Source organism: Pleurodeles waltl, chromosome 11 (genome assembly GCF_031143425.1).
Source record: "Pleurodeles waltl isolate 20211129_DDA chromosome 11, aPleWal1.hap1.20221129, whole genome shotgun sequence".
Lineage (NCBI taxonomy): Eukaryota > Metazoa > Chordata > Amphibia > Caudata > Salamandridae > Pleurodeles > Pleurodeles waltl.
The window spans coordinates 257,282,944-257,355,032 of NC_090450.1; positions in this window are offsets into that span (position 1 = coordinate 257,282,944).

Sequence of the window (72,089 nt, forward strand, 5' to 3'; positions counted from 1 at the left end):
GTAGGTCATTCCACCTCTTCCTGATGTCATCCCTATTTCTTGGGTGCTGTCCCACTGCGTTAACCCTGTCCACTATTCTTCGCCATAGCTCCATCTTCCTAGCTATGGAGGTGTGCTGTACCTGTGATCCGAATAGCTGTGGCTCTACCCGGACGATTTCCTCCACCATGACCCTGAGCTCCTCCTCAGAGAACCTGGGGTGTCTTTGCCGTGCCATGGGATGGTGTGGGTGATGTGTGGGGTGGTGTGTGTAGTGATAAGTGGGGTGATATTTAGTGGTGTGTTGTGTGAGGTACGTGGAGGTTATGTTGTTGCGTGGGCTCTCATTATCGTAAATGAGACTACTGGATTTCTAGGTAGCAGGATCTTCCACGGTGTGGGGGACTGAGTCGGACCCACTTGGGAGGACCTCGGTCACCCTAAATCCGGTTTTGCTCCGGCTAACTAGCAGTGCCTCATTTCTCCAAAAGGGAAGAGATGATTAGGCAGCCGAGTGCATGACATCTTTGGAACTTCTCAGGGAAGTCGTGGTCACTCAGATCCAAACCAACTCTCTCATTTACAGTATGATCTCATATACAAATGACAAAGGCAGTGTAAGTTTTATATAATGTTTTAATAAAACAACTTCATTTTAGATATTAAGGCGTGAGCCGCAATACCCAGAATCATACAACACAGTAGGATTGAAATAGTCACGAGGAGAGTGAAACATAAGAACTACGCTATCATGGTGTTTAACAATTTCTACTCTCCCTTAGCTAGTTCTATTTCGAGCACAGCATGTTAAGCTTCCAACTTGCCTTTCTAAATCCCTGGGAAGACATCAGCCCTCATACCTGAGCAAAGGCCTGTGATCCGGTTCAGCATCTGCAACAAGGCAGTCAGCGTCTAGTTGTGGTTCCCTGGTCGGAATCTACCTCTCTCTTGTAATGGGACAAGGAAGTGTTTTTATAACTAACATGTCACAAAATGTCCCTACGCAGGAATGCCAAAGACTAAACTCCTACCACGTCTATCGACAATGTACCAGACTGTATCCTTGACTGAAGCACAGAGTGAACAGGAATGTGTTATGGAGAACTTCAGTGCTGAAGTAGGCTAAACAGTGTGATATGAATTATAAAACAAGACCGTAGAACTGGCTATTTGAAAAATAACAGTATGAAGCCGTATAAAAGCAATTAGAGCAAAGTGCACAGAGGCTCTAGGCTGCAAGCAAAGGAATAAAATACATCCAGGGCAAAATCCACAAAGGCCTAAAGCCCGAAGCTAATGCGCAAAGGATATGTAAAACTGACCACACTACACCCTCCCATTGTCGGTAGCAAGTGGTTCTAAAAAACATAAAAGTATGCCCCAGAGATAAACAATACATAAAATATACATTTCGACAAGGCCAGAGGACAACAAAGTCATAAATTTGGGAAGCATGTGACGAAAAAGCCAAATTCAATATAATGTAAATTTATCTTGCAAAATAAAAAATACAAAAATCCAATAGTCAGACAGAAGCAACAGAAAGCAGGAGTTCGATATATGTCAATATCGGAAGATCCACGCCAAAAAGTACCATGGCGCAGGTGTGTTCCAAAGCCCCAAAATCATTCAGGGCGGCACCCCGTGCAGGGCCTATGAATGAGACAATACCATCTTCCTCCAGGAAGGGAATCTCATAAACTGCCTCACGAAGCAAACGCAAACGCAGTACACAAGTCTGGGAATGAGCCCTAATCGGGAACATCAACAGATCAGCATCGACCACCGGGGGGCGCTGCAGTGAGAGACAAAGAGCCAGTGCATGTTCAAACGAGCACCAGAGGCACCGAAACACGGGTTGCACACAATCCAAAACCGGAATGTCAGAGACCAGTCACACTCCAATTGTCCCAGGAGTGTCGCTCCAAAATGCTGCATCATGCGTTCACGACACAGCTGCGCCGACGGGAGCGCCAATATAGGATCTCGTCGCGGCGGGACAGCCATTGCGGAAGAACAGCAGCAACAGCAAAACCCCAGCCAATAAAGCCAAAGTAATCGGGAAACCCCCAAAAATGCTTCCGAAAATAGAGTGAATAGCCGAAGGTATTAAACCGAATATGGAAGAGAAGGTGTGAGCAAAACCAACGCCAACGGCTTGGAAAGAATTTGCAATTCCAGCAGTGCTGGACGCGTTAAATATACGTCCCACGAGTTCACCAAAGTGACTCGGAAAGTTAGTATTTAAAAGGGACTGTGTTTCTGCTGATGACCTTGCCACCTGAAGTGCGTAGGTCTCGCTAGCAGATGTAAGGGCCACATGCTTTTGAAACAATAGAGCCTTTAGTCGACTCAACTTGTCGAAATTTACTTTGGAAGTAGCAATATGAGGCCAGATGTCTGCTACCTCCCTAATTTGAGTGGGGGGAAACAAAACATTCCTGCAGCACGTAAGGGCCTTGTTGACAGCGACTACGTAAACTATTCCGGCACGCATGCCACAACAGGGTTCATTGTTAAGAAGGACGTAACTGCCGTTTGAAAGCACCTGGAAAGTGTTTTTAATTACTGGGACTGGAACTCCCTTCAGATAACAAGCTAAGTTAGCAATCGAGGCATTACATGCCCCTTGCAAGGACAGCTGTTTACAAACCATGGAATGGCTGACAAAAGTTTCGCATTCGCTACCGCTAAGAAAAACCTCCCTCAAACCATTAATACATCTGTATCGAAAGGGAAGCTCCCACACCTCGTGTATGTAACTGTCTCCCAACCGTTCATATCTACCCACCGGAATGTGCTTTAAACAAGAAGTAAATTGCAGAGTGGAGATAGGCAGATTAATAACCCCATGAATCAACCACTCAGCTGACGGAATCTCAGCAACCGTAAAAGGCAGCTTCTACAATTTTTTAATATTTAACATAACATATGTCGCTTCCTTTTTAGCCATCAGCTGTTGTTGACGAGTCAAATTAAAGGAAATAAAAATCTCCCTGGCACGAATGTGCTGCCATGGAACGCGACCTGCCTTCAAGGTCTGTAGAGTCCAACCCAGCTGCATGATGGACCGCGTCTGACTCTGCCCATGATATAAAGAAGACATATCCGATTTAATAATGTCTATAGCAGAGGAAACGATGTTGTCAATTGTATAAACACGGTCTGAAAGGGTATGCATCCCATTATCCACAACAGACAAAGCCTGTATCAAATTTTCCTGATCAATTTGTCTCAACCGGGCCGCTGCCTCCTGTTGTGAAAGTTTCCAAATCTCATTATATACCTCATATAAAAAACGCTTCTTCCGCGGCATTCGTGGTCCTGACAAAAAATCTTGTAAGTCAGTATCATTAGACAGTAACGTGAGATGTGACTTAACTGCATCCAGCGTGGATGATTTCAACCATTGCTGACAAAGCTTCCCCACCCTGTATGTAGTAATAATATCAGCATGTTCTGGTGATATGTAGCGAGGGTCTGCCCTACTAGTCCAGAACCCCCCTGAAGAGGTCACAAAACGCTGATGACACCCATTAGTGTCTATGGGCCATAATAACCACCCGCCCGGATGTATCATTGAAGTGTTAAGCGTACCATTCTGGACCCAGTGTGTAAGCTCACTAAATGTGGCATTAACATATCGCTGCCAATTGTTCAATTTGGAAGGGACAGGAATACCAGGCAAATTCAAATTCCCAATCGTTGCTAAGCCCAAACAACTAGTCTGTTGCACAGTGTCATTGAGGAAAATCATTTGGACAGGAATAATACATGCCATAAATAAAGTGTCCCTGCCTCGCATTTGCCAATTTTTCGTTCCCCAGACACTTTTCAAGTCAACAGTCTTGGACCAATATTCATACCCCTGAACCGAAAGTTTAGAAACAAACAAATTTGAATACAGTAATTTAGTATCGGTCAACAACATTTGCTTATTAGCATACGGACTAACTTTAAAATAGTAAGACTTAGCATTCTGTTGATTATGCCCAGAAAAATATGCAAATTTATCATAATACGTTTTAGAACTCCCCTGTGGAGGAGTCGGGCAATGTTCCCATTGCACATATTCAAATATCGATTTAGGGCTACTCGCTTTATGAATAAAGTGGTGTCCATAATAATTGTAGCAAAACATGTCACCATGATTATCTCTAAATAGGTAAGCATCTTCATTGTCATAGACAGTATAATATTGTAATTCTGTCAGCATAGAATCTACTGTCTTCACATTCCAATCATCAGAAACAATACCTGGTATAACGATATCATTCATTGATAATTTGAGAACCTACGGTATTTGAATCAATTCAGTGGGACCATATATATGAAACATCACTTTATCCCACACAATCCCATCCGGAATCGGTATTGCAGAAATGTTCACATAGGACAAGTCTCTTCGAACCATATGAGACAAAAAATGTGGTCTCAACACCGTCTCCACGTGCTCAATGTCAGATCGTTCAGGAAGAAAATGACCATGTATTACCAAAAAAAAAGTAACCACAAATTCCAACCACAAGAAAATAGTCATTACAGTCATAGAAAGCCACAAATAGTTCCAAGGAAAAACAAAATATGTGCGTTTAAGCCAACACAGCAGCTTACGTGGACCGTGGGCTGAAGATAGAGAGGACGTGGAGTCAGACCCGATAACATCAGTGTCGTTGAAGCAGCCAGAGGCAGTTCATGCAAAAGGTGCAACCGTGAACAAAGAAGCAGATGGTGGCTCTCGCCTTGGCACGCTATAAACCACATGTTCAGACATATCATTAGAACGTACAGCCACTTGATCAAAAGATTCCAAATTAATCGTCGTCTGTGGAACAATCGCAAGATCAGCTTCCACCCTCCCCAAGCTCGGAGAGGAAACAGCATCGGTACAAATCACCTGCAGCAGGACTTCTTCCCCAATAGTGAGAGGGATTCCGGAACTACTGGGTGTCCCTCTTGGTCTGCTGTGCAGAATCGGCCACATGTTGTAACTTGACATTATCAATGGAAACAAAGCGATTTCCTTTGGCCCCGTGCAGCGGCGGTAAAATTACAGTTCTCGTGCCGCTAACCCCTAATACAGGGACTGGTGCTCGATAAGAAGGACCAAATTCTTTCTTAACTGTGACCTTTTCACACACAAGATCCCCAATCCTGGGTATCCAACCAGTAGGCGTTACTGGCTCATCCTTAATTCCTGTGGAGGCAGCACTCGCAGAAGAGTTATCTTCACAGAATTGTTGTAAATCCTGCAAAACAGTGACACGATCATTTATGTCAAAGGGCGTATCTGCTGCCTCCACACCAGGACCATCTAGATTTGGAACATACATTTGTGTTCCAAACAGGCACTCATATGAAGTACGACCCCCCCAGGGACCTTCTAGGCAAGTTATTAAGTGCTCGCTGTACTCCATACAGGTGGGCTAGCCAACTGCGACCCGTACCTATAACTCTGGCCGTTAAGGATTGCTTTAAATCACGATTTAAACGCTCCACGACAGAATTTCCCTCGGGATGAAATGGAGACGAGAATTGGAGTTGGACCCCCAACGAAGCCATGGTGTCCCTGAATGCCTGAGAGGCAAAAGCAGGGCCCTGGTCCACATGAAAAGCCGCAACTGCAAATGTATCGACAAAGATGCGCAAATCTTTAATAACAGTCCAAGCGTCAGCCGAGCGCTGTGGCCAGACCCACACAAATCTGAAGCACGAATCTACAGCAATCAATATATATTTGTATGCACTATCTGGCATTAGTGGACCACAATGATCCAAGTACACACACTGTAAAGGTTTATTTGAAATCAGAAGGGGCGTCTGCTGCGGGCGTCTAGCGTTGAAACTTTAATTTGTTGACAGACGTCACAACAAAGGACATATTGCTTTGTCTCTTTATAGAGACCAGGTCACCAGTAACAAGCCTGTCAGAGCGAAATCGTGGCAGCCACACCAGTATGTGCAGATGCCGCCCCCTCATGTGCTGCAGAGATTAATCGAGGCCTCTCAACTTTATTGGGCACTTCACGTACACCAACGCCTGGGATTTTAACTACAGCGTTTAGCATACCACCCATGCAGTAACTATATTTAGAAGGGAATCCTTTAGGAAATTGCGTGCCATCAGCGTTAGCCTTTATGGCAGCCGAAATCTCTGTGTCTGGTTTGGAACTCGAACGAGTCACTGCGGCCACAGTGGCAACCACCACTGCTGATTTCGCGGCTTCATCAGCCAAAGTATTTCCAGCAACGTGTATTCCAACGCGCTGGTGTCCAAGTGTATGTACAACATGGACTTTAGGAAGCGTTTCTTTCAGATTCGCAACCTTCCCCCACAGCAATTTGTGTTTAATGGTGTTGCCTTTGGAATCTCTGAACCCATTCAACCTCCAGTAATGTAAATATTAATTGAAAGACTGAACACAGTAGTAGGAGTCACAGACCAGCTAGGTTAGTATCGCCGGATCCGCGTGTTCCAAGGCTAACAATAGAGCTTTGAGCTCAGCCAACTGTGCTGTACAATCACCCAAGGTCTTCGTATAAGTATGTCGGAGGCAGAACACTTCCCCCTCCATAGTGGCGCTTACCACCGCACATGCAGCAGAATACTGTTGTTTAGTCCCAACCGCTGGTTGCGCATCGGTGTACATGACCACCTGATATTGATCAATAGGCAATGTGCCAGCGGGAACTGGATACTCCATTTCATATTGAAGAAATTCTTGAGTCTGCAGTTTAGGGACAATGATGTAATCTACATCAGTGGCTGTCAAAGACGTAGCCCATTGTATCCATCGCGGTTGTAAAGCTTTCGAATTAGGAACACTCGCTTTAGTAACAGCCTCTAAGGCCGGAATCGGGGAAACGACAATGATGCATTGGCCCTGGGCCAGGGGTCTTTCTTTAATCACAGCCATCTGTACAGCAGTTAGTATTTTCTCAGTTTGTGCAAATCGTTGTTCTGCAGCAGAATACAAGTGGGACTTGTATGCTATCGGGACTGTCTCACCCTTATTAAAGGTGACATATGTAAACCCAACGGCACCAGGTATCACCCTGATGACCAGATGCGTTTTATTGTCCCTAGTGTGTAAATGTTTAACAGCTAAGAGATCAGCTTGCAGATCTCGAAGAATATGTGTATGCTCAATCGTCCAAAACCTACTAGAAAAATATGGGCGAATCAACTCGTATAATGGTTTTTTACGTGTAGCATAATCAGGAATGTAAGTTATGCCAAAATTCTGAAACCCCAACAATGACTGGAGCTTCCGAACCGTATTAGGAGGCTGCAATTGAGCACATTTCTCCAAAAAATGTGGCGCTAAGCTCTTGCCCTCATTCAACAACTCATATCCCAGGAAAATGACGCTGAGGAAGGCAATCTTCGATTTCTTAAAATTAAACTTATAGCCAATTTCAGCAAACCCCACAACAATGCGTGCTACACGCCTTAGATGTTGCAGAATTTAATCGTCTGTCAAATATATGTCATCAACATATGATAACGCTTCAGGGTCCAACTCGTGCAGAATTTCAGTTACACGAGCCGAAAATAGTCCTGGGCTATTCTTATACCCCTGAGGCAAACGACAAAACTTTTTCTGAGAGCCAAACACACTGAAACTGGTATAGTCCGGACTTTCGGGTGCTATATTTTGGCAGAAAAATCCATTCGAGATATCTAATGTTGTTTTGTATTTTTTACGCACAATATTATTCATAAGCGCTGAGCTGTGTGAATTCTGTATTGCATATGTGCGTGTATGTCCATTTAAGTGTCTGTAATCCACCACTATCCTATATGAATGGTCCAGTTTAGCAACTGGAAATAAGGGATTATTCATCGGCGAGACACAGGGTTCAATTACACCCTGGTACTCCAATTGTGTAAGAATTTTCCTAACCGATGCCCTTGCCTCAATTTGATAGGATACTGCGGCTGCGGCTGAGGTTTGCCCTTTATTGGAATTACATGATAAGGTGATCGTCTATCCCACCCCACATTATTTCTATATAGGGCGGGGGCCTGTGCTAGAGCCCATGATTTACTATAGGACTCAGCTAGTTCTCTCGGAACAAGTGGTGAGAACGAAGGTGTAATAACCTCCTCCCCAACCGGACTGTCACGAACAAAGTCAGGTGGCCAATCTTGTTCGGCCATCAGAACGTCATACAATTGTACCATATGGTCCCAAAAGATGGCCTGTACAATGCGGTCAATGTCCCCTTCTAATTGCAAAGTCACTTTATATACTCTATCGGGATCAGAGACACGCATAACTGCCGTTTCGACTTGTATGAAGTCATCAGTTGCTTTCACCTCCAGATGCTCTAGAAGACTCCGGCGAACTATTGTGACCTCTGCCGCGCTGTCTAACAGTGCTAACGCCCATGTCTTGTTCGTCAAGAGAACTCTCTTCTTGAGCGGCATGTCTAACTGAGACTGCTGCCACTTTCTTCTTTTTAAATTGTTGCTTTTGTTGGAGCGGTTTCTCTTCCTGTTTAACAGAAACCTCAGTTGAGCGTTGTGACTCCTGTCTCAGTTTCACGTACTCAGTTCTCCGCTCTGACCGCCCACCTCTCTCACTTCTTTTGTCCGAGGAGTCATGAAAGGAACGAGATTGGCATGTATCAGTATTTTGATATCTATCAGGCGTTTTCAAATGATCCCTATTCCTGAGATTATACCTATTCTGCGGAGTCTCCGGCTGCGGAGACTGCCCCCCATCTTTCTTAGGTGTCTGTTGTTTTTTCTCCCAGCGCTTCTTAGTACCCTCAGGCTGCTGATTTTTAGCATTATCTTTACTATTTTTACCCTGTAATTGGGGTTTTTGTGGTCTAGCCCCTAGGCTATCACGACCAATACTGGAATATGTTTCTGCTATTATTCTCGGGAGTTCCCGCTCTTGATTAAGTTGCGGAACGTCTCGAAGACGCATACGCACGGCTAACGCCACTGCTTCTCCCTTGAGATTACTCAAAATAATAGAAGAAACTGTGGCAAAATTGCCCATCAGCTGCATGCCTAAATCCAAGGCTGGGGCAGCCCCATATTCATCTTGAATTTGTTTAAGCACTTCCGGTAGATAAGCCAATGTTGGTGTACCGTGTGCTGTAGTGTAGAGCGCTGCAAATACCGTGCCCCAGGTATTACAATGGTCCACTGTGGGAACCATTCCATACGGCAAACACATCGTCAATATTCTATGTTTATCCTGAGGTCCCGTATGGGGAAACACTGCTTCCAGCGTATTAATTTTTTGTGCCAGCCAAAATGGAGTTTCCTCACGTTTAGCCGGTACCTTACCCATAACTGAGTGTACAGTGGCCGGATTGATACCCGGAACCACTGCCTGTGGGTGTGCCGGAGCAGCACGCGCTGCATTAGTATTTAAAGTCTGCATTACAAACTGAACCAGTCTTCTGTATGTAGTTGCTAAGTCAATATATAAACGACGTCAGCCACTGCCAAGTTAGCAACCGCAGGATATGGTGTATATGTAGCCAATAAAGGCCAGGTAGGACCATCATTACTCAGTGGACCTAACCTAACTTGTGCTACTGTGTGTGGGAGGGCGCCATCAAGCCAATTATGGTGTTCTTGATAAGATAAAGGTATTTCTAAGTATGCATATGCCCTGTACTGACCAGGGACATTTGCAACAGCGTAATCGTGAAAAGTGTTGGTACCCCCATCATCTGCTGGAAATACGACCCAAGAATAAAAAAGTTCTGTCCTATAGGCTGCATGGGCGTCCACCACAACTGTGACTGGACTCCTCTGGACCGTCAGTCCATGTGCTATCAGATGTCCCGTGAGCGGTTGGCGCATATTAAGCGCTATGTTTACTACTTGAGGATTCGCCATTATAAAATAGCAGTAGGGCAGAGAAGGCACACCAATATCGGGGTTTTCCTTTCAAAGTTCAAGCTTGAACAACCAACCGCTATTAATAGGATCTACCTATATTGCGGTGGCCAAAGTCCTCAGTGCCACGGACGTCTCCGTATACGGAACCGAGTAGTCAATATATATATGAAACCGAGAGAGTCAGCCGGACCCGAAAATTAGAGCCAGACCAATCGTTGGCGCCGCCATGTCACGTGGGCTCTCATTATCCTAAATGAGACTACTGGATTTCTAGGTAGCAGGATCTTCCACGGTGTGGGGGACTGAGTCGGACCCACTTGGGAGGACCTCTGTCACCCTAAATCCGGTTTTGCTCCGGCTAACTACCAGTGCCTCATTTCTCCAAAAGGGAAGAGATGATTAGGCAGCCGAGTGCATGACATCTTTGGAACTTCTCAGGGAAGTCGTGGTCACTCAGATCCAAACCAACTCTCTCATTTACAGTATGATCTCATATACAAATCACAAAGGCAGTGTAAGTTTTATATAATGTTTTAATAAAACGACCTCATTTTAGATATTAAGGCGTGAGCCGCAGTAACCAGAACCATACAACACAGTAGGATTGTAATAGTAACGAGGAGAGTGAAACATAAGAACAAAGCTATCATGGTGTTTAACAATTTCTACTCTCCCTTAGCTAGTTCTATTTCGAGCACAGCATGTTAAGCTTCCAACTTGCCTTTCTGAATCCCTGGGAAGACATCAGCCCTCATACCTGAGCAAAGGCCTGTGATCCGGTTCAGCATCTGCAACAAGGCAGTCAGCGTCCAATTGTGGTTCCCTGGTCGGAATCTCCCTCTCTCTTGTAATGGGACAAGGAAGTGTTTTTATAACTAACATGTCACAAAATGTCCCTACGCAGGAATGCCAAAGACTAAACTCTTACCACGTCTATCGGCAATGTACCAGACTGTATCCTTGACTGAAGCACAGAGTGAACAGGAATGTGTTATGGAGAACTTCAGTGCTGAAGTAGGCTAAACAGTGTGATATGAAATATAAAACAAGACCGTAGAACTGGCTATTTGAAAAATAACAGTACGAAGCAGAAAAAAAGCAATTAGAACAAAGTGCACAGAGGCTCTAGGCTGCGAGCAAAGGAATAAAATGCATCCAGGTCAAAATGCACAAAGGCCTAAAGCCTGAAGCTAATGCGCAAAGGATACGTAAAACTGACCACACTACAATGTGGGTGATGGTATTGTGTGCCTGTGGATGCTTGGTAGTAGTTTATAGTGTCTCTCTCTGGCCTTCTTTCAGTATTTTGGTTGTAGGGGTTTGTGGGTGATGTGGGTGTGAGTTTTATATTGTATTGGGTGTGTGGGAGTGGTGTGTGTATGTGTATCAGGTGTCTGTATTTCGAATTGTCCATTGTGGCAGTGTTTTGTCAATGTGTGTGTATTTTGAGCGCGGCGGTGTGTACCGCCAATGGAATACCGCAGTTGAAAGACCGCCACGTGGATTTGTGGGTCGTGATAGTGTGGGTGTATATCTGTTGGCGTGATGTTTTTTTTTTTTTCGCCAGTTTATCACTGACCTTTGGTGTTGGGGACTTGTGTGGGTGTCTGAATTTTGGCGGATTCCGAGCAGTGGGTCTTAATAGCTGTGGCGGAATTCCCCGGCCGCGGCGGTGTGTTGGCGGTCTTCTGCACGGCTGTAAGCAGCTTTTACCGCCAATGTTGTAATGAGGGCCTTTATATCACTTTTCAGTGATATCGTTACATTTTCTCATTGTATCTTTTGATCGTTTTGACCTGCAAATATCCAGATAAATATTATACATTTTTCTAAACACTGTGTATTGTATTTTTGTGGTGCTATATTGTCTTATTGTATGATTTATTGCACAAATACTTTACACATTGCCTTCTAAGTTAAGCCTGAGTGCTCAGTGCGAAGCTACCAGAGGGTGGGCACAGGATAATTTGGATTGTGTATGACTTACCCTGACTAGAGTGAGGGTCCTTGCTTGGACAGGGGGTAACCTGACTGCCAACCAAAGACCCCATTTCTAACAGTATGGATAAGTGGACTTAAGAACAGGTCTTACAAACTTGCCTTACATGTCGTACAAGGTGCTGGCAATGTAATTACTGTGCAATAAATCACATTTGATACAGTGATCAACTATGCCTCCATACATGTGCCTTTTAATATAGAATATAAGCGGTAGATAGTATGCTCTTAAAGAAGAGTTTTTACAGGCCAGTAGGTGCTTAAGAGAAGTAGGGCTAATGTGTATCAATTCATCCTGTTCCTTCAGAATAGAGCACTTTGAGACTGATTACAAACTGGTCAGAGCATTAGCCCCAGGTGAGATACTGACCTGCCCAATTATAGCTAGGTCGACATTCCTGTTCTTGGACTTCATGAGTAAAGGAACACTAGACCTGAGTTTATCAGCCAGAAAATCCAGCCAAAAATTGCTTTAGGGTTGGGTTCCAGTCCCTGGACCCTGCTTATCCATCTTCTAAATTACTGAAAAAGTATGCAATGCTCCCTGTTGACAAACCATATCCTGCCCTTGACTTTTCCACAATATCTACACCCTCCCTTAGCAAGTTCGCCCACCTTGAGCAACCATCCAGCTCGCTCCTATTTACAAGCTTTTCTGGGAAAATTGTGAATGGTTATGTTAATCCCTACAGACATGGAAATTCTTGTTCAGATTTATCAAAATTTGACGCAGTGTAATGTAGTAAGAAAACTTGCTGCACTGTGTCAAATGGAGAGGGTAATAATGTGCAATATCTATCAAGATATGGTGCATTCCTGCCTTCTCCTTGAGTTGACACACTTGTGATTGCCTAGCTCCAGCTCAGGCACGTTGGAACACGATTGTTTTGTGTAGGGAAGGACACCATTCTGAACAAAAACAATCCTCAGAGGCTTTTCCCTCTTTCTACATATGATGCAGAGTGCAGCACATTTAGGAAGAGAAAACAATGAGGCAAAATAAAGATATTTATCCTCGTTGTGCCTCTAGCAGGAAGGGGGTACAATTTTGACGCATTCCCAGTTTTAACAGTCTTGGTAAACCTTAGAATGCGCCAAAATACATGTTTGAATTCGAGGGAACAACCACCCTTCATCTATGTAATGCTTTCCTGGGGCAGAATAACTTGTACCAGTTTAGCCCCGCCCCTTCCGAGCCTTAACTTCTCCAACACCGTGCTCCGCTCCGCTGCTTCCTCGCTGGCTGTGCAAGCACAGGCTCCCTGCCTGCCCTGCGCTAATCCTGATACTGCTCAGAGCAGCGTCAGGATTGGCTGGGAGCGCTCAGGGTGGATGCTCCCAGGCAGACTGGGAGCCTGTACACGCTCTCACCAGTCCTGGAGAGAGCCCTGTGCGCATGTGTGTTTGGCCGGCCCAAGATGGCTGGCCAAACACAGATGCGCTTTGAGGAGGAGTGCTGTGCACTCCCCCTCAGTGCACGTCACCCCATGCCCCCTTTACCAGAAAATAAACAACGTTTATGATTGTTTTCTGGTAAAGGTTGTGCAGCTGCTTCTGATGGTGGTGGGGGCGAAGCTCCTCTGCCCAAACGGAAGAGCTGCCACTGGCCCCTGTGGAATCCCCACACATAAATGAGGGAGAGTGTGTGGTGCAGTGCTTAATTTGTGCTTGTTGTATGTGGTGCTAAGCACCAGCATTTATTTTTGAGGGCCGGCGCTTAGTCTTCTGTCTCAAGCATTTAGAGCGAGCTAAAGACACATTTGGGAAAGACGGAGGAAGAGAAACACGAAAAAGCTTCACAATGGGAGAAAATAGAAAGCTGCAAGCATGAGCTGAAGGGACCGGGAGGGATTTTAAATGGATTGAAGAGGCCCGAAATGACTTCAGGATTACGCTGCCTCAGAATTCCCTGTTCGCACATTTAATTGCAGCAGCCGCGTGTTTAAGAGGAAGGTTTTGAGCACCGGTACCTTTTTATTTACAAATTAAGCACTGGTGTGGTGTTTGGGTCAGAGTTGTCGACTATGGAACTGGAGAACCAGGTTCGTTCTTCAATGTCAGCTCAGCATCCCTCGATTCTGAGCTATTCACTCAATCTTCCCTGCCTGAAAACAAAACATTTTGAAAATTATTGTGTCCGTGTGTATTGTAACTGGTGCTCACGAAAAAGAGCTTCAATACCTTCGGGTCAAGATAGCGCTATGTAAAACTGCAAAATATATATAACATCTACATTACTTGCAAGGCGGGCCTTTTTAGCAAATTGTACTCGCCTTCAACTAGAAGTAAACATTTCCCACAGTGTGTGGGAATGGGAATCCGCGGCTGTATAAATCCATTCAATTGAATTCGCGGCTCAACTCTGACACCTGCACAAGCAAAATTTAAATATTTTGTCCTAGTCCAAAGGGCTCCAGAACGAGAGAGAGAGCAATCCCTGCCGTGCCAAGCGTCTCTTCTTTCCGCCACTTCAGCATCTTTCCCCGCTTGCAAATGAGGCGGCGTTACCTCCCTCCATCACACTCGGAAATTAGCATGTCGCAAGGAAAAAGTGACAGGAGGAAAATCAATCTCCTGCTATCTGTATATTTCACCTCCGCTCCTAAATCATTCTCTCCGGATACCAAGTAATGCACTCAAACGCTTTTCTCTCTGGCCGTTTCTCTTCTCTTCTCTTCCTGTTGCCTCAACAGGACTAAAAGGTCATTGTCGGCAAATTACCACTTTCAAACGAGAAAGTGGATACAATAAAAATGCAAAACAAGACGCCTGTCAGATAAAGTGCAAGGAGGGTGATGGTGATGTGCAGAAAAAACAAGCGTCCCAGACTCTGAGTGAAGATAGGAGGCCGAGCGGTTGGAATTAATGCTTTTCCGAAGCGTCTCACGTAACTGACTGGCTGATTTAAAGCAACTGGACGTGATTATGCTACTGCATTACTGTCTGGCAAGTTAACACAAACTCTCAATTTTAGACTCGTAAAATAATGCCTTAAGGCAGAGCATTTCATGCCTTAGTTTTTAAAATCACTCCCAGTTTAATGCCACCGAGAGGGTGAAAGGCCAATGGAATGATTCGCCATGGAAGGATTATTGGAGGTAACTTAGGCAGGATATTCGTAGCTAGATGTAGGGCCCCTAGGCAACTAGAATGTCTCCTTGCCAGGGTCAGGCTCCTCAATAAGCAAGGCCACTTGAATTATGCAGCAGGAAAGGTCCACGTTATGCCACAGGGTTGAGTAAATTATGTGGCAAGAAAAGGCAAATTATGCAACATCATGTGGCACATTTTGTAATAGTATTACTTCATTATTTCATCATTTTTAGGTCGAACATAGAAGCACGCAAGCGCTGCTTTTCTTGATGTGTAGAAATCTATTTGGGCTTTCAACCATGCCCACCTCACACTCATCACGTTCACTCGTTGGTGGGCTTGCCCTTCAAAAATCCTTTGTTATCATTTGCATATGCTTTACGTTTGTCTCTCCTTGGGCAGTTTGGTTACCGCCTTGGTCATCGTCCCTGACACATGGCTAATTGCACTTTTGACATACGTTTGGCTGAGAGCGAACTTCTTTTTCCTTTTGTGTGTCTCCTAGCGCTAATGCTCATGGCGGCCCTCGGCTTGCTTATGTGAAACTGTTTTACTTTTACTTCTCAATTTACATGGCAAGAAAATTCCAATTAGGAGTTTACAATGCCAATAGCTATAAGTGGTTGTGTAAGGCGCTTTGCTATTTAGGAGCGACAGCATTCTTTTTGTCATACATCTAAATAGTTTTCTTTTGTGCATTCATTTATGAACAGCGCTGCATGATGTTCTGTTTTATTAAAATATATTAAGATATTGTTGTTTGATGTTTAAACCCGTTGTTATTGGCCTAACTTGTGTCACAATGGTGTCCTTAAGCTTCTGCAGAGTAACGTGTTTGCCTTCTCGTGAGGTGAGTTCTTTATTGCCAGGTTGTCTAGTTCATAGGATGAGCACTGACCTTAGGAAGTGTAAAATAAAAACGTTGCATTTAATTTTATGTAGCACACAGTGAGAACCGATTCTCCCCTAGGCGCTTCAGTTTACAACATAAGCGTATTTTCTAGCGGGAAACATGCAAGAAAGCTGCAGGAGGAGTGCCATAAACCTATTCCCAGTAAATCAACATTTTACCAAAATAGCACATGCCGCTATCCGTGGGGAGAGACGAAGAGTGGATTTAACTTGGCGTAATTTAACATTTCCCGATTGGGTAGATAATCGGTAACACAGTAACGTGATTTGCCCAGGAACACCCACTTTGCTCAAGAGGGGAAGCTAAGATAAGGGCTCAAGTCTCCTAGCTCAGAGGTTGAATCAAGAGCATCCAGAGCCCACCACTACTCTCTAATTCTAGCATACTTTGAAATCTTCCTTTTGTTGTAAACCGAGGACTCTTGACCTATCTTTGCTCTTTACCCACTACATATGCAATGCTTGGTACATATCTCCTACAGCAGTGGTCTAAATAAGCAACTCCCACCACTTGCATAGTATCTGGAGAGGGCCTCCTTCCCCATGGACTCAGTCATGGGCCCGCCACCTGTGCACAGTGTGCTGTGCTGAGGGGAGCCCACACCAGGGGGGCCTATGTTATGTCACTGTCCTACAGTTAACCTGAAAAGTTGTTCGTACCTTAACCAAAATGATGCTCCACTGGCAAAACATGATGCGGGCCCCTTGGTCTCCCATATTTCACAGATATTTATTGGCCTTTGGCTAAGCAACCCCTCTCCCCAAATGCTGGGGGGCTGCAGGGGCTTGTGTTAAGCCCCTGCATGTTGTTTTATCAGTTAGACAACATCTTCCTTATCCTTGAGATCGGCCCAGATAGTTACCTTTTAGCTGTTAAGTTAGGAGAGATCTGCCTCAATCCTACCTTTTGCCAAGTAACACTGTGGAGATGTAGCTATTTTGTGTTTTTAATGTTGTTTAAAACACTAGCACTACCACCACAGAATTAACCCTCAAAAACACCCACTTTTACTTTAACAATTGAAAGCTGCTCAGTTTTTTTTAAAATGCTTCCTGTAGGAGGCTGGCCTGGTTTGTAGTCGATACCTTGGGTACTTACCCCTTATACCAGGTCCAGTTATCCCTTATTAGTGAAATGCAGTAGTGTTCTAGCAGCATAGGCTGTAGAGGTAGCTGTAGCAGAGCAATTTAGGCTGAACCAGGAGACATGCAAAGGTCCTGCAATACCACTACACAGTACTTATACACAAGTAAAGACAATACTCGATCTTACAAAAAATAAAGGTAGTTTATTTTAGTGACACAAGGCCAAAAATATCCTAGAGGCAATACTCCTACTGGAGGTAAGTATTACACACAATAAGTACACTAGACACCAAAATAAGGTAAGTAATTAGACATAGGATAGTGAAAACAATAGGAAATGCTATGGAATGCAACAGGGGAAAATAGGTCTAGGGACAACACAAACCATATACTAAGAAAGTGGAATGCTGTTAGAAATGGGGTCTTTGGTTGGCAGCCAGGTTACCCCCTGTCCAATGAAGGACCCTCACTCTAGTCAGGGTAAGTCACACACAATCCAAATTATCCTGTGCCCAATTCCTGGTAGCTTAGCTCTGAGCAGTCAGGCTTAAATTATAAGGCAATGTGCGAAGTATTTGTGCAATAAATCATACAATAACACCATATAGCACCACAAAAATACACCACACAATGTTTAGAAAAATATATAATATTAATCTGATAAGATGCAGGTCAAAACGATTAAAATGTAATAAGTATATGTACAGATGTCACTGTGAAAGTGATATAAAGTGTCTTAAGACTTTTAGAAGCAAACAAAGTCTATTCCAAGCACAAAGTACCTGGTTTGTGTGAAAAATCTCTGCAAAGAACTACAGAGGGGGAGATCCATGGAAACAAAGGGGTGTGTGTCAATTTCTCGGGCCACACGGCGATGATTGTTTTGTTTTCACTCAAGGACAGCTGCGAGTCGATTTCCGGCACTCGGTCGTGGATTCTCTTCAGGTTGCTGGGTTTTCAGACGCCCCGGGGACGATGCGTGGATTTCCTGCAGTGGCAGGACGAATTCACAGGAGCTGCGTTGATTCCGTGGCCTTTGCATCAAATTTTCTACCGCACGGCAGGCGCTGCATCGATTCCTCTATGGAAGTCGGGCTGCGTCATTCCAGCTCGGCTGTGCGTCGATCCGGTGGGCTGTGCGTCGAATTTCCGGTCGCTACGCTGGCACTGAGTTGATCTTCTTGATGCGAAGTCGGGCTACGTCGCTCCAGTTTGGCGTGGGGTGAAATTTTCACTGCGGTGCAGGCTGTGCGTCGTTTCTGGCAGGCTGTGCGTCAAATTTCACCAGAGTTTTTTTTGTCGAGATGAAGTCTTTTTGGTCCTGAGACTTCAGGGAACAGGAGGCAAGCTCTATCCAAGCCCTTGGAGAGCACTTCTTCACCACAGCCAGAGAGCAGCAAGGCAGAAAGGTAGCAGTCCTTCACAGAAAGCAGACAGGTGAGTCCTTTGGGCAGCCAGGCAGTTCTTCTTGGCAGGATGCAGGTTCTGGTTCAGGTTTCTTCTCCAGGACGTGTATGAGTTGGTAGGGGCAGAGGCCCTGTTTAAATACCCAAATGTGCCTTTGAAGTGGGGGAGACTCCAAAGAGTGGCTTAGAAGTGCACAAGGTCCCCTTTCAGTTCAATCCTGTCTGCCAGGGTCCCAGTAGGGGGTGTGGCAGTCCTTTGTGTGAGGGCAGGCTACTGTCCTTTGTCATGTAACTGTCAGGCCCTCCACCCTCCCAGCCCAGGAAGACCCATTCAAAATGCAGATGTATGCAAGTGAGGCTGAGTATCCTGTGTTTGGGGTGTGTCTGAGTGAATGCACAAGGGAGCTGTCAACTAAACCCAACCAGACGTGGATTGTAAGGCACAGTAGGGTTTACGTGCAGAGAAATGCGCACTTTCTAAGAGTGGCATTTCTAAAATAGTAATATTAAATCCAACTTCACCAGTCAGCAGGATTTTGCATCACCATTTTGGCCATACTAAATATGACCTTCCTACTCCTTTCAGATCAGCAGCTACTACTCAAACAATGTATGAGGGCAGCCCCAATGTTAGCCTATGAAGGGAGCAGGCCTCACAGCAGTGTAAATACAAATTTAGGAGTTTTACGCTACCAGGACTTGTAAACTACACAGGTATATGTCCTGCCGTTTGCCTACACAACACCCTGCCCTATGTGTTACATAGGGCATACCTTAGGGGTGTCTTATATGTAGAAAAAGGGGAGTTTTAGGCTTGACAAGTACTTTTAAATGCCAAGTCGAATTGGCAGTGAAACTGCACACACAGGCCTTGCAATGGCAGGCGTGAGACAAGGTAAAGGAGCTACTTAAGTGGGTGGCACCATCAGTACTGCAGGCCCACTAGTAGCATTTAATCTACAGGCCCTGGGCACATATAGTGTACTTTACTAGGGACTTGTAAGTGAATTAAATAGTCCAATTGGGTATGATCCAATGTTACCATGTTTAAAGGGCGAGAGCAAATGCACTTTAGCACTGGCTAGCAGTGGTAAACTGCGCAGAGTCTTAAAACAAGCAAAAACAGTATCTAAAAAGTGGAGGGAGGAAGGCAAAAAGTTAGGGGTGACCACCCTAAGGATGTCAGGTCTAACATGTGTCCCCCCCAGCTGAAAGTGAGGAGAGCTACCCAACCTCCTGGGAGCTCTCATCGCTAAGGCGGAAGTATCTGGAGAGACCATCAGCACTGGCGTGGTGAATCCCCGGGTGATGCTCTACTGTAAAGTCCATCCGCTGTAGGGAAATGGATCACCTCAAGAGTTTAGGATTCTCACCCCTCATCTGCAGGAGCCATCTGAGGGACCTGTGGTCTGTCTGAACGCGGGAGTGAGTCCCAAACAAGTCTACTGTCAGCTTCTTCAGTGCCCAGACCACAGCAAATGCCTCTCTTTCAATAGCACTTCACCTCTGTTCCATTGGTAATAGTCTTCTGCTAATAAAGACTACTGGTTGGTCTGAGCCCTCCTCATTTAGCTGTGCTAGATCAGCCCCTATGCCATGCTCTGAAGCGTCTGTCTGCACAATAAATTCCTGGGAGTAGTCAGGGGCCTTGAGCACGGGACTGTGCACTTGGCTTCCTTCAGGGAGTCAAAGGCTTTCTGACAAGCCTCTGTTCAATTCACCAACCTAGGTTGCTTTTTGGAAGTAAGTTCTGTCAAGGGTAACACAATGGTACCATAGACCTTGACAAACCTACGGTAGTACCCAGTGAGGCCTAAGAAGGCTCTTACTTCGGCCTATGTTGTAGGTGGTTGCCAGGCCTTGATAGTTTCAATCTTGGCCTGGAGTAGCTTCACCTTGCCACCACCTACTAGGTGTCCCAAGTACACCAGGGAACCCTTCCCAATCTGACACTTACTAGCCTTGATGATCAGGCCTGCCTGTTGCAGAGCCTGAAGCACCTCCTTGTGGTGGAGTAGGTGTTCCTCCCAGCTGGAACTATAGACCGCTATGTCATCTAGGTAGGCTGCGCAGTAGGCATCCTTGCTAGCTAGACCCTGTTAACCAACCGTTGGAAGGTAGCGGGGGCATTTTTCAACCCAAAGGGCATCACCCGGAACTGGCAATGGCCATCAGGTGTGAAAAATGCTGATCTCACTTTAGCCCCCTTAGTCAAGGCGATCTACCTGTACCATGATGTGAGATCAAAAGTACTCAGGAACTTGGCAGCGCTTAGCCTGTCATCGAGCTCATCAGCTCGGGGGATGGGGTGAGCATCAGTCCGTGTGACTGAGTTGAGACCCCGGTAGTCCACATAGAACCAGAGTTCTGACTTTGCACCAGGGGCAGCAGCCTTAGGTACCAGCACCACAGGGCTGGCCCAGGGACTGCTGGACTTCTCAATAACCCCTAGAGCCAACATCTTGGAGCCTCCTCCTTGATGCTGGCCTTCGAACTTATCTGACAACCTGTAAGTGTTGTTGTTTACAGGGGGGCTGTCTCCTGTGTCAATGTCATGGACACACAGATGGGTGAGTCCAGGACTAAGGGAAACCAAGGAAGAGAACTGCTCCAACAACTCATAGCAGTCTCCACTCTGATCTAGAGTCAGCGAGTCAGAGAGATTGACACTCTCCAATGACCCATCACCTTCTTTGGCAGAGAGGAGGTCGGGAAGAGGTTCACTCCCCTCTTCCTTGCCCTCATCTGTCACTAGGCGTATACTGACCTCAGCCCTCTTAAAATGAGGTATGAGTCTGTTATGATGGAGAACCCTTAGGGGGTGCCTAGAGGTCTTGAGGTCCACTAGGTGAGTGGCCTCCCCCTTCTGCTCCTTGATCTCAAATGGGCCAGACCAACGGTCCTGGAGAGCACTAGGCTTTACTGACTCCATTACCCAAACCTTGTCTCCAGGTGAGAACTCAACCAGAGTGGCCTTCTGGTCATACCACTCCTTCATCACCTCTTGACTGGCCTCAAGGTTACTCTTGGCCTGCTTCCAAAAGCTTTGGGTTTGGTTGCGGAGGGCCAGCATGTAGCTGACCACATCCTGGGGAGGTGTCTTAGGAGCTTTCTCCCGCCCTCCTTGACTATGCTTAGTGGTCCCCTGACAGGGTGACCATAGAGAAGCTCAAAGGGGATGAACTCCACCTCTTTCTGGGGCACCTCTCTATAAGTAAACAGCAGGCATGGCAAGAGGACGTCCCACTTACGCCTCATGGCCTCAGATAGGCCGGCGTTCATGCCCTTAAGGGTCTTGTTGAATCTCTCAACAAGCCAATTGGATTGAGGATTATGAGGGGTGGTAAACCGGTAGGTCAACCCACACTCATCTCACCACATTGACTTCATGTACACAGACATGAAGTTTGTGCCTCTGTCAGACACAACTTCCTTAGGAAACCCACACGGGTAAATATTCCCATCAGTGCTTTGGTCACCACCGGTGCAGTCACCATTCTCAGAGCGATTGCCTCTGGACAGCGGGTGGCATGGTCCACCAAAACCAGGATAAACCTGTTGCCCAAGGCAGATTTGGGGTCCAAGGGACCAATGACGTTGATGTCCACCCTTTCCAAGGGATGACAACGACAGGGAGTGGGATCAGGGGGGCTTTAAGCCTTTTCCCTGTTTTCCCACTAGTCTGGCAGGTGGGGCAGGCCCTGCAGAAATTATCTGAGGCTACTCGCATTCTAGGCCAATGGAAGTGGGTGACAAGCCTGGCAAAGGTCTTGTCTTGGCCCAGATGTCCTGCCAGGGGGATGTTGGAGCCAGACCAAGTAGGAAGGCCAGGTGAGACTGGGGGACCACCAGCATATGTGCTGCCCCATTGGCCAGAACCTTAGGCTCACTATAAAGGAGATCATTCTCCCAATAGATATGGTGATCTCCCGAGGCTTCACCAGCGGCGTGGGCTGTGGTCTGTTGCCTCAGACCCTCAAGGGTGGGGCATTCCTTCTGGGCCTTGCAGAATTCTGCCCTGGTTGGCCCACCCTCTACTTGCCATCCAGCAAGTTCAGGCAGGTTGCCCAGGTCATCTGTGTCCTCTCCAGTTGCTCCTCCTCAGGGGCCCCATCCACCACCATGGGAACATCTGAGGTGGGTTTCCCGTGCCTCTTGCCCTTCCTCTTTGCAGCTGTTTGTGCCGTTGTTCCAGGCTCCAGACACCCTTGACTCCCTTCCCAGGCAGCCATGGACCTTGTGGTCATACAGACCCACTCAGGCAAACCTATCATCTCCAGGTGGGATCTGAGCTCTATCTTCTTCCAGGCAGTATGCTCAAGATCATTGCCTATCAGACTATCTACAGGCATGGCAGGACTCACAGCTACTTTCAGAGTACCAGAGACCCCCCCACACTCAAAGGGAACCAGAGCCACTGGTAGGTGACTCTCACGATTGTCAGCGACTATGACCTGCTGGAATGTATTAGGGACTATGTGCTCTGCTGACACCAGCTGACTCTTGACAGTAGTCATACTGGCTCCTGTGTCATGCAGAGCCTCCACCCTTTGACCATCAATGGTGACCCACTGCCTTTACTTTGAAGTATTTGCAGGCATGTGGGATTTAAGCACCATCTCTCTATCTCCCAGGTATACTAGGGACACCTCTGTCTGCCCCCCAAAGCTAACTGGGACTGTATACCCCCTGAGCGCTACACTAGCCAACCCAGGTGTCTGTCCAGTGGTCGACTGTGCTCTCTTGGAACACTGGGAGTCACCCTTAGAGTGTCCATCTGGTAGCACTCTAAGAATTTGGGGATTAACTTCCCTAATTTCTTGTCAAAGAACCCTGGTTTCTTCCCAAATCTAGAAGAGGAATGGTTACCACCCCTCTTGGGAATTGTTTTGGGGGCCTTTTGAGAGTTCCTTATCTTTAAGTTTTTCTCCCCGCTCTTTCTTCTGTTGGAAACCCTGACCACCTTTGTGGGTGTCCCCGCCAGAAGCCTTTTTGGACACTCTGGTGCTAACCCAGAGGGCCACCTCCTCAGCAAGCTTCCTGGAATCAGTCAGCTTACTATCTACCAAGTGCTAGTGCAACTCTGTAAAAGAAATACTGAGCATATACTCTCCCAGAATCAAATCATATAACCCTTTCTAATCCTTTACTTTGCTGCCCACACCCATCTATTCAGTGCCTTATTGGAGAAATCAAAACAATCTACCCAAGCTTGTGTGAAAAGTTTGTTACTGTCCCTAAACCTCTGACGGTATTTCTCAGGGGTCAGCCCAAACTTGGCCAGTAAAGCTAGTGCATGGGTGCCCTCACACTTAGTAACTTTGCACCTAGCCTTCAGTAAATGAAGGTTAGATATATAGGTGACTTATAAGTTACTTAAGTGCAGTGAAAATGGGTGTGAAATACTGTGTACACTATTTCACGCAGGCTGCAGTGGCAGTCCTGTGACAGGGTTTGTCTGAGCTCCTTATGGGTGGCAAAAGAAATGCTGCACCCCATAAGGATCTCCTGGAACCACAACCCCCTGGGTACCTAGGTACCATATACTAGGGACTTATAAGGGGGGGTCCAGTGTGCCAATTGAAATTGGTAAATGAAGTCACTAGCCTATAGTGACAAATTTAAAAGCAGAGAGAACATAAGCACCGAGGTTCTGGTTAGCAGAGCCTCAGTGACACAGTTAAGCACAACTGACAACACACGCATTAGGCCACAAACTATGACCACTGGGGTCTTGACCAGCAGGATCCCAGTGAGATAGGCAAACACATACTGACATACAGGTAAAAATGGGGGTAACATGCCAAGAAAGATGGTACTTTCCTACACTTCCACTTTGAGTATTTTCTAAACTTCAAAAGTCTTATAATTGGATAAAATAAAGAAATGATTTTGAAAAAGTACAACTAAAATAAAAAGTTATTTTCACATGGGGAAAAATGGCAAAAACAGTGCATTGTACAACACAGGTGTCATCATATATTCAATTGCATTAGTTTTTAAAGCATACTAATTGATTACCTTAAAGTGCACCAGGAAACAGCAATATTTATTTGGCCTCTTCAATGATTCCATCACTGTCACTCTGGAATAGTGCCTCTCATTTCTTTATAGCCTCTCTCTCATATGTATTTCATTTATTTTATAGCACCTCTTTACCAGACACATACATAGACGATGTCTCATACATGCAGAAATCAGTGTGTAGAAAAAGTTACAAAAGACAAAAGGGACTCCAAGGTGTAGGACTCACATAATCTATACTGGTAGACATTTTTAGTTCAGAGTACGCAAGCACTCTAGCCTGCTGTAATGTCTCTGTGGGATTTTAACCACGCCCACCACACGCCCATCAGTTTCGTGGTTCATGGGCTTGTCTTTTACAAATCGCTTTATTGCTTTTGTGAAAGCATGAATACATCATGCCTTTTTCGATGTTTAGCCCTCCTCAAGCGCACAGGCCAACTTCTGAAAACAAAAAGAGGCTCCATGTTTTCCTTATGGTTTCTGGACTACTTTTTCTTATTTGGTATGCAGCGCGATCTCGCTGGGCAGTAGTCGAGCGCTTTGCACGACATTGACCCTGTTACATGGATAAATGCATAACTGCCGATAAGTTTGACTGCGAGCAAACTTCTGTTTCCTTTTGTGTGCTACTTCACACTCATGGTGTGGCGCTTTAAATCAGCTTGCTTATGTAAAACGGAATTACTTTTCATTTTCAATATATGTGGTACTAAAAGTCCAGCTATGATTTTGCAGGGCTAATAGCTCTAATTTGAGGATATGCAAGACCCACTGCATTGCAAATCCTTGTTAAACGTGGCATAAGTATATTAGTATTGGTTGCACCTCATTAGTACCACTTTAACATCCAAATATAGTAATGAGCACCAGAAAGGTAACCAGTCCAGCTTTACAAAGGAACTTCCTCTGCGCGGCAACATGTCATTTCATTTTTACTAACTTTTGGACAATTTGAACTAGAAACATTTTTTGTTGTTAAAATTTGCGGATTATGCAGCAAATGGTGGATTATGTGGCAAAGGTGGCAAATCTATAATTATGAAAAAATCGCCGCAGTCACGCAATCGCACAATCCCATTGATTATTTTAGAATTTTCAAACTTGGTACTACTCTATTCATTGGCTGCACCTCCTATTTGCAATGAGCAACAAAAAGTTGACCAGTTCAGCTTTACAAAAAGCCTTCGGTTGCACAGCAACATGTGTTGTTGCATTGTTAATAACTTTAGAACCATTTGACTTAGAAACTATTTTTTTAAATTACAATTTGCAGATTATGCAGCAATGACAGAATATATGAGCGACAAATCTATAACTATGCAAAAATCACTGCGGCTGCACAATTGCATGATTCGAGCGGCCGTGCCAATAGGGCAATCAGACAGTGCCCGATGGACTGGTCTGACAGGTCAGTGTGTGGGCCATTTTGTGACTATTTGTGGACTTGTTTTATGGTTGTCTGGGCCAGTTTTGCTGTTAATTTCCCTGAATATAAAACAAATATTGCCTGTAGAAAGCTCAGATCCATACAGTCTTCCATACGTTGCATAACACTTACACAGCGTGCCTATACAAGTTCTAAGTGACCCCAATTTGCAAATATGGGCCACTTTCTTTTTAGGTTTTACCGGCACATCGCTTGAGCTGTACTTGTGAAAGCTATTGTATTTACTATAAATCTTAAAAGGGTGCTTAGAGCCCGTCCACTTGCTTTCCTGTGCTTGCCTTGGTTCCTTTGCTTCCCACTTACTTTTACTCAGTTTCTATTGGCTCTCACACTCTTTTCTTCCACTTACCAATGTTTGTTCCTCGGAGCCCAAGTACTGTGTTCATCCGCTTTGGTTTCAGCACTCATCCGTCCCCTCGGGACCGAAGCAGGAACCCACTCTAGTGCTCCCTTTTGTTGCGAGCTACACTTGTTTTAACTTGTCGTCTTCAACAGCTCTAGTGGTCCATACAGCATGGCAGCCCCCATGACTGATCTACTTTTACATCTATGGACGCTTTTCTGTTAACTGAAATCCCTACACCCTTCATGCTTGCCCTGTGTCCAGTCGTACAACAAGTCAACCACCTGCGAGACTTAGAACGTAAAGCATGCAGGATGAGCATCGCACAGATGCAGAATTGGCCGGCTTAGTAACCTGTGGCAAGCAGAGAAGCTTGTGCTGCCCTAGTGATTCCATGCAGGGCATGTTTGCCATTTGCGGGCATCATATGAAAACCTGAGTCTAATGTATGCGTGGAGGCATCTGCAGGTGCAACGTGAACTTCTCCACCACTTGCACATGCTTGCAGTTGAAAGGATGCTTAAAGCATTAGGGTGCATTGCTAAAATGCATTCACGGAAGATATCTAGGCCATTTCGCAGCAGAATGCCCCGATGTGAAAAGGATGGAAACATCTCTCATAAAATTGAGTAGTTTGCTTTGACGCTACGGTTAGATTTAATTGTCTCTGGAACATTGTGACTACGAGGAATGCACTTCTTTTTCTCTGTATCTAGACAGCCAGTCAAGCAGTATGTTGTCTTGCCAACTTATTGTTCGGAGCCTGACTACCTGTTGCAGGGGACTTTATGCAGTTTTAAATAAAGCAAAATGTGTTTACGTTGCACCACACAGCACTTGTGCAAAGCACTGATGTTTCTGTCACTTTGCGATGCGCGTCATAAGCTGGAGAGTCACACTGCACTCCTGGTCTCTTGGCCTTTAGTCTTCACCTCTGCTGTAGTAAGGAGTGGGAGATCGCCTTCTATTTGATCGGTATATCTAACCACACACCTTTGTAAGTCAATTGCGGGGTAGTTCTTCATGGTGTACCTTTTATTAACTAATTTACAGACAGACTCCTTATAACTGGAGTGCTTCTTAATGATTGTCAGCTCATTATTAATCACGTAGGCGAAACCATTGCATTTACCAATGCTTGTTTTTTTTTGGTTAGCTTTCTACTTCACTAATATGGGCAACATCTATTTTGATGCACGAGCCTAGTTTTTGTCCCAGTCTGGCCCTGCTGCTCCACTACACTGTGGAAATCCCAGCTCACCATTTAATTACACACAATTTATTTTGAGTCCCTGTGGGACATACGGTTTTTACTCCATTATTGACTTTCTTCTGAGTGCAGTTTTAAAGCTTTTTTCATGCCTACATCTCTGAAGGTAATAGCAGGTAATAACATGATTTTGCCTTCTGGGTAATACCAGGAGGAACTTGCACAGCAAAACGATATATGAGGGAACTGGTTGTAAATATATTTTCTTTAAATAGCTTCATTTATACAGGTGGTGAGCATCCGCACTCCTTTTGTTTTTGGGGTAGGGGAAACAATGTATTTTTCATCATCAGACTTTGATCCAGACGAAAAAGGCAGAAAAGGGAGAAGGGCTGAGAAAGAAATGGGTGGGTAACCAGTCAAAAGTGAACAAGCAGTAGTGACGAAAATGAACGTGCGAGAGTGAGAAAAAGAGACAGGAAGTGTGGGGTCTTGAAAGAAAGACGCATGATCGGGAATCAAAACTTGGTAACGTTGGGATTCAGTAATTCTGTACTGCAGTCAATAGGCTGCTAAAATCTTTATGGGCCACTACACTTTACAAGTTTAATGGCTATTTCCGTACATCATTCACGATCATCCAATCAAAAACGTCTAATAAGGTGCAATAAACTACCGGGTGCAATGCCGTAATAGTATTTTCATGGGAGGTTTCTGCACATAATGTTTTCACTAGCAATTGGAATTAGGCTTCACATGTGTTATTTGAAAAATAAAGCCTATTCTACTGATAAACTAAAATGCACCAACTGAGATCAATGGGGGCAATTAAGTTCCAGTTATCGACTGAAATCAATTGAAAGTCATTCCTTGTAATCAGTCGAGGACCAGAAATGCCTAAGCCAGCAATTTATTCAGAATAAACTATTTTTAAGAAGTCAGCTGGTCTTTTCTTTGTCCTACATGTATCCCAATTACTTGCCCGCCCTTCACCTGTTGCCTAAGACCCCGACTGTTCATTGTTAATGCTCATTCCTTTTCTTGCATTATGACGTTAGCTGCATAAATATATGTTGCATTTTTTTTATATCATGATATTTGTATTTTTATATGTGTGGTGTAGTGTTAATCTTAGACCACCGGGCTTCTACGTGCATATTCACATGCAAGAATATAAGAATTCCAGTGAGATTCTTGGGCCCAGATTTATACTCTGTTTACGCTGAATTGGCATCATTGTTTTACGGTAATTCAGCACAAACTTAACTCTGTAATTATATTTTGACTCTCGACTAGCCTAAAATCAAAATATTGGAAATATTGGAGTTAAAGTCATTTTTTGGGATGTGTGAACCCACCTTGAGTCAATGAGATGCACGGTAGGCGTTCCTGTCCAAAAAATGACTCTAAGGCCCTAGCCCCTTATTTATCCTCCTGTGCAAAACTGGTGCACAGGAGGGAGGTAGGCCTAAATAATGGCGCAAAGCTTGCTTAGCACCATTATTTAACAACTGGGTCTGGGTAGGCGTTAGGGAACCTGTGGGCCCATTTCTATGGTGGAACACCATGGAATAAGTCCACAGGTGCCCTCCCCAGGCCCCAGGGACAACCCCCACCCACACCAGAGGGACACCAGAGGATGGGAGATCCCATCCCAGGTAAGTAGGGCAAATAGAGGTCAGTATTTCTAAAAATATTTTAAGTGCCATTGGGTGCCCTGAAAGGGGTTCCCCTAATGGCACTTGGTTCAATGGCCATGCACAGGGGACCCTTGTCCCCTGTGCTGGTCAATGGGATGGTGGGCCTAACTCCTGTCTTTAATAAGATAGGAGTCATGTGGTATGGTAGGTTATGCATCAAGAAATGACGCTAGGCCGGTTAGAGTAATCTTTTTTTACTCTAACCAGTCTAACGTAATTTTTCAGTACAATATTCCCTTCTTTCATACCCGACTAACATCCTTTTCCTTGACGTTAGCCCACCCATTGGGCAGGATTGCGCCATTCCATAAATATGATGCCCGGATGTCATCTTGGAATGGCACTAGCCGGCAGTAAACATTAGCGCAATTTTGCGTGAAAAGGTGTAAATCTGGACCTTAGTACACTGCATATGACTTTATGGGGGAACCTTCTCAGGGTCATCCTGTAAAAACAAAACAGATAGGAATACGAGCTCTCTGAGAAATAGAGGTGCAAGGTCTTCTATCCAGGGAGTTTCTCTTTCAAGAGCACTGGCTGATAACATAGCTGGGCTTTCACCTACAGACTATGATATTGCCAGCGGAAGGTAGCGTGGCCTTACCAAATAGACATGTGATAATTTAATCCACGTCTACGACCTCTCAAATAAATAAAAAAGGAGTCTGAGTTGGCCTCAAAAACGTATGTGAGGCGGCCTCAAAGGGACACCTGTGGCATTAAACTTAATATTAAAGACATTATTGTTATTGCAGTAGCTGCAAATGCTGTACTGGATTGCAAATACTTGTCACTCTCTGTTTCCAGCAGACATTCCTCTAGTTTCCAGAACTGAAAATCCACACAGAATTCATAAATTATTAAAAAGGTATTTAAGAACTGGTTGCACTACAACCATAAATGGCTACTCCAGCTGTGCATAGCTGTTAGATATGTGCAACAAGCGTTGTCCACGCATTCTGAGTTGTGTCGGGCCTGGTTGAGAGTTAACACATGCTGTGCACATCCAAATGCTGTGTGCAATGGGTTTTGGAGATGCATGGTCATGGCCATAGACCAGGCCCTGCTAACTACCCCACTACACAGCACCAAATGTTGTTCATAAGGATTGGATGATTGCAGGTGGGTGGCCGCAGGGAACTGTTGGATGTGGTATATGGCCTCAAACTCAGAAAATTCACTAAGCCCAAAGGTTAAGTGATATTATGGTTACATTTGTTTATAATACCTAAACATACCTTTAAAAACCCACAGAAATCCACTTAAAACAACAGTTAAAGTGCATTTTCAGTTCCAAATTAAAACTTAGGCCCATATTTATACTTTTTGACGCAAAACTGCGCCAACGGAGTTTTGCGTCAAAAAAATTAGCGCCGGCTAACGCCATTCCGAAGCGCCATGCGTGCGCCATATTTATTGAATGACGTTAGCCGGCGTTAGCCGCCGGCGCTGTCTGGTGTGCGTTAAAAAAAATGACGTACACCAGGCAGCACCGGCTTAGGGGGAAAATGGCGTATGGGCGTCCAGAAATGGTGCAAGTCAGGCTGAGGCAAAAAAATCGCCACAACCCGATTTGCGCCATTTTTTTACGACGCCCATCCCCCATTGAAATGACTCCTGTCTTAGCAAAGACAGGAGTCATGCCCCCTTTGCCCCATGGCCATGCCCAGGGGACTTCTGTCCCATGGGCATGGTCATTGGGCATAGTGGCATGTAGGGGGGCACAAATCAGGCCCCCCTATGCCACAAAAAAAAATAAAAAATAAATACTTACCTGGACTTACCTTAATGTCCCTGGGGTGGGTCCCTCCATCCTTGGGTGTCCTCTTGGGGTGGGCAAGGGTGGCAGGGGGTGTCCCTGGGGGCTTGGGAGGGCACCTCTGGGCTCATTCTGAGCCCACAGGTCCCTTAACGACTGCCCTGACCCAGGCGCTAAAATCCGGCGCAAATGCTGGTTTTTTAGTCCCGCCCACTCCCGGGCGTCATTTTTGCCCGGGAGTATAAATACGACGCATATGCATTGCAGTCATTTTTTAAGACGGGAACGCCTACCTTGCATATCATTAACGCAAGGAAGGTGTTCACGCAAAAAAATGACGCTAACTCCATGTACTTTGGCGCTAGACGCGTCTAACGCCAAAGTATAAATATGGAGTTAGTTTTGCGTCGAATTTGCGTCGAAAAAAACGACGCAAAATCGGCGCAAACGGAGTATAAATATGCCCCTTAATGTCCACTGAAATTAGAAGGCTATGGTAAGGACCACAAACCACAATTTACACAACAGCCATGCAAACTGTAACACACACTCAAGTGCAATGTTTTTGATCTCACACTATTTATACCAATACAGAAAACACCTTATAACAAAATGTAGTGAATAACAAGAGATACTCAAAGTAATAAATAATGCAGTATGCACAGTTGTCTCTTCCAAAGTTTTAAGGGTAATCTGTAGGATTATTGAACAAGTTACTTACTTTCAGTAACACATCATCAGGAATGGATAGGATCTAGCCACAGATTCTGTGTCTTTGATTTCGTCCCAGGTGCCAGACTGGATCCGGAAATTGTTTCCCTTAGTCCATCTGTGCGTCGGAGGAGGGTGTCACGCGACTTCATATCAATGTCTTCCACCAGATGTGACATTGACGGAGTCCTTAAAATCCTCCCTCTGATGCACTGACATCAGTTTCTTCCATGATTATTTTCCACACCAAAAACGTAGAACCACTTTTAGAAACTGTCCATAGAACCAGTGTGCCAAAAGAGACATCCTTGCGTCAAATAATTATGAAAACCCAATAAAGGTATATTAATGTGAATAAAGGGATCTTTGAGACAAAAAGTGAACCCAGTTTGCAGAGTTTACTCTTCAAGGGGAGCCCCTGTCCTTAGAAATCAGTTTGCAGAGTAGGTATGTTGGGTGGGTCATTATAGAATCTGCGACTAGGTCCTGTTTCTACCAGATAATGTGCTACCGAAGGTAAGTAACTTGTTCATTTGACAAAGACAACTAACTGCAGCTTCCTTATCTTTGAATTAGATAAAAAAGTAATATTTTCCCCGGAAGTGGGTCTGCGGACTGATTCTACTAAGTCTCATTCTAGAACACAACTGGTCTAGAACAAGAGAATGAGGACAGACCCTCTTAAGGATTTAGGTAAGTAATAATAATAATGTACTCCACACTATAAAAACTGTGGAAGGGACCACAGGCAAATAAAGTCATAAAGACATCAAAATGCATGGGAATACTGTTACTCATGGCAGTAGTACAAAACTGTGTTGGAGAAGAACCAATACTATGAACATGAAAACAATCTGCTCCCTTAGTGGGATCAGAACCATGTTCTGCTGAGCCTTAGGGGACCAAAGTCAACAGGAAATGCCCTTGAACTAAAGCACTTCGCCATAGAAGAATATTCTTTTTTAGTCAATTACTCTGTTAAAAAACACAGAGAAACGGTGGGATCCAAGAACCTCATCTCTTATGAAGGAGCATAGTACAATGCCCTAATAGAAATATAAGGAAAACAACAGCAGTTACTGGTTCAAAACCAACTCTTGTCTAAATAAAAGACCATGGAAGATAATATTGGCACATCTGAAATCATCTATAATGTTTAACACACATAGACGGAAAGAAAAAAATGAGCCTATGTAATGACCAAAGCCCATATCTATATATAATGATATATGAATATATACTTATTACTGGACTTGATGCTTATATTATTATTTATTCTATTTATGACATTGTTGTCATGATGACCTCTGGCAAAAGTTAGAAATATTCATATATGTGCATTTCTAACTATAGCCAGAGGTCATCACGACAACAATGTCATAAACAAAATCTATAAATATTTAAGAATCAAGTCCAGTACTAAGCAAGATATTACTAAGATACTAGAATGGAAAATGTGGAGGACATCACACAACACAGTAAGCAAAAGCTACCAAAGCCTTTAAATCAATGTTAAGTGACTGAGAGACCTACAGTCAGGACGATGAATCATAAAAGTGTAAAGAAAACAGCAGGTGTAAAAAAGAAAACTTTGTTAGCCTAGAAAAAACAAGGCCACCCACTTGGACCTACAAAAAGGACAAGGTGAAGAAGAGGTCAACAAACGGGAGGCCTAAAACAGGTATTCAGCGCCAAAACCCAACATTAAGTGATATCAACCATAACAGGATCTGGCTGAACTACAGAACAAAGGGTAAAACATACAGGGTCTGATGTTGATCCTGGCAGAGGGGTTACTCCATCACAAACATGATGGATATCTCATCCACCTTATTAAGATCACAATAAGATATAATGGGATCCTAATACGGCAGATGGGGTATCTGCCACATTTGTAACCCCCTCTGCCGGGATCTAAATTAGACCCATATTTCTCTATGGACAAAATCCTACAAGGTGGAAGTCCACAAACTACGAACAGCATAGTAAAAGCTGAATCAACAGAAGGAGTTGAATCCTGGAGAAGAGCAGTGATTGTTGATTATAGGAAATAATGCTCCTACAGGGAATAGAAGACATTAAAATCACCAGGAGGTGTAAGACAAGGACGCCTACTGCCTTCATTATATAATAAAATATATGAGCCTCTTCTGAAGGATGCAAGGTACACAGCAAGAGGAGACACTACATTACCAGACAATGAGAGACAAAACACAGTCACGCCCTTCATTATAGTAATGTACATGTGCATCATTCAAAGGAAGAGAAGTAATCAACAAAAGGGGAAATTTCCCTTATGAAGAAAGAAATTCAATTGATAACACCAGAGCTACCTTCGAAGGGCTAGAAATATTATAACACTCTGTAAAATATGTAAAAGGAACTGTAATGTTTAACAAACATGCTTAACCACCCGGTATTCACCTTAAAATGGAAGATAGCCGTCAATTCATGAGATGTCCACATTAAGGTGCTTCAAGAAGAATACATAGATATCTTTAGGCCCTGGGTGATGTGTGTACTCCTAAGAGAAGTTTGTAACAACAAGGGTACAGAACCTTGCACTAAGTAATAAGTATCATGTAACACTTCACGTAAAGCGCCCGTGTAGCAACAACAGCATTGCCAGCCCTGGAGATGAGTATCTCGAGCATGACCTACACAGACTATAAATATAGGCAAGATGCCATATCAATTAAGATTAGTAGGATACAAGAATGTAGGAAAAATCCCCTTCTATAGAAACAACAAGAAGGAATTTTAACTCCTGTACCACTTGTTCCATGCCATGTCAGCGGCAAAACCCCATGCTATTGAGGTATAGTTAGATGAGCATGTTACTGAAGGGCAGGAACACACAGATGTGGAAGGTCACCACCCTTGCCACCTCACTGTAGGAGAAAATATAAGTTTCACAGGAGGAGACCTTAGAAAGGGAAGCATAATCCATACTCCAAGTATCAAAGCAAGGGGAACATGGTGTTTACCATAAGTAAACTACTTCTCAAAGAGGTGAGGCAATTTGAAAGGTTCACAGGGAATAATAATAATAATAATACTCTATCTATAAGGGATACTAAAATTCACTGCACGTAGACCTAAACCCCAGACAGTCAGCACAAACGTCTGATACTCTACCGACTGAGCTATCTAGACTCTTTCCTTAGCTGTTCGTTTAAGGCATATGTAAGATGCTCTATGCAGAGCAGGGAATATACCATATTGGTACTATCTGTTGAGAACAAAGCACTTCTACAAAGAAAAATAAAATAAAATAATGTAAAATCACTTGTTCAATCAGGTATTAAACCCACTAGAGCCCCAAAGAAATACCCCCAACAGTAACAAGGAAAAGCTGTCATTGTCAGACCTTAAGAAGAATAACTGTATACCTGCACAAGGGAGGAACACCACACTGAGTACGACCAGAAGGTGAAATAGGATAATACTCAACAGGAATTATAGAACGCCATTCTGTCATGGCCCCTTTACTATTAGAAAAAGTCAGAAGTAAGGAAGCCGGATGGTACAGGAAAACACATATATAAGAGTCTCTTCCAACCCAACCATCCCTAAAATGTTGTAATGCTGAATCACCATGAACGCCGAACAAGTGGGCATCATCGAAAGTCAAGCTCTACAGTGTGGTCCATCCAGCATCTGAAAAAACAGATTGGTGTAACCAGGCATCACGGTGTAGTGCAGCAGACTGTGGCATACCTCGACCCACTGAACCCATGGTATCTATGCTACATTTAATCACAAATGTAGCTGCTTCTCGCTCATCCTGTATTATCTGCACTAGTGTGCTCTGGGTTTCTTCTGGATGTGAAGGCAGTAGGTGCACCACTAAATCCCATAATGTATGAGAGAAATAACCCAGATCACATGATGTGTTTGAAGACTGCAAGGCAAAGGAGAAAACATTTCTCCTACAAGTTTCAGCCACCTGGACTTCCTGACTGGTGGAAGTTTAGGGATGTTGTTGGATTCCAAGGAAGCCGAAGTGGCCTGCAACACAAAACATTTTGGAGTTGGTACTTGGATGAGACAGACTAAGGCCACGGGGGCAGGTTGGTGTCTGTGGGCTATGGACCATTCCAGAGGGGCACCCATAACAGGTGTAGCCCAGGACCCTAACAAAAGGTCATAAGGTGCTTCACTAAAAGGTAGCGGAGGCACTACCTCTGTTTGGCTATGGTGAAGCACATTTATCAATGAGTCCGAAGTCACCTCCACCAAGGGGTGATGACAATATAGAACCACAGTCCTTCTCCTCAACACCTCAGCAAAAGAGGAACTTTCCTGTGTGGCAATACTGGCTGATGAAAGGAGGTCAGAAGTTGGTGAGGACTCAAGGCCACTAGGCTCACCCAGCTCCACCAGCCAATTAACCTCCTGAGTAGGCTGGACAGTCTCTTATATGGGGTTTAGACACCCCAGGCCTTCTCCAGCACCTCCAAAATGCAGTCCCCCCGTTCAAAAAACAGCAAGGGTCTGTATAGGGAGAGGAGGGAAGGTGTCCAAGTTGGTCTGCACTACTGATGCTGTATTTGATGCCATCTGGTGCCGTGTTGCCTTTGGAAAGGGTGATCAGTTCGATACCGATCGGCACCGACGACGTCACAGGTGATAAAGGCTGATCAGGCTCTGGTGCTGTTGGTGGTAACCCCAAAGGGATGTGCAAAGGCACGGATCCGATGTCAGATCCAGACAGCCTGATGGACGCCAGGGGTGAACTTCCTGGCATGGATTCATTTAGGACACCTTCACCTCCTTGGGGTGGGAAAGTACACCAGAGGGAGCTGGGGGCCCAAAGAAAGAATTAAGGGAATTATATTAATTCCTCATCTGGATCATAGTCACCTCGGATCCCAGAAATTCAGGGAGGTATTGGGTGAACTCTGATGACTCCGCAACCGAAGGCTGGGAGATGGTGGTGGAGATGCCGGACTTACCCAATGAAGTTGCTTTTGACTGTTTGTGTTGCATGGTCTTCTCCCTCGACGATGAAGTAGACGGACCTTCTCGGAAATGGCTTGTGGATTGGTCCCACTCCCGGGACCCTGAAGGAGACTGACAATGATGTGGGGCCTCCACCAAGCGCACTATTAACATCTTCACACAATGTTCTCTTAATGCCTTCAGCTAAAAATGTCGGCAGGAGCCACATTCCTCAGAGTCGAGGTGCTCGCAGATGCACCATATACAAATGGTAGTTGGGGCCGAGACTGACACCTGTCTGCCACAGAACCTACAGGGCTTGAATGTCGAAATAGGTTAAAAAACAACCTGTTAAATGCTTCAAATCCACATTGGAAGTGCAGAAAAGAAGAAATTGATGTTGGTGCATCGGAGGGAGTATTATATGGACTCTGTTAGACTTGGCATCCTTGGTGTGGTCTCCCCTCAATTCTGCCTCTGTTTCCCAGGTTGTTGATGTGTGCTGGACTCTGTTTTCGCTGTTTTTGATATTCTGGGCACTTTACCACTGCTTTGCAGTGCTAAAGTGCAAGCGCTCCTATGTGAAAAGTATGTGTAATTGGCTTTCCATGATTGGAATATTTGATTTACTAGTAAGTCCCTAGAACAGTGCACTAGAGGTGCCCGGGGCCTGTAAACCAAATGCTACTAGTGGGCCTGCAGCACTGGTTGTGCCACCCACATGAGTGTAAACATGTCTCAGACCTGGACCACAGTGTCTGTGTGTGCACTCTTGCACTGCCAAATCGACCTGCCAGGCCTAAACCTTCCCTTTGTATACATATAAGGCACCCCTAAGGTAGGCCCTAGGTAGCACCCTGGGTAGGGTGCAGTGTATGTTAAAGGTGGGACATGTACTTATGTATTTTACGTGTCCTGACAGTGAAATGCTGCCAATTTCGGTTTTCATTGTTGCAAGGCCTATCTCTCTCATAGGTTAACATGGGGGCTGCCTTTAAATGTTACTAAATTGCAGATTCCCTTTGGGAGCAGATAGAAGTATGGAGTTTAGGGCTTCTGAACTCACAAATTTAAAATACATCTTTTAGTAAAGTTTGTTTTTAGATTGTGTGTTTGAAAATGCCACTTTTAGAAACTACACATTTTCTTGCTTAAACCATTCTGTGACTCTGTCTGTTTGTGAATTCCCTGTCTGGGTAAGTTTGACAGTTGGGCTGTTTGCACCTCTCCTGTAGACAGTGACACAAAGGGAGCTGGGGTGTAGCCTGCATATCCTGATGAGCCATCTGTGCTGGAAGGGAGGGGAGGAGTGGTCACTCACACCTGAAAGGGCTCTGCCGCCCTCACACAATGCAGTCTCTAACCCCCTCGTATGTGCCTGCGACTTGGCCTGGGTAAGACAGGATCTTACGAACAAGAGAGACTTTCCTTTGAAGTTTGCCTACTTCAAAGACAGAAAGGGGTATGAGTAGTGGATCCAAACCCCCTGAAAATTAGATCACTTCTGGAATCAAGAGGAACCTCTGCCAAAGAGTGAAGCTGAAGAGCTGAGGAGAAGTGCTGTCCCTGCCTGTGACTGTGCTTTGTTGGGCTATCCTGAAGTTGCTGCTTCTGCCTGTGAAAGGGGACAAAGACTGGACTTTGTTGTGCATTCCTGCTTGAGAAGAATGTCCAAGGGCTTGAATTGAGCTTGCCTCCTGTTGTTGAAGTCTCAGGGCCATCAGAGACTTCCCCAGCCAGCACCTGGACTCGCTGCTGACACTTCTGCCCCGCCAAGTAGTGCCCTAACCAGTCACTGGGCCCTTGAAAGGTGAAGTTGGCAGGCAAGAACTGCAAATCCACACATAGAACACCCTGTGGGGAAATTTACGATGCACCTTCCGCAACCCAGCTGATAAAACACGCACCACCAGCTCCGCCGCTGAAATCGACGCTCCACCTGCATCATGGTTGAGAGATTGATGATAAGTGGCTAAAGGAACAACACGCAACACCAGCTTATGGAGGCTGATAACGACGCAAACCCCACGCAGCACAGTTTTCTAACACCGTGCGACCGGATTTTTCTCGCATCGTCACCGGGTGTCAAAGTCAACCCGGCTCTGCGCGGATCCAAGGTGCCCCATCCGGAAATCAGCACTTTGCTCTCTTGTTAGGGAGAAAAGCGATGCATCACAGACCCGACCGGAGAAGTAAACGAGGCACAGCCTCACTTGCGAGTAAGGAATCGACGTATCGCTGACTTTTCCGATGCACACTTGCCCGTGCTGCTTTATTTTTGATGCTAACCAGGTACTTACGTAACAGCAGCATTCTCACTGTTTTCTAAGGATTAGGGCCATATTTATAGGTCCCTAGTGCCACTGGAACGTCACTTTTTGTGACGCTTCTGTGGCGCTAAGCACTGCGTCATATCACTGTACATGGAAGGGGCGTGCAATGGGTGTTGCTGGGGGCGGGCCACAGCAATACCCATTGTATTTTGATGCTGCCCCACATTTATGAAATTTTGTATACCTGAGGCAGAGCTCAAATCTAACGCCACCCCCACGGGTGGCGTTAGCAGGGCACAACGAGGAGGAATACTTTTATTCCTCCTCGTTTTTTGCTTTTTCCGTGGTGCTGCATTCTGCAGCATGCATAGAAAGAGCAAAATGCCAGAAATTATTGTTTATGTGCGGGGAAGGTTTCCATTCTTGCACATAAACAATTATTTGAAAATGATTCTTTGGCACTTCTGTGCATGCTGCATTGCGCAGCACACACAGAAGTGTCAAAGCGACATTAGTGATTGTTTATGTGCAGGAAGGGACACCTTCCTGCACATAAACAATCACACCCCCCAACGCAGGCATCCTTGCAAGATGGTGCAAGGATGCCTACGTTGGCGCTGATAGCTAAATTTCGTGCCAGTGCAGGGGGAAACGCAGGGGTGCGCCGTATTCCTTTAAATACGGCGCATCCCTGCGTTTCTCAAGTGACGCAGCGCGGCACTGCCAATTTTGGGGCAGCACCGCGCTGCACCACTTTTCCTTAAATCTGTCCCTTATTCTTATGAAAATTCATATCTTTACATGTGTATGTTGGATGTTTGTTGTTTTGGTCTTGTTTTGTTTAGCTAACTATTACCTATTTTTCTAAACCTGTGTTGTGTCATTTTGTAGTGGTTCATGGTATTACTGTGGGTGTTGGTACAAGTACTTTACACATTGCTTCCGAAGTTAAGCCTGCCTGCATGGGCCAAGCTACCAAGGGGGTGAGAGGGGGTTAACTAAGGGTGATTCTCCTATACCCTGACTAGAGTGAGGGTCCTTGCTTGGACAAGGGTAACCTGACTGCCATCCAAAGACCCCATTTCTAACAGACTTGTCTGATTTCACATCTGGTGGATGACAGACTCTACAAAATCCTCTTCCAATGAGCAGACACACTGGGGGATCTAGTCTGGCGCATGGGGGGAATTCAAAGATTAGGAATCTGTGGCTAGATAACAACATTGTATAGCACTGATTACATTACTCATTAAAGTGGGGCATGAACATTACACGGGGGTGAGTTATGACTTGCATTGCTGTTGCACAAGGTGTGGATTATGCTGCTTATGATCTTAAAAGATCCCGTGTTTCTATTTGTAACCATAACTGCACTTTAACTATGGCTTTTCTGTGATGATACACATATGGATCAAAATACCATTTGAGTAAAATCATTCAGGGCATCTTAACACCATGTGTTCCACCTAACTGCTTACAAGTTCTGCCTGCCTTTTGTTGTCACATGCCACTTCAATATTGGCGATTATGTTTTCAAATTTATGGGTGTGCATTTGTGTGTGTATACCTACTGCACATCTGCCACTGGTGCAATTCTTCCAAACAGCAGAAATTTTCAAAACAAAAAGAGGGTTAAATGGTGCAATTTACAGCACAACGTAGTGATAACGTGGCTAAAAATAAATGAGGTCTCAAATGGGAACTAAGGTAATATTACATTTTTATGATGTCACAGCCAGTTAAAAGATATGGGTATGTCATTTCTCATGCTCCGATGTTTTAAAACAAGTATTTCAATTTTACTTTATTTCGACATACCCCATACTTCTATTGTTCCTTGCTGCTCATAACAAGCGGATTCTCAGCCATATTTTTACGACATAAAATCGACTTGAAAGGGTGGGGGGAAATCAAAAGTTAATCAAATCTCAAATAGACAAGCCTGAGACAGCGGAGCTAGGCACTTAGTAGAGGTTGATATAACATTGTTACAATCACAATAACAAAAAGTAGACATGTTAGACCAATTTCAATTTCACACGATCAGGCCTCGGACCTCTGCAGTGATTGTATCATTAAAGTTCTATAAATATTAAGAAGTGGCTTCACACGAAACAAGAAGTACGAACCATTGCAATAAATGTCCTCGGGTACCAAGGAATCGAGATCACCTGTAAGCCTCCAAAAACCATTATAAATTATTACTGAGACATCCACTTTAAATGTATTTCAGACATTTTGTCCCAAAGTGTCACCTTTCCCATTTCTTGAAAATTCACCTGTTTTGCTGTACAATACAAACTTTTAATTTTGGACAAATAAGATTAATTCCCCACAGTAAAAGAAAAAATAATAATGTATTTATCTTCAAAAACAAACTTTTAATTTTTGCTACAGAAATCTCGAAATCATATTGTGATTTTCACCAATCACTCATTTGTATTATTTTTACACATTGACAGATTTGACTTTTAATGCCCATTTATCACCTGAAGCATCGAACAATACCGTAATATGACAGTGTTGATTTTCACCAGCAGTTTGGGAGGAATAGCCAGGCGTACATCACAAATGTGCAAAACATGTCAAGAATGGAAGTTTAGGCCAGTACCAACATTATGGCCCTCATTTTGAACATGGCAGTCGGCAGCCCAGACCGCCATATAATATTCGTGGCAGAACCGCCACTTGTGTAACTCTGCCACCGCCAGGCAGCCTGGCTGGTGGAAACACTGTGTCCGCCCACCGGCCCAGCTGAATGTACATAATGTGGCTGGTGGGGTCTTCTGCGGGCTGGCGGTCTTTAGTTGACCGCCAGCGGCGAAGTCGGCGGGTTTTCCCGCCAAGTTCATAATGAGGGCCAATGTGTTGCAGCTTATGCCAGGGCCACCAGTAAGTAACTGATGCCCTCAGTCATGGCAAAGATGCAATCAGTAGGTCAAGTATGAGCACAATCGGGGGGCATGTATGGTGACTCATGGAGTTAAACAATTTCTACCGGCCTCTGTACTGTCTGCTACAATGTTACATCATCCTGACAACTGAACCAATGTTATCGGGATCAAACCATGAGACTCCTTCCGTGACACATGCTTGATTGCCCTGACAGCTGTGTCGGGAAGACTTGCACCCACATTGAGCAACATTATAGTGAGGGAATGTAGATGAGCCTCAAACCCTGGTGGGCCCAAGACGTCACCAGATGAGTTTGTGTCAGAAACGCATTGTTCCTATTTCCTCCCTTCCTGGAAGCGAGATACTCAGATTTCCCAGCACTGGGCCAATGGACTTTAAATGATGAGCCACTCTTTTTTAAATATAATCTTTATTGTTTCTCCATACTGACAGAAGAACAAAGGTGAGTAAATAGCACAACACCAACACACGTTGTGCAAGTTACCCCTTCCTCACTTTACCTCTCAGAACCAGACCTCCTACTGGATGGTTCCTGCAAGTTCACGCAGCATCAGTGCTCAAGCAGTCAGATCATCCGCTAACTTATCATCCCTTCTGACGTGTTTCATGTGCACCTCTTTGTCCCCGGCCCATTCCATCATGTCTCTCTTCCATTAAGTGAACTTGGGCAGGGATTTGTTCAACCATCTAATGGCTATTCGTCTTTTTGCAAGTATGATCCCCAACTGTACAAATCTCCTAAGTTTCTTGTTCTTCAGTGATGGGAGTAGTCCCAATAGAAGGGCTTTGGGTGTAAGTGGTATATCCCATTAAGTAACTTGAGCAAGAGAACGATCTATCTCCCCTCAAAAGCTTACTATAAATGATTAATGCCATATCACCTGCAGAAAATCGAATTCCGGGGCACTACTGCGGGGGCATCTAGCTGGTCAGTGTGTATATATTGAGTGGAGAAGCTCGGGGACAGGTATGCCTGATGTATATAGATATACTGTCCTAATTTAAAGCGAGAATTGAAGCTCACCTCTTTTGCTCCCACGTACACTCTTTCCTATTCCCATGTAGTCAGTATTTCATCCAGCGCTGTCTTCCACCATTTCTCTGCCTTTGGGGTAAGTTTGGGAAGATCCTCGGTAAGTGCTTTATAAAGGTGGGATATCGGTCGTCTTCCGCCTGCCATATTTAACATAGTGGTCAATGTATGTGAGGTAGCATGGCCATAGACTCCGTGCCATCGCTGCTAGTTTAGCATACTGAAAATATTGACCCAATCCTAACTTGAATGAGTCTATGGCGTCTGCCTGCGTAATAAATGCTTCTCTGAGATAAATGTCACCCAGGAGCTAGCAACCGCCCTCTTTCCATTTTTGTATCGACATAATCTTTGCGATTTGTTCAAAAGGTTTAAGGTTCCACATTGTTATATTCCTTGCATGGGGGGCATGCAGTATCACACATGTGACTGTGTTCTCCCAGATTGCACAAACCTGACAAATAGTGTATGGTGTATCTTCTGGTACTTGTGTTCCACTCATCAGTAAGGTCAGCAGTGTCCGGTCTCCATATGTGCCCCCAGGAGAGCCTTCCCCCAATTGTCATTATCGTCAAACCGATGTGTTGCGTGCTGAAAATGCAATGCCATATAGTATAGTTCAATATTCGAAATCTCTATCTCCCCGTTCCCAAGATTGTTTGAACATAGAGAGGCCTAATCTTTTTCGCTCATTGGACCGAAGTAATTCCAGGATCAGGCGATTTAGGTCATTAAAAACATTTTGGGTATAACAAAGAAGGTATTTTGTAGACTGTATAAACGTCTAGGGAGTACAACCATTTTCAGCATGGCTTCACGCCCAATCAAAGACAGAGGCAATGTTTTCCAAAAGCGGATTGACGCTTCTAGCCTCCAGCACCCGTCCTATGTTACCATCTAAGAATTTCTGTTCCGTATACGCTAGCAGTATGCCCGGGTATCTGATCTCTTCATTGCACCAGCGGAGACCGACCTACAGGAGAAGACTAATCAGAGACCCGGTTAACGTTCCCATTGGAAGTATAGGTGAATTTGTGGACATTTGCACATAGACCTGATGCCACTCCAGGAGGAGAGTATAATGGCGGCCGTAAGTTCCTCCTTGGGTTATCCAAGGCAGACCCATTGTCTCCCCCCAGTGCCGTGAGAGTCATCTTCCATAGGAAAGCGGCACCATGATCACAGAGCGTTCCTTTATGTTTCGCATTTACCCAACTTAGATGTAATTGGAACTCTTCATTTATCGCTATTTGGGTGGAGGTCAGGGCTCCGCACTCCATTTGTTCGTGTTTCGTAGCATGAGGCCTTAGTCCCAACCAAGATGTTGCCTGCATGGCTATGAGATAGTGTACCATCTTCTAAAAGTGATCCTGTCCTGTTTATTCAGGATCCCTGGGGGCTTATGCCCTTTATATCTGTGCAGTGTGCAGCCCCTCACTTACTGAGTCCATGGGCCCGGACCAACTCACACAGTCTGCCTTCAGGTTGAATACAGTTCCCGGGTTGCCCGCAGCAACCCCCTTCCCTTAGTAAGCACACGCCATCACCTGCCCCTTGCAGTGCTCTAGGACACTGACTCACTGTAGTTACTGCGCTGTCAGCCTATGGCCCATCTCTCCATGTGCAGCCTCGGATCCTTGGGCAGCATGTAGCAGAAGAGGGAAGACATGGCCGAAGTGAGACAATCCAGTCCCAGTCTCACATGCAATGCACAGCTTCACTCATGGGCAGTCAAGTCCGTTGGCTGCTGATAATTATCCCTATGGGCTGCTTGTGTCCCAGGCGGCATGTATATTGCTGCCTTCCACACTGGGATGGAGCTGTGTGCCACAACAATCATTCAGACCATGTGCGAGGAGAATAACAGGCACAAAGATACCGGATCTAGCACAATTTATCAAGGTGCTGGCAGGAGCACAGAAAAAAGCGTCTAGTCAGCCATGCTGTTAGCCTCACCCCTCCCACCCCCATATGATCAGCCACTCTTGTTGTTGGAGTCCACTCACTAGTGGCACCCTGAAACTGGTTTGCCCTTCCCAGGGTCATCATGATTGGGATCCAGATTGCAGGGTAGAGTTTGTTGCATGGCTGCATGGCAACTGCAGGCAAACACCAAAGACCACACCGTGATGTGTGAAGGCCTTTGGGCTGAGCGGACTGACAGAGATATACACTGGGAGTGGAGATTGCAGAATGCACTCAAAATTGCATGGCACACGGTGGATGGCACTGCAGCAAGGCAGAGTTCTCCATGCAGAACCTAGTGACTGCGACTGTGGCCTTCTGATACTCTTATATAGCCTGTAGCATCTATAGAAATGCACAAGCCCCACCCTATATATTAGTAACTGTAGAATATAGCTTCTCCAACAATTCACCTTTGAATGCTAAATAGACGATGGGGCTAACAGGGGAACACATGGGCCTTGAAATCTTGTGACTTGGATCTACCCCATCTGATAATATCCTCTTTCAAGGGACTTCATGAGCATTGTAGGGACCGATGTTCAATCATAGCACATACACTACCCATTAAATGTTTGATTGGACTGTGCCTGGAATGCTAATATGCTTCTTGTCCTGAAAGTGGGTATCAGACTTAAGGTATAGTGGTGATTGTTCAAGACTCTTGCTGGTACCTACAATGCCTTTACACTGGGCATCTGCTCCAACTGTCCATTCTCTGATCTGACTTAGTGCCACTACCCACCATGGGTAAACCTAAATTCATTAGAGACATTATGAGTGGGACATCATTGAAGACAGCATACATTTATGAACTGGATAATAGTAGCTTGAGAAATGGTGAGAAAAATACAACAACTCACCCTGGTTCAGACAAGCTCACTAAAATATTGGGAGCAATAGTTGCCACCAGGGAGACCCTGGAGTTCAAAACTAATACTGCAAAAATTGACGTCAGGCTGCTGAAAGATGATCATAGGAAATCGGCTGATTGAGCCACATGGACAGAGAACTGCCTGTCACAGGCATAGCTTCAACAACTTGAAGGCCTCAATACTGGGGCAAAACAAATGAAACAGTAACAAGCCAAGCTGTATTGCACCTCTCTTAGAGTCCCACAGTGTCCAATCCGGTGGGCTTACTCCATAGTTCCAGCCTCTGAATGAAACTACTACAAAGACAGATAAGTGTAGAACAACTGAAGTGGTGGTGCACTCAGAAAAAAAGAGTCCAAAGTATCCAAATGTATGGATACTTTTTATTCTTATTCTGACATCCTTCATTTCATACTGATAAAACTGTATACAGCAACAGCCAATGTGCTTTGTTTTAAAAAAATTTAATTCTTCAGGGCTTTCAGTTCAATATTCCACATATTTCCATACTGCCATATCATTGCTTTACAATAGCAAGTTCATGGTATATTTCCTCCCCAGATGGGTCTATCACTTATGCCAGGGCCACCAGTAAGTAACGGATTCTCTCAAATGCTGTAAAACCCCTGATATAGGTACACCACAGGACCACTTTTTCTCATTAGATAACTTCCTAGCCATAGAAGGATGCTTTCTATTGGTGAAAGGGAGGCATAATTGTTGGAAGTTGTACTGGGTAGTTTATATGCAGCCAAGGCAGACCTTGCTTCCTACTTTGCTGCCATGTTTGACCACCTGGCCAGTTGGCCTCACACTGCTTTAATCTTGGGTTGGTATCATAATGGATTTGTTCATACTGATTTAGACGGCACACACATCACTTTATCAGGCATGGTGGTTCAAAAAACTCCTGAAATGTTGAAGTCTGGGAATCGGGATAGAAACTTTGTTGACCTTTGGCATACACCGCGTGCTGGAATTCTGAGTATGCCTTTTTACTTTTCCATGACCTATATGTCAGGTTGGACCTCATGCTGTGTTCCTCTAGAATACAGAACTGCTTCATTCATACAGAATACCTTGGGTGGACAGTGTTAGAGCATATTCATTTACTGATGTGTCTTCAATAGGTTAAACAACCCACACCATCCCCACTTGGTAGTTAAAATGTTCCCTAATGGAGGGTTGTTAGATTTGGAAGGCCGGTGCCCAAAAGGCACTTGAAACTGACCAGTCCCTGACGGCACTTGAATCTGAGCTCAACACTCTAGATAGAACAATCTGCAACCTGGAGCTCAGACTGGCAGGTGATCCTACATATTGCAAGTGACCATCATCTGAATAAGATAAAAGTATGCCACTATCCTTGTTAAACTCAGATGCCTCAACTGAACTAAATATCCGGTTATGAGACACTCAGAAATGTATAGGACTAGCTGCTTGTTAGCAATACGGTTGAAACCAGAAGTATGTTATTCACACAAGCTAAAATTATTAGTTTATTTTTGGAATTTTAAACTGTTCTTTTTAGCCACACAGACTAGTTCAGACATTGACACTACTTCAATAATATAGTCCTGAGGCATGTGACACTTACAGTGTAGTATTGAACCAACCAATAGCAGAAACCAAAGTAAAAGAGGCCATCAGGGAATTGACTTTGGGCAAGACCTCATGGTTGGAAGGCCTATCATTGGACTTCTATTTGATGTACTGTGAACTGTTCATCCCACACCAAGCAAGCCTACACTCAGAAGCATTGCACATGACCTGTCTCCTGGACAAGGGAGAGGCATTACTTGTTTCTTTCCTGAAACCTTTGCACTTTCCCATCAAAAGAGCGTCTTAGGTCCCTGTCAATACTTAACTTGGATTATACAATACTCAGCAGACTGCTAGTAAAGAGAATACATTCCTTTTTGTTAACACTGGTCCTTTAGGCCAGAATGGGTTCAATGTTATGCATAACTCATCACTTAATATAAAGTGCCTATTCAGGATCCTTGAGGAAACAACTACTACCATGGAGTGCCCTCAGGTGCTACCAGTAGATCTTGAGAAAGCATTTGATACCCAGAGTTGGTTTTATTTGTAAGAAGTCTTACAATGCATGGGCCTGGCTTGGGATAGACATTGATGGATATTGGTGCTATAACCCAACCCCATGGCCTGGGTCCACTGTTAAAGTATTATCTCAGCATCCTTTGGGATATATCAAGGCTCTGGACAGAGTTTCCTACTGTACTATATTACTCTAGGTAGATCTATAATGCGCATGGTGATAAGTAGGCATCCCAGCACTTGATGAGATGACAACACATGAGGAGCCTGCCGTGTAAGGGTTTGTTGTTCAATAACCACGTTTTTCTGGAACACAAGTTCATTTCCTGCTGACCTCAGGACCAGAGACGGGGAGTTTCGTAAGGTGGAGGTAATGTAATGTGATGTAACTGAATGACCTTCCACCTCTTCTAGTTTTTTTGATGAGTTTGAAAATGATCCTGTCAGCATTAGTGGACTGAAGGACCCTCTTTGGAGTATAAAAGGCTATGAGATGACAGGAGATGGGAGGTTCCGTCCTAGAAGGGCTCTGTAAGCAATACACTGCACCATTAATTTGATTCTCTGGGTTACAGGGAACCAGTAAAGGTCCATGATACCTTTCCTCACTGAGGATTATTCTCATGTCTCAGTATTTGTAGCAAGGTAGATTGCTAATGACTGCTTTGGGTGCTCCCAGGTAGAGAGAGTTGCTGTAGTGCAGGTGAGAGAGGATCAGTGCCTGGACTATTAGTCTCCTGGATAACATGGAGAGCAGAAGAAGGATTGTGTGCAGCATTCAAAGAATTCCAAAGCAACAGACTGAGAGTTTGGTGTCATGGATCTCCATCAATAGAGTTTTGTCCAGCCATACCCTTAGGCTTCTTATTGACCTTTTCGGTGTAGAGAGGAGGCCTAAACAGCCTGGACAGCCCAGGGGCCATTGAGGAAAGGGATTATTCCCCCAAATCATCAATTCGGTTTTATTCTCATTTAACTTCAGGCAGGATTTCTCCATCTAATTAGCAACCACCTCCATGCAAGGTCCAAGGGGAGATGAAGATGGATTCTGGTCTGGGCTGAGCGAAAAAATAATTGTCATCCGCATATGAAACTATGGAGATCCTGAATGTTTTAGCAATGTCCTCAAGAGGCTGCATATAAGACTATACCCTAGACCTAAAACTTCTACAACTGCATTTCGTTTTAACACACCATTGGAAGTTTCCAACTCTGCCTCCCATTCTGAACTGGTGCAAGAAAGTTTATTGGTGGAGTTTAGCTGAGACCATGGCACTAGGTAGGGATAAATGCTGAGGGCTACGCAAACGTCCTATAGCTCTGGTGTAGGACATTCTGCTAGAGTGGTTCAAGGCACAGGTGGAGGACACTGAATGATACCCAATGCATTATTTCAAGCTTTACACAATTGGGCTCTAGTCTTTGATGTTCTCCTTATACCTGCTTTTTACATCAGTTATTTATTATTCTAGCCGTTCATAAGCTGGGACAACTCACACCCTTCTACTACAAGTTACTCATATGTTGGCAACTGGGTGGGTGGGAGGCAGGGTAGATTTTAGCTCACCTTCCTTTATTTAGAAATAGACCATAGGCCATTTATTGTATTTTGAAAGTATGTACTGTGCTAGCTTCATCACTATTAATGTAACACACATGTCTTCGCTTACATATATGGATTAGCCTTAACAAGCTATCTATATCACAATGCAAAAAGTATACTGTGATGTAATACTGTGTTCGTGATTAGGAACTGCAATAAAATATGTTAAAAAACAGAGACTGCATATAAAATTAAAAAATATTGGGCTTAAGAAGGTGCCCTGCGGGACTCCACAGTGGAGAGTATCAGAAGAGAAGGACTTCTCTAATACCTGGAAAGATCTATTGTACTGAAAAGGCCTGAGCCAAACCAGGGCAGTTCCTGAAACTCTGGCCCTGTGAATCCTTTTAAGAAGGATGTCAATATTCACAGTGTTGAAGGCAACACAGAAATGAAGAAGAATAATGACTGCTTCGCCACCTTGGGCGAGCCTCATTTTAGCATCCTCCACCACAGTTACAAGGGCGGTTTTGGTACTATGTTTGGGCCAGAAACCAGTTTGGGTGAGGTAAAATATATTTTTGGTTTCAATTAATTCAAAGAGATGCATATTAGCTTGATTTGTACACAACGCTCATCTTTGAAATTAATCTCTAGGCTAGTATGGTGAAGACTGAGGGCTTTTTCCCCACTAACATGAACACTGCTGAGGGTCCTGAAGAACTCTGTGGTGAGGGAGGGCATGGAACCATGCACGCTTTGTTATCTTGAGATACAGCTTTACCTTTTTAATTTGGGCATACTAGAGAGTAACCTAGTTTGGGCCGTTGTCGACCTTTGAAATGTAGTACATTTCAGATGACGGTACCAATAAAAGTAATTAGCCATATTACCTTGGTCAAAATGGTAATGCTTCTTTGCTTGCTATATAATTTGAACAATTTACGAATCTGAACACCATGATTGTACTTCAAAGACCTGGATAAGTTGTTGTTCTACTTGAATTTGTGCTCAGTAAGACATAGAATAGGTTACAAATTACTGAAGGTTGCTTGGGTGCACCATATTTTGAGATCAACCATTCAGTGGCACAAACCTAGCTAAATGAAGCACATCTATCTGACACTGGGTACCTGACTGGGAATATCCGTGATGGGACATTGAATAATTTGGTCACTGACTCAACCTTTCATAAGGGGAAATTCCCCCAACTCCTTGTAGTTACTTTGAGATGCTTGAAAATATGGAAGGCCCTGTGAACCTCCTCTTTTGCGTCTGCCTTGTCCTTATACAGAGTAAGGGTTAAGGGTGTAAGGGTGTAAGCAGGTATTTAAATAATATCTGACTGTTACTCTAGTGGCACTTTGTAATGTGTTGAAGAACTTACTGAAAATCTGCTGATGGGGTAGTTCCAGACATAGGGGGCACTTTTGCAAATCGAGGTCTTGCATTATCTTTATATATTAGGAGTGAGTAGGCGATTAGTAACATGGTACTTATTGCCTCTAATAAAAATTATAACAATTAACTTAAAACACAATGGGAGACTGACATAGCGAAGGAAACAGATGATAGAGAATGGTAGAGAACACTGCAATTTGCATAAAAAGTAGCTAGAAACTCCCTGGCCAGGTATACTCAGATCAAATTTACACATTAACATACCTCAAGGCAGAAAAATAAACAAAATGCATGGGTCGGCTTCCTCCTTATATTTTAGGTACTCTTTGTGGACCTGGAAATCTCCAACCACAGCTCCTTCTAGCAAGTGGAAATTATGAGGGTCATTATGACACTGCAGGTTACTAGACCGCCACATTAATACAGTGGGGGAGCTGCTGTGGTCCAACCGCCGACACCGGCAGGTTGCCACCAGCCTGCAGCCTGGCGGTCCTGGCAAATCCCAGAGGTTGTAATCCACCAGGGCAGTGCTGGATTATGAGTCCCTTTCAGCCAGCCTGTCCATGGCCGTTTACATCGCCATGGAAAGGCTGGCATAATGGGAAATTCGGGGGGCCCATGCACAGCCCCTTCGCGCACTCCACTGCCAAAATTATGGGCAGTGGAATGTGCAACGGGTGCTGCTTCACCCGCTGCACCACCATATTGCCGCCGGCTGCATTAGCAACCGGCTGCACTGTTAAGGCCCTGTCCCCCAATCGGCTGGTGGGGGGGAACACTGTTTCCACCTGCCTGCCCAGCGGGGAACTCAAAATAGGGCCAGTGGGCTTCAGGCTGCTCATATGGCCTGATGGCGGAATGACATTGGCGGGCAGCCTTCGCCGCTCGCCAATGTCATAATGAGGGCCTATGTGTCAAAAGTGGACTGAAATTGAGAGTGGAGCACTAAAAAGGCAGGAAATCAAGATTGTACTCCTGGATAAGATCACCAAAAATATTGTGATACAAGAATATTGAGGGACAAAATATTGAAATGTAGGGGCATATAGGGAAGCACAGATTTACTATTCCTAGCTTCACATCTACGTACCTCAAAGATATATGTACTGCGTAGGAATATACATGTGGAGTTAGGTATGGAACATCTAGAGTTACTTGCCTGTCAATATTTTATTTTCAATATTCTATCCTCAATACTGTGTCCCATCAACAGTGTGGTTTCAATATTTAGGGGACACGTCAGAAATCAAAGAATTGCATAGGATCGCTATTGGCATACATGTGGGATGAAATTATCTTAGCATGTGTGTATTGTCACCAAGGCTACCGATCAGAACTTTGACCCCAATACACCCAAGGGCACTGGGTCAAACCAACAACATAACACAGAAACATTATGCAGTCTGACAATGAATGGGCACCCCAACACATATAGGATGCCAGAACACCCTCCCAAATACTGTCACCTCAGTTGATGAAATACATGAATTCTGATTCTAACTGCCTTCTCCATCTAAGCCACCATGAGGTACAACATATCAAATAATTGCAACACAAGTTACCAACTGTCTTTCACTACCACCTCTCGAATCATATTGTTAAAAATTAAACTGTTTCATTTTTTCTTTAAAAAACTACTTTCTACATGTGATAAGCTTTGTCCTTTACTTTGCCTTTCTGGGATACTCTGTAATATCAATAAAAATTATTATGGAAAAAGAGGATGGGCAAAAAGATTTCAAGCAACAAAACAATGATGTATGGTCTCTGTTATTTCTGGGTGTCACACAACTATTTTCGAATACTTCTGACGTAATAAGGATGGGCTTTTATGGACTAGGCACCATTGTATCATGGATAGCTACCATTATGTCAAAAATATCCATGCTATAGCAAGGATGGTTGACACTAAGTAGCGATAGGCACATTTATGTCTAAAATGCCTACAAAATGTTGCAGATGTATTTTTCATCCTTTGCCGGAATCAAATGCGCAACAAGGTCAACGGACCTTTGGACCCAGAAAGATGTGTGGTGAACCATCAAGAATACTTCAACACCATCTCAGTAATTCAAGAAGAATGATACATAAAGGGGGTCATTCTGACCCTGGCGGTCGGTGATAAAGCGGCGGCCAACCCGCCAACAGGCAGGCGGTCAAAAAAATGGAATTCTGACCCTGGCGGGAACCGCCAACACAGCCCGCCACTTTAACACTCCGACCGCCACGGCGGGACAGACAAACAGCGCGGCGGTCACCGCCAACAGGCAGGCGGCAGACAATGTACCGCCCACCCTATCACAACTCACCAATCCGCCACCTTTTCCGGGGCGGGAGCCCCGCCGATAAAAACACGGCGGAAACAGACTACGAACGGGAAAACGCTCACCTATACACACTCCACGAGGAAGGAGGACAGCATGGAACTCGAATTACACATCCTACCAGCTATTGTCTACCTGCTCATCTACCAGGAGTACGAACGCCGGCGCAGACGACAACGGTGAGTACTGCACCTACGACACAGGCGAGGGGGGAGGAGGAAAGCTTACGGGCACACACATGCGCCATACACCCACCCCCCCACCACAAATACCTACACCCCAATGCCGAGCAACAAGTCAGAGTGACACCACACAAACCCCCCGGAATAATGCAAAGACACAATTAAAATGATCTATAAAATATATGTATAAATAGCTCCATTGAAGGTATGGGAAATATGCCATATAAAAGATGCAAAAATAAGGAATGAACATATTCAACAATATATACATAGGCAAAAAGTCCTGCACATTCCGTCAAAGTTCCATAGTCCGTGGGCCAATGTGCACAAACACATGGGCAAAGCCCACACAGGAGACCAGATACCATTGGAGAGAACACTGCTGGGGCATCAGATGATAAAACTACAGGCACCTCAGGGGGAAGGGAAGGGGGGGCACCTCAGCCACATGAGTCCACGACGCCAGATCCACGAGGGGCCTCCATGCCCACTGTCCCATCCTGGGGAGTGCAAAGCCACAGTCTCACAAGTCTCTACAGTGGGTGGCTTGCCCACTGTGCCATCCTGGGGAGTGCAAAGCGACAGTCTCTCAAGTCTCTACACTGGGTGGCTTGCCCACTGTTCCATCCTGGGAAGTGCCAAGCCACAGTCCATCAGATGGATTACCGACTCCACTGTTAATGGAGGAGGCATGGTGCCCAGAGTGCTTCGTGAAGCCCTTCCCGACACAGAACCGGCACTGCCAATGGGCCAGCGGTGCTTGAGACGGCGTTGCCCAGCGGAGCGGTGCTTGACAGGAAGGGCCCAGTGGAGCGGTGCTTGACACGGCGGTGGCCAGCGGAGCGGTGCTTGAGATGAAGGGCCCAGCGGAGCAGTGCTTGACAGGAAGGGCCCAGTGGAGCAGTGCTTGAGATGAAGGGCCCAGCGGAGCGGTGCTTGACAGGAAGGGCCCAGCAGAGCGGTGCTTGAGTTGAAGGGCCCAGCAGAGCGGTGCTTGACAGGAAGGGCCCAGCGGAGCGGTGCTTGACAGGAAGGGCCCAGCGGAGCGGTGCTTGAGATGAAGGGCCCAGCGGAGCGGTGCTTGAGATGAAGGGCCCAGCGGAGCGGTGCTTGACAGGAAGGGCCCAGTGGAGCGGTGCTTGAGATGAAGGGCCCAGCGGAGCGGTGCTTGACAGGAAGGGCCCAGCGGAGCAGTGCTTGACAGGAAGGGCCCAGCGGAGCGGTGCTTGAGATGAAGGGCCCAGCGGAGCGGTGCTTGACTGGAAGGGCCCAGCGGAGCGGTGCTTGACAGGAAGGGCCCAGCGGAGCGGTGCTTGAGATGAAGGGCCCAGCGGAGCGGTGCTTGACAGGAAGGGCCCAGCGGAGCGGTGCTTGAGATGAAGGGCCCAGCGGGGCGGTGCTTGAGATGAAGGGCCCAGCGGAGCGGTGCTTGACAGGAAGGGCCCAGCAGAGCGGTGCTTGACAGGAAGGGCCCAGCGGAGCGGTGCTTGACAGGAAGGGCCCAGCGGAGCAGTGCTTGACATGAAGGGCCCAGCGGAGCGGTGCTTGAGATGAAGGGCCCAGAGAAGCGGTGCTTGACAGGAAGGGCCCAGCGGAGCGGTGCTTGACAGGAAAGGCCCAGCGGAGCGGTGCTCCTCCCGGCGGGGCCCTGTTCAGCGGTGCTCGTCCCGGCGGGGCCCGTTCAGCGGTGCTCCTCCCGGCGGGGCCCATTCAGCGGTTCTTGTCCCGGCGGGGCCCTGTTCAGCGGTGCTCCTCCCGGCGGGGCCCATTCAGCGGTTCTTGTCCCGGCGGGGCCCGTTCAGCGGTTCTTGTCCCGGCGGGGCCCTGTTCAGCGGTGCTCCTCCCGGCGGGGCCCTGTTCAATGGTGCTCCTCCCGGCGGGGCCCTGTTCAGCGGTGCTCCTCCCGGCGGGGCCCGTTCACCGGTTCTTGTCCCGGCGGGGCCCTGTTCAGCGGTGCTCCTCCCGGCGAGGCCCTGTTCAGCAGTGCTCCTCCCGGCGGGGCCCTGTTCAGCGGTGCTTGTCCCGGCGGGGCCCGTTCAGCGGTTCTTGTCCCGGCGGGGCCCGTTCAGCGGTTTTTGTCCCGGCGGGGCCCTGTTCAGCGGTGCTCCTCCCGGCGGGGCCCTGTTCAGCGGTGCTCCTCCCGGCGGGGCCCTGTTCAGCGGTGCTTGTCCTGTGTGTCTAGGGAGCCAGACCTGGGCAAGACTTCCCGCTCATTCACCATCCGAACTTGCGGTCGCGGCGCCCTCCGGTGATGGAGTCCTGGGCCCGTGGGTGTCGTCCGTCACACCCGGAATGGGGCTGGTGGGGCCCTCCTGGGCAGCTCGCCTGCTGCCTAACTTCTCTGCCCTGCTGCCCTTGCCCTCCTTCGCTGAAGCTCTGTGGCCCTTGCCTCCCTTGGATGATGTGGCAGGTGACGGGGCAAGGCTACTGTCCTTGGTGGCAGCCGTCTCAGTCTTGTCGCGCCGGGCCTTTTTCTTTTTTGTCCTCTTCCCAGGGGGTGGGCTGGCTGTCCCCTTGCTGCTGGCCGATGTTCCTGCCCTAGGATCTGGTGGACTCCAATAGCCCTGTACTTTGGTCACAGTAGATGCAGGGCTGGTGGTGGCTGAGGTGCTTTTTTTACTGTTACCAGATGGAGGGGGTGGGTCAGTGATTGGAACGAGCTCAAGGTTGGAAAGGAAAAGGACTTTGGAAGGACAGGGACGGGTAGGTATAGTGGGTTTGGGAGTGGAGGAAGAGGATGTGGTTGTAGGAGAGTCAAGTGTGCTGTCTTTGGGTGCAGGTGCCTGTGACGGAGGCTGTCGTGAGGTGGATGGCTGTTGGGTGGGTGGCTGCCTGCGTTTGTGTGCCCAGACACACTGGGAGAGGACACAGGGGACGTGTAACTGGCAGTGGGGGTGGTGACTGCACGTGTGCGGACTGTAATGGAGGTTGTGCTGGTGATGGAAGTACTGGCTGATGGTGGTGTGCATGCAGGTGTGAGTGGAGACGTCACAGGGAGGGAGGAGGGAGATGAGGAGGTGGGGGACACAGAGGTGGTAGTGACTGTTGGCATGTCTGCATCTGGATGTTGCTTGGGTGAATGCTTGTGTGATCTGTGGTGCTTATGTCTGGATGAGCTGCCCTTGGGTGTAGAGGTGTGTGCAGGCTGGTCCGATGGTGTGGATGGGATAGGCAGAGGAACAGGAGACTGGGACTGGGTGGAGGGAGTCAGAAGAGGGAGGCTGGAGACAGGGACAATGGCTGCCGCCAGTGCTGAGGCCAGAGCGTTGAACGATCGCTGATGGGCAGCCTGACCCGAATGAATGCCCTCCAGGTATGCATTGCTCCGATGCACCTCCCTTTCTTCACCCTGGATTGCATTCAAAAGGGTAGACTGCCCAACAATGAGTGTCCTGAGGAGGTCAATGACCTCCTCACTGAGGGCAGCAGGGGTAACTGGGGCAGGGCCTGAGGTGCCTGGGGCGAAGGAGATGCCCGCCTTCCTGGGCGAGCGGGCACGGAGCGAAGGCTGAGGGGTTGCTGGGAGGGCGGGGCTGGTGCGCTGGGTGGCGGCTGTACCTGTTGTGGCGGTGGGCACGGATATTGCCGCCACCGCTAGGGAGCTCCCTTCCGAGGACGTGTCGGTGTCGCTGACGTCTCCACGGGTCCCCGTTGTGGAGCTCCACTCGCCCTCCGTCTCACTGGTGTACTCGGAGTCTGTTGTATGGCCCTCCGGGGCCATGTGAGATGCAGCTCCCTCGTGCGCCGATGCCACTTCTCCTCCGCCTGATGATGCTAATGCACACATGAACAGGAAGACAAAGAAAAGGGGGGGGAGAAATGAAGACAGGTTGAGTGCATGCATTGGCAACACCGTTGTCGGAGAGGACAGACACAGAAGCCCCCTGAACTAGGCCGCGCAATGGGGGTACACTACTCAGTTATTGTGACTAGGCCTACAGGTCTATGGATGACAAATGCACACATGGGTGAGGCCGGACCATGGATAGCTGTACTTGGCACCCTACAGAGGTGGGGGGCGGGGGCACAGGGCCGTGTCTAACGGAGGGGCCTAGCCTACAGAATGTGCCCTGGCCTGGAGATAGCCACAGCCCTCCTCCCCCACCCAGACACCTTCACTGCGCGCAAAGATAGCAGAATGTGCTGATACTCACCCCATTGTGTCTGCTGTGATGTCCTCACGCGCCCATCCAAATCGGGGTAGGCCACCGCCAGGATCCGGGACATCAGGGGGGTCAATTGGCGGCTGGCACCCCTCCTACGTTGGGAGGCCATCCCCAGCAGAGACTCAGCGGTCTTTCTGGTCCCGCAGCGGATGTCCTCCCACCTCTTTCGGCAGTGGGTGCCCCATCTGTTGTGGAACCCCAGGGCCCGGACGTCCTTGGCGATGGCACGCCAAATGTCGATCTTCTGATGTGCGCTGACCTATGTGACATGTACAGGGTGGTAAAGGAAATCGCATCAGTTTTCTGCCTGGTCAATGTGAGTGGCCCCCCCCCTCCCCAACCTTGCCATGGTGCACATGCTCTCATCTTTCGTGCGTTGCACTCCTCATTCGCTCCCCTTCCCACCATCTTACATACACCCCACTCAACACAGGCATAGCCCATTCAACGTGCACCCTGTGTACTAACCTGTTGGTCTGGAGGACCGTAGAGTAGCGCATACTGGGGGAGGACCCCATCAACAAGTTTCTCCAATTCTTCGGCAGTGAAGGCAGGGGCCCTTTCCCCAGTCGCAGCAGCCATTGTATTTCCCAGACCGAGGTCACAGCAGCACTTGCAGTATAGGTCCTCTCCTGTGGATGATCAGGTCTCGAGTGATTAATCAGATAGAAAATGGCGGTCACGCCCGCGGCGGTGCGTACCGCGGCGGTGCGTACCGCGACCGCCGGCGCACATCGTCATTGGCTCCTGAGACCCATAGGGTTCAATGTTAACCAATGCTGCTTTGCGCCGCGGTCTTCGACCGCCTACCGCCACGGTGTGCCACGCCAGCGCAGTGACCTCACATCCCACTGTCACACTTCACAGGTCAGGCAGCCGCCATTTCAAGGGCCCACATGGCATGATTTCTACTGCGTCACACAGCCCTAGGCCTTGCATTTCCACTCATACAAGCCATTCAATGCATAGTGATTCGTGTACTGTGCAAGCTGTGTGAACGAACCTGTGGGTTGCTTGACTGTGTGCTCCATGTTGTCCTTCCTAGGCACCGTCCGCTGGGACTTGCGAGGAGAAGGATGAATCCTCCTGTGTACCGACCGCTGGTAGACCTGTCGACAATGGAAGAACGACATATCATACTTACATACCGGCTTCACAGAGCAACTATACATGAACTATGTGCCCAGCTGGAGCCAGACCTGATGTCCCCCATCCGCCAACCCACAGGGATTCCCCCTCTGGTGCAGGTTCTGTCAGTACTCCATTTTTTGGCAAGTGGGTCTTTTCTGACAACAGTGGCCATATCATCTGGGATGTCTCAGCCTATGTTTTCTAAGGTTTTGTCCAGAGTGTTGTCTGCCCTGATGAAATACATGCGGAGCTACATTATTTTCCCTGAGGTGGGCGATTTGGCTACAGTGAAGGGTGATTTCTATGCCCTTGGACATATCCCCAACATCATTGGTGCCATTGATGGGACCCATGTGGCTTTGGTTCCCCCCAAAGAAAGTGAGCAGGTGTACCGAAACAGAAAAAGTTATCATTCGATGAATGTCCAGGTGGTCTGTTTGGCTGACCAGTACATCTCCCATGTAAATGCCAAGTTCCCTGGGTCAGTGCATGACGCGTATGTCATGCGAAATAGCAGCATCCCTTATGTGATGGAACAGCTACAGAGACACCGTGTGTGGCTAATTGGTGACTCTGGTTACCCCAACCTGTTGTGGCTACTGACCCCAGTGAGGAATCCCCGGACCAGGGCAGAGGAACGGTACAATGAGGCCCATGGGCGATCTAGGAGGATCATAGAAAGGACCTTCGGGGTCCTGAAGGCCAGGTTTAGGTGCCTGCATATGACAGGGGGATCCCTCATGTACTCACCAAAGAAGGTGTGCCAAATCATTGTGGCCTGCTGTATGCTTCACAATCTTGCATTGCGACGCCAGGTGCCTTTTCTGCAGGAGGATGGTCCAGATGGTGGTGTTGTAGCAGCTGTGGAGCCTGTGGAGAGTGAAGAGGAGGAAGACGACGGGGACGACACGGACAACAGGGAGACAGTCATACAACAATACTTTCAGTAGCACACAGGTAAGAATCACCCACCCCATTTTACATTTACTTAAGGCCTCATGCGTCTCCACTGTCTGTGTTTCCCCCCAGTTCCTGTTAACTGATTTGTGACTTTCCCTTCCCTTTTCAGAGCTGTATGACCCACTGCCTGACTTCAGCTTTGTTTGCCCATGGACTAAAGCTTATTGAAATTGGTATGTTGTCATCACAAAGTAACTGGACATTATTGCACCGTTATGTGTAATACATTTGTTAAGAATACAAGCAGACTCCTGTTTTTTTAAGTGGAATAAGTGATTTATTTTAAGTGCTACATATAGGTACATGATTGGGAAACGGTGATGGGTGGGGGTGGAGTAATGTCCATGGCAGAGTCCAGTTCTCAGTTGCACAGGTGCATTGTCCATATGCCTGGGGAAGGATGGAGCAGGGGCAGTTCAAGGTTGGACAGGGTGACAATGTGGGACAGTGGGATGACATCAGGGGGTATCTTAGGCTGGCGGGGGTCTTGCAGTCCTACTCTGTCTTCTTGTGAGATCTCAGGTTCCGCTTGCGGAGTGGTTCTTCTTCTGCAGGAGGTGGGGTTCTGGTGGCCTGTCGTTGTGTGGGGGCCTCCTGTCCACTAGCGCTGGCGGAGGTGGTAGGCTGTTCCTGGCCTGGGCTAGTGACAGGGGCCCTTTGTGGTGCCACATGGTCCCGCAAAGTGGTGACGATCTGGGTAAGGGTCACAATGATGGTCCCCATTGTGGAACCAATGTTCCTCAGTTCCTCCCTGAACCCCATGTACCGTTCCTCCTGCAGTTCCTGGATCTCCTGGAACCGGGCCAGTAGCGTCGCCATCGTCTCCTGGGAGCGGTGGTATGCTCCCATGATGGAGGAGAGGGCCTCTTGGAGAGTCGGTTCCCCGGGCCTGTCCCCCCCCTGTCGCACAGCAGCCCTCCCAGTTCCCCTGTGTTCCTGGGCCTCTGTCCCCTAGATGGTGTGCCCACTACCACTGCCCCCAGGTCCCTGTTGTTGTTGGGGTGGTGGGTCAACCTGGGTGCCCTGTAGTGGTGGACACACCGCTGATTTACGTGTCCTGGAGACAGAGGCATGGGCCTGCTGGGTGGGAGCTGTGCTGGTGTTCCCAGAGGGGGTTGGGTCTGGTGTAGCCTGTGGCTGTCTGTGGGGAACCGACTGTCCAGAGGTCCCCGATGGGCCGGGCTGGTCGTCTGGCTCCAGGGAGACAGAGCTGCTGTCATAGCTGGGGGCCTCTTCTGGGGGTGGGATGGACATCTCTGGACCCTCCGTGGCGGTGTGGTGGCGTTCGGGTCCTGCAGGGGTATAAAGGTATGGTTATTGCTTCTGTGTGTGGCATTTCGTGTGATGGGTGGGTGTCCGTGTACCCATGTGCAGGCATTTCCTTGTGGGGGCATTTGTGAGGGTGGCTTGTGGGGGTGATGTGTGTGTGCAGTGGGCATGCTTTGGTGATGGATGTCCATGCTTTGTGGTCGCATGCAGGGCTTGGTGTTGGGATGGGTGGGTTGTGATGGTGAGCCTTTTGCTAGGTGTTGGTGTGATGGGGGAGGGGGTGAGGGTGGGGGTATGATTTGGCATGCAGGTGGGGTGGGGGTGGGAAGCAGTAGTGAAGATTTGCCTTACCAGAGTCCATTCCTCCGCCTACTCCTGCGAGGCCCTCAGCATGCAGGATGTGCAAGACTTCCTCCTCCCACGCGGTAAATTCTGGGGGAATAGGTGGGGGTCCGCCGCCAGTCTTCTGGACCGCAATGTTGTGCCTTGATACCATGGAATGCACCTTCCCCCGTAGGTCGTTCCATCTCTTCCTGATGTCCTCCCGGTTGCGTGGATGCTGTCCCACCGCGTTAACCCTGTCCACTATCCTTTGCCATAGCTCCATCTTCCTGGCAATTGAGGTGTGCTGCACCTGTGCCCCGAAGAGCTGGGGCTCTATACCGACTATTTCCTCCACCATGACCCTGAGTTCGGCGTCACTGAACCTGGGGTGTCTTTGGGGTGCCATGGGGTGGTGTGGTTGAGGTGTGGGGTGGCGTTTGTGGTGATGAGTGTGGTGCGTGTGGTGGTGTGTGGTGTTTGGTGCGTGGATTCTGTGTGGGTGATGGTGTTGTGTGCCTCTGTGTTGTGGGATTGTCTATTCTGTACTCTCTCTCTAGCCTTCGTCAATGATTTCGGGTCGTAGGGGCTTGTGGGTGATGTGGGTGTGTGTTTTATATTGTGTTGGGTGTGTGGGAGTGGTATTAGTAAGTGTATCAGGTGTGTGTATTTCAAACTGACCAATGTGGCTGAGTTTTCTATGTGTGTGTGTATTTTGAGCGCGGCGGTGTTTACCGCCAATGGAATACCGCGTTTGAAAGACCGCCGCGTGGATTTGTGGGTCGGAATGGTATGGGCGTATTTCTGTTGGCGTGACGGTGGAGGTTTGGTCATCGCCATTTTTTCGCTGACCTTTGGTGTGGCGGACTTTTGTGGATGTCGGGTTTTTGGCGGTTTGCCAGTTGCGGGTCAGAATGACCGTGGCGGTTTACCCCGGCCGCGGCGGTGTTATGGCGGTCTTCTGACCGGCGGTAAGCGCCTTTTACCGCCGAGGTCAGAATGACCCCCAAAGTCAATAAGAATATCTTTGGAACAGAAATCATACGGTGCTCAGACTTTACAATCAGAATTCAGTTCTAATTTAGCAGAGTCAATATTATTTTGCTGGGCACAGGTCAATCCTACAGCTAACCAAATTAGAGAAATGCATGTGTGGGGAGGAACACGTGGGCAAAATATCAAAATTCAAAAAGGACAAAAACAATTTGGAAAAAAATAACAGTTCACCAACTAGAATAAAAAAAGAAAATAAGCATCAACATAATGGAGTTTCTAACCTAAAGGGCATTTAAAGGGGAAATGGCAAATGGCAGAGAGTAAGATACCTTTCGAGGTGATACAGCATTCAGGGAATCTTCATCAGCAATGTATCTGGTCAGAACAGCATCTGCAAGCATCAGGAAAGTGTCTGGGGGTCATTCTGACCTCGGCGGTAAAAGGCGCTTACCGCCGGTCAGAAGACCGCCATAACACCGCCGCGGCCGCGGAAAGCCGCCACGGTCATTCTGACCCACAACGGCCAAACCTCCAAAAATCCGACCTCCACTGCAGCCCGCCACATCAGCGGGCAGCGATAAACTGGAGATGACCAAACCTCCACCGTCACGCCAACAGAAAAACGCCCATGCCATTATGACCCACGAATCAACGCGGCGGCCTTTCCAACGCGGTATTCCATTGGCGGTACACACCGCCGCGGTCAAAATACACACACAGCACCAAAACACAGGCACATTGGACAATTACAAATACACACACCTGATACACATACACAACCCACTCCCACACAATCAATCAACTATAAAATACCCCCCCACATCACCCACAAACCCCTACGACCACAATTACTGAGAGAAGGAGAGAGAGACACAGCAGACAATCCATAGCAATACACACTGAGGCACACTACACCATCACACACACCACATAGTAGCACAAAGCACCACACACCAACATACTCATCATCACATACACCACCCCACACCTCACCCACACCACCCCATGGCACCCCAAAGGCACCCACGCTTTTCGGACCAAGAACTCCGGGTCATGGTGGAGGAAATCCTAAGAGTGGAACCCCAGCTCTTCGGCTCACAGGTGCAGCACACCAGTATAGCTAGGAAGGCGGAGCTATGGCAGCGGATCGTGGACAGGGTCAACGCAGTGGGACAGCATCCCAGGAATAGGGAGGACATCCGCAAACGATGGAACGACCTACGGGGGAAGGTCCGATCGATGGTCTCCAGGCACAACATCGCGGTCCAGAAGACTGGCGGCGGACCCCCACCCACCCCTCCCGAATTTACATCATGGGAGCAAGAGGTCTTCAACATCCTGCATCCTCAGGGCCTCGCAGGAGTAGCCGGAGGAATGGACTCTGGTAAGTCCAATCTCAACTACTAGATCCCCCCCACCAGCATGCCAACCCACACCCCCACCCTCACCCCCAACCCCCCAGCACACATCCTCCATGACAATGTCTCACCAGCACAACCCACCCATCCCAACACCAACTCCTGCATGCCAACACAATCCATGGACACCCATCACCCAAGCATGACCACTGCACTTACCCCCCCCCACTAACTACCCTCACAACACCTCCCTCAAGGGAATGCCTGCACTGGGGGACGAGGGCACCCATAACACGCACGCTATTGCACACACAGAAACAATAACCAAACTCTCTTACCCCATGCAGGACCCGAACGCCAAAACACCAGCCAGGAGGGTCCAGAAATGTCCATCCCACCCCCGGAACAGGCCCACAGTGAGGACAGCAGCTCTGTCGACACTGAACCTGATGACCAGCCCGGACCATCGGGGACCTCTGAGCAGTCGGTTCCCCTCACCCAGACACAGGCCACACCAGACCCGACCCCCTCTGCCAACACCAGCACAGCTCCCACCCAGCGGGCCCATGCCTCTGTCTCTAGGACACGTCAATCAGCGGTGTGTCTGCCACTACAGGGCACCCAGGCTAACCCAACACCTCAACAACAACAGGGACCTGGGGGCAGTGGGAGCGGGCACACCGTCCAGGAGACAGAGGCCGGGGGAAACCGGGCAGCTCGGAGGGCTGCTGTGCGACAGGGGGGGAGGAGAGGCCCAGGGAACCCACTCTCCAAGAGGCCCTCATCACCATCATGGGGGCCTACCACCACTCCCAAGAGACGATGGCGACGGTACTGGCCAGGTTCACGGAGATCCAGGCACAGCAGAAGGAACGCTACATGGGGTTCAGGGAGGAGCTGAGAATCATCGGGACCGCAATGGGGACCATCGTCCTGGCCCTCAACAGGATAGAAGACGCGTTGCGGGACCATGTGGCACCACACAGGGCCCCTGTCACTAGCCCGGACCAGGAACAGCCTACCACCTCCACCGGCGCTAGTGGACAGGAGGCCCCAACACCACGGCAGGCCACCAGAACCCCACCTCCTGCTGAAGAACAACCACCCCGTAAGAGGAGCCTGAGATCCAAAAAAAAGACAGAGTAGGATGTCAAGACCCCCGCCAGCAGGACATACCCCCTGAACTCTTCCCACTGTCCCACATTGCCACCCTGTCCAACCATGAACTGCCTCTGCTCCATCCTTCCACAGGCAAAAGGACAATGCACCTGTGAGACTGAGAACTGGACTCTGCCATGGACATTACTCGACCCCCACCCATCACCCTTATAATCACATGTACCAATATCTAGCCCTGTAAATAAATCACATATTGTACACAAATCAGTTTGGAGTCATGCTGTATTATTAGCAAATGTATTACATATTACTGTTCAATATCTGTTCTGTCAATTAGTGATGACAACATACCAATGTCAATACGCTGTAGTTCATGGGCAAACCAAGCAGAAGTCAGGCACTGAGTCATACAGCACTGAGAAGGGAAGGGAAAAACAAAAATTACCCAAAAAGATCTGGTGGGAACTACAGAAAGTACAGATGCAGGAGGCTAGAACCAATTGTGAAATGGCGTGGGTGATTCTTACCTGGGTGTTACTGGAAATACTGTTGTATCACTCTGTCCCTATTGTCTGTGTCGTCCTCTGAGTCAGGCTGCCCATCAACGAGCGTTCACTGCTCTGGCCTCAGCACTGACGGCAGCCATTGTCCCTGTTTCCAGCCTCCCTCTTCTTACTGCCTCCAGCCTTTCTCTGTCTCCTGTTCCTCAGCCTATCCCATCCACACCATCAGACCAGCCTGCACACACCTCAACACCCAAGAGCAGCTCATCCAAACACAAGCACCACAGATCCCACAAACACTCACCCAAGCAACACCCAGATGCAGACATGCCAACAGCCACTGCCACCCCTGTGTCCCCCTCCTCCTCGTCTCCCTCCTCCCTCCCTGTGACGTCTACACTCACACCTGCATGCACCCCAACATCAGCCAGTGCTTCCATCACCACCTCACCCTCCAGTACAGTCCACACTCGTGCAGTCACCACCCCCACTGCCATTTACACGTCCCCTGTGTCCTCTCCCACTGTGTCTGTCACCCCCTCTTCCAAGACACACAAACGCAGGCAGACACCCACCCAACAGCCATCCACCTCACGACAGCCTACAGCACCAGCACCTTCACCCAATGACAGCACACCTGACTCTCCTACAACCACCTCCTCTACCTCCACTTCCATCTCCACTTCTCCTACCCTTTACCTTGGCCCTAAAAAACTTTTCCTGGCTAACCTTAACCTCTTTCCCCCCGATGAGCTCCCCCATCCATCTTCAAAGAGTCCCAAGAGCACCGTAGCCACCACCAGCCCAGCTTCGGGTGTCACTGTTGTGCCTGGGTTCTGGAGCCCACCCTTTGCCAGCAGTGACACATCGATCAGCAGCAAGGACACGTCCAGCCCCCCCCCGGCAAGAGGACCCGCAAAAACAAGGGCCGCCGTGCGAGGACCGACAGGGCTGCCCCCAAGGAGCAATGTGCGGCCACTTCACCACCCACACCATGTAGGGGAGGCAAGGGCCCGAGAGCCCCATCAAAGGAGCGGAAGGGCAGCAGGAGCGCGGAGAAGGTGGACCCCACATGCCACATCCCAGCTGGGAAGGAGGACACTAAGGAGGCCAGGAGTCCGTCCCCGAAGGGTCCAGAAACGTCACGGTCCGAGGGCGACTGAGCAGGGAGTCCAGGCCAGGTCTGGCTCCCTTGACCTGCTGGATGAGCACCGCTGAACAGGGCCCGCGGTGCAGAAGAGCACCGCTGAACAGGGCCCCGACGTGGAGTAGAGCACCGCTGAACAGGGCCCCGCCGTGGAGTAGAGCACCGCTGAACAGGGCCCGCAGTGAAGAAGAGCACCGCTGAACAGGGCCCCGCTGTGGAGATAGGCACCGCTGAACAGGGCCCGCGGTGCAGAAGAGCACCCCTTAACAGGGCCCGTGGTGCAGAAGAGCACCGCTGAACAGGGCCCCGCCGTGGAGATAGGCACCGCTGAACAGGGCCCGCGGTGCAGAAGAGCACCGCTGAACAGGGCCCCGCCGTGGAGAAGAGCACCGCTGAACAGGGCCCCGCCGTGGAGATAGGCACCGCTGAACAGGGCCCGCGGTGCAGAAGAGCACCGCTGAACAGGGCCCCGCCGTGGAGAAGAGCACCGCTGAACAGGGCCCCGCCATCTCAAGCACCGCTCCGCTGGGCCCTTCATCTCAAGCACCGCTCCGCTGGGCCCTTCCTCTCAAGCACCGCTATGCTGGGCACCGCCGTCTCAAGCACCGCTCCGCTGGGCCCTTCATCTCAAGCACCGCTCCGCTGGGCCCTTCATCTCAAGCACCGCTCCGCTGGGCCCTTCCTCTCAAGCACCGCTCCGCTGGGCCCTTCATCTCAAGCACCGCTCCGCTGGGCCCTTCCTCTCAAGCACCGCTACGCTGGGCCCTTCCTCTCAAGCACCGCTCCGCTGGGCACCGCCATCTCAAGCACCGCTCCGCTGGGCACCGCCGTCTCAAGCACCGTTTATGGTTCACAGTGCCCACCATGCCTCCTCCTTGACCAGTGGAGACTGTCATCCACCTGATGGACTGTGGCTTTGCACTCCTCAGGATGGTCCAGTGGGCAGCCCACCCACTGTAGAGACATTGAGAGACTGTGGCTTTGCACTCCCCAGGATGGTCCAGTGGGCAGCCCACCCACTGTAGAGACATTGAGAGACTGTGGCTTTGCACTCCCCAGGATGGTCCAGTGGGCATGGTAGCTCCTCGTGGATCTGGCGTCGTGGACTCATGTGGCTGTGGTGCCCCCCCCTTCCCTTCCCCCTGAGGTGCCTGTAGTTTTTACATCTGATGCCCCTGCAGTGTTCTCTCCAAAGGACTCAGGTCTCCTGTGTGGGCTTTGCCCTTATTTCTCAAGACTTTGGCCCACGGACATGCTGAATTCGTAGGATGTGCAGGACTTGGTACTTCAGTTATACACTGATGTGTATGTCATTAGTTTTGTTGTGAATATCTTTCATGGTTGTACGATAATTTTCTGGAGCTTTTTGGTACATAAATATTTATTCCAAATTTGATTATGTCCTAGCATTTTTCAGGGGTGTTTGGGTGGTGTCACTGTGACTTGGTGCTCTGCATTGGTGAGTACATAGTTGGGGGGGGGGGGTCGCATATGTGTGTGCCCGTAACCTTTCGTCCTCCCCCTCCCGTGTGTCGTAGGTGCAGTACTCACCGTTGTCGTCTGCGCCGGACTTCGTACTCGTGGTAGATGAGAAGGTAGACGAGAGCAGGTAGGATGTTTAATTCGGGTTCCATGCTGTCCTCCTTCCTCCTGGAGTGCGTAGTGGTGAGCGTTTTCCCGTCCGTAGTCTGTTTCCGCCGTGTTTTTATCGGCGGTGCTCCCGCCCCGGAAAAGGTGGCGTATTGGTGAGTTGGAATAGTGTGGGCGGTACATTGTCTGCCGCCTGTCTGATCGCGGTGACCGCCGCGCTGTTTGTTTGTACCGCCGTGGCGGTCGGAGTGTTAAGGTGGCTGTCTGTGTTGGTGGTTCCCGCCAGGCTCAGAATCCCATTTTTTTTACCGCCAGCCTGTTGGCGGGTTGGCCGCCGCTTTAACACCGACCGCCAGGGTTAGAATCACCCCCTCTGTGTCTGACCAAGACAAGAATGGGACTGCTCCAAAGTTTGAATGTGCACTGGTATATCAATTCACAAAATGTTTTCTGATTCATCAAAGCTGTCAGTTCCTGTTAACATTGAAGGGACAACATCCAATTTAAATTGATCACCAGACTCGAGGTTGCAACAGTATGGAAATTTCCCAAGTCTGTTATGGGAACATCTCTGTCCCATGTGACACTAAACCGGTTTGAAACAATTGTATATGATCTCAGTCCATGTTCCTATACTACAAAGTTCTCAAGGACAAATGGTAAGATTCTTCCCCAGGTAGACAATTAATTTATTACAAGAGGACTTTGATTTTCATGGGAATGTATTCTGAAAGAAGACTTCATGTTAGGAAAAAGTTAATTCAATACGTTTAAATGACTGTAAAATGCACGCTCTGTAGGCCACAGTTAAGCTAACACAAAAGAAAAATATAAAATACATTCGATGAATATTTTTGGTAAACCACATATAATATGCAAACATAAATTCAAGACTAAAATATTTCATCATAATGAGTCATACATTTCATATAAATGATAAAGCTTTATTATTGCATTACATTACGTATAAAAGAGAACTGCATTTTTCTCACTTGCACGTTTTCAAAATCATGAATCTTTCATTAAACTGAAGAAATTTAAATTTGTTTCTACAAGTGCTACTAATGGAAGTCTAAACTACATTTTAACATCAACTTTAACATGTGATTTAGTTAAGAGTCACCTATGTCGAACTTTGAAATGCAAGCAAATTGCACATTTAAAATGCGTCAGTGCAGCTTTCTACGTTACCTTTCTCTCATTTACATTTATAAAATACAACTTGTCACAGTATAATGACTAATGAGTAACACGAGGGACAGCACTAAAATTTGTGCTCTATCAATCCCTTCTTTGATGGTATAATACATCATCACAATAGGACAAATTCTCATTTCAATGAGACAATTCCGGGTTTTGATATCTTATTCTGGTAGGGTCTGGTGTAATCCTCCATTTTCTTGAGGTTAAAATAATAAATGCATCTCCTGTTCTCTATATCCTTCTTAGCTCTTTTCTCTTTCAGTATCTTGTATACCTTGTAGAATACAAGTGTAACTAAAACACACAAAGCCACACTCAACAACTGCCTCAAGATGGTTCCTACTATCCCTTTTACAATGTTCCCAAACCAAATTCCAGTAGCTGAAAAAAACACTTCCAATAACTTCCCATGCACTGGTAGCTGTCAGACTTTTCAGGTCTCCTTTCAAGTCATGTTTGCAATGTTCTTTCTTATCTCCTTACTACTGTCAGGCATGTAAGTGAAAACAATGTTGTGCATGTAACTTTTTACAGGCCTGCCCTTCTTTGCTAGTAAGATGTCTAACGCAGGAGGATTCTGCAAAACTATTGATCTCACAGCAACCATCTTCATGTCCATTAGTAACATAGCTCCTGCGGTGTCAGTAGATAGCTGTCTACTAATGTTGACAACTTCCTAATCTTGAAGTCAGTCAAAATAACTCCCACCGATGGAATTATGGCACCAAAACTGTCTCTTACTATCTATGAGGAACCTGTTCCTCTTTGAATTCTGGAGTATGATTTCTCCTGCCAGACTGGATCATTAATGTTGTCCACATGAGACATTTTTGGACAAACTACTCCCAAGTAACAGGATCCATACCAGCCTTTCAGCAGATTGAAAAAGCTTTTTCCCTCAAATAAAATAAACACTTGGTATTGTGGGATCCTGTCCATTTAACATAAAGGTTGATGTGCTTTTAAAAACAAAAACATGTATACATTCACTCATACCTACAAAATGTACGTCTGTCTTTGACTTTGATCTATATACATATAAATTTCCTAAACGTTGCCAATCTAAGGCTAAGAATCTTTGACTCTCAGGCACTGAATGTGTCACATCTTTTTCTCAATTTTGCAAAACTGCTCCCCTTTTTTATTTTGGCTTTCATTGCCCTCTTTCTGTCAACAACTTGTCCAATTAACTCTTTTTCTACTGAGCTAAGCAGACAGGTCTAATTTTTCTTGTGAGCCTATTATGTTCCAAATGTCAAGGTAGTCTCTAAGAATCCTCCCACAATGTCAATGTTTTCGGCTTTTGCAGTACTACTCAGGGGCTTCATGATAGGCACAAAAGAAAACACTAGATCATAGTTTTAATAGAAGTATTGCCAAAACCCCTGATCATACAATAGAGTTAGTAACAGACTACAAGAAATTTTATATGTTAGTGGCAAGCTGTGGTAAGTGATTCCTTCATGTACTGATAAAGGGGTTTTTGCTAACACCCAGGTACCAGGTGTCAGGACGTGACAAAGTTCTTGTTGCGATTGTGCAGTTGCTTCTCCACCCTGGATAAATAAAGAACAAACCAAACCAGCTAGTCCTTTGCAATAGTCCAGAACCAAGTCATCTGTAATATTCACAAGAGATATGCAGGCACTGCTGGAAATCTCACAGTGTGCCCCATGATGATCTCATGTGGCGACAAGCCTGTCTTTCTGTCAGGTGTGCTGTGCATACGTACCAGGACAAGATGCAATGCATCAGGCTATTTCAGTGTTGTGGATGCACATACTTTCACCAGTTGAGACTTCAGTGTTCTATTTATCCACTCTACCAGTCCTGAGGCTTCGGGTCTGTAACTGCAATGCAAACTTTGCTCAACTTGTAATGCTGCACAAAATGATTTAACGATCTCACTATTGGAATGAGTTCCTTGGTCGCATTCCAGAGAAGTCGGAAAACTGAACTGAGGCATCAACTCCCTCAATAGCAGTTTTGCAACTGTGGGGCTACCATTCCTTTGAGTTGGGTACGTCTCTACCCAGTGAGAGAACACACATACCACCACAAAAATATAACTCAACCCATCACACACTGGCAACTCAATGAAATGAAGTTGCATTCAGTTGAATGGTCCTCTTGATCTTCCTATGTGACTCAGTACAACAACTGTACATTTCCCTACATTCATCTGCTGACACATGTTCTGATCAGTGCATCTCTACCAATGTGAGCTTGTCCATGGTAGTACCTTGCCATCTGGGACAATAGGTTTTTTGGCAACACTGCTTTACCATCACTCTCACCCAAACATCTTCCTCATTCCTCTTGACATATCCTGTTCTAATCCAACCCTGCTTCTCTTCTTCTGTCACTTCATCTTTCAATATTTTGACTTCTTCCCAACTATCAATAACTGTCATGAAAAATGTTTGACTTGCTTCATCGTCACTTCCATAACTCAGTTCCTAATTAAAGGAAGTGCAATGCAAAGCACAATACCTCACAACTTCGTTGGCATAGGCATTGCAGAAGGATATGTAGTCCCTTGATTTCCGAGGAGTTGCACATTTTACAATGCTTTCAGCAATTGATAAAATTTGTCACTGTTTAGGATAGGTGATCTAGAAGAGATCATGAAGCTTCTCTGGTACCACAACTGTCCTAAGTCATGAACAACACCAAACCCATATTGACTATCAGTAAAAATGGTCACTTTCAGGTGTTCAAAAACACAGTATGCCCTAGTAAGAGAAATCAATTTGGCTACTTGGGCAGGAAAGACTTCTGAAGCCAAGAGGCTTCTATCACATCTGAGACATGTAAACTGCATAACTATCTCTCAGGGCACCATCAGGATCTTTTAAACAGGAGCAATTAACAAAAATGACATAGTTATTTTCGTCCAAAGGCAGATCTTGAATATCAGGTCATGGTTTGGTGTACAGTTCAGTCACAACTAGACAGTCATGCTCAACCTCATCTTCGCGGTTAACATAATTTTCAACATGATCTGGCAAAAGAGTAGCCACATTCAGAACATTGCATGTTTTTATACTGAAAATGATTTGCTCATGGAGGGTTAAACGTGAATTGGTCTGATACTGGGTCTTAGTACGGGTTAGCAAAATCTCCACTGACTACTACTAGACTGTCGGGCAACCCTGCAGCTACAGGATCAGGTGTGGTGAATAACATGCAACAGGCTTGTTTTCATTTCCATGTAACTGTGTCAAAACAGAGAGAGCACATCCATTCCCCTCAAAGAAAAAC